Consider the following 72089-nt stretch of genomic DNA (forward strand, 5'->3'; position numbering starts at 1 on the left):
TAACAAAGGATCAAGACCCTATCCTCAGAGTAAGGACTTTCAGCACCTACCTCTGTTATCCAGTTCACCAATACACTCTGTAAATCCTAATCACCGGTGAGGCACTCATATACAGCATCAATTAGTTAAAAGGAAAACAAAGTTTCAGCAAAAGTAAAATATCATTAGAAGCAGTACTCATAAATAAGATATAAACAGAAAACACACACACGACACACAAGAGAAAGAATATGGGTGAATCTTGTGATGAAGGTGGGCCCTATCCTTCTCACAAGATTACCCAGGACACATAAACTAATATAAAATACTCAGAACAGAACTTTATTCCTCTATCAATATACCATATTACAAGAAAGATTTAGTCTCATCCCTTCACTACAGTTTCTGTGTTATATCTTATTCGTCCTCTCTCTATATGTCCCCCTCTCTAATGTAGATGTCTCCTCTTTATAGAGGAGACATCTATTACAAAATATTTTCATTATACATTCTGGTTCAACTCTTTATACCAAAAATAGGAAAATCAGTTCTCATTAACAGAATGTTGTTACAGTCATGTGGATCATGATCATTACGACCAATATAGTAATCGGTCGAACTCCTTTGCTGATGCAGATTTGTTACGCAAATCTCAACTGTCTCCTCGAAGTTCGCATGTTGTTCTTGCTGTTTCAGCTTCGAGGTTCATGATGTTCTTGCTGTTTTAGCTTCACGGTTTGCGATGTTTCCGTTGTTTCAGCAACTACAAAATGTGGTCCTACCAGTTAGACAGTTTCAACAATTGTTCAACAACTTAGTCAGCTTCAAGGATCAATTATAAAGATAGCATGATTACGTGTTGAATAATTAAACATATAGCAATGAGGAGAGTTACTATATACCTTTTGGAATGATTAACTCAAAACACTAGCAAAGGCTTTCAACTAAGGGTTGAAAAGGGTAATATAATGACAAAATATAAGGTCAAAAATAGACAATATGGGATCCTAACATGCCCCCCAACTGAAAATGTTGCATGTCTGCATGCAACGTCTAGTCTGAATCTGAGTCAGAATACTGGGATGAACAGTGTAAATTGCTTATGCAGTAACTGTAGAAGGTGCTATCAACCATGTCTCTAAACCCGTGGACACTCTGAAGTTTCTTCCATGCTGCCAACTCTTCCTTTTTAGTCAATTTAAATTGAGCCTTGTATTGTTCTCCAGGAAGCCATAAGAGAGGGAAATGAAAATGGTAACCAATCCACCGTTCAGCACACTGTCTAATGCATTTTACATAATCAGGTATGCGTGAGATTGCCGCCTGAAGATTGAGGGGATTGTAGGGATGATATTCCTGTCTTTCTTTGGGACAATGTTCCCAGAATAAATTATTTTCTTTTATAGCCAGAGCTCCTTTAGTTTTCACATAATGTTGGCAGTCTTCCAAGACTGCTGCTTGCAGATTCCTAATATGATCGGTCATCCCTGGTTCTCATAGAATTCGTTGATATTCTATAATGAAGATGGCTGCATTCTACGGTTCCGGACGAATCCAGAGAAGACAGTTCTCCTCATTGTGTGCTGCAGACATAAAAGCATTCTGCCAAGTAAGCTGATTGGCCAAGAAGGAAATAAAGGCTCTTATTTGGATATCACCACAAATAGGAAGTAAACTAATCTTTCTATCTTCAGGCATAGCCTCATTGTGAAGATAGAGTTCACACAGCAAGTTCTGGTCACTGTTTGGTGCTTCTGCAAAAGTCTCAATAAATTGTTGTGGTGTAGAGACCTGGTGGGGTCTTCCATCCTTGATTGCTTTTAATTGGAGGAACGCTAAACGTTCTCTCAAAAATACAGAATAGTTAAAAGAAGGCTTCCTTGTAGCAAGTAACCGCTGGACCAAATCAAAGATGAGGGACAGTCTGGCTTTTAATTTCTTATTCTCTTTATGTTGTGCACGAGACTGTTCAAGTACTTCCCAATTGTTGTATGCATAGTTGAGCCATAATGGCTTCTGTTGCTGAAATGCCTTTCCTTGGGAGAGCTCATATTCTATCTTCCATGTGTTACTTAGTTCTTGAAAACTGGAAGTCTATGCGTGAGCATTGCTGACACAGGGAGGTTCAGTTTGTGTATGCACAGTTGTAAAAGATTTTGGTTCTGGCTTCTGTTCATCAACAACTTGGGTAGGCCAGGGTGGTTCTGTTTCTTCCTCTAAAATTCTTGAAGACCCTGCTAGCTCTTGTGTAGCAGCAGGGTGTTCCTTTTTTATTATAACAGGACTGGCTCCAGTCAACGGGACTGCAATTATCTTATATCCTACTTGAGTATAGATATCCCCACATTCACTGCACATGTATTCACTGTATTGCTCCTTCTCTACACTCTTTTCAGCTTGAGATGCTACCTGAGCTAACATGTACAAATTGAGTTCCTTTTTATAGGCTTCCCTAGCCATTGTTAACTCTTGCTGATAAGCCTTAATTTCTGATTTTAAAAACTCATTTTCTTCCTGTAGGGAGGCTAATGTAATCGGGGCTTTTGTAGTTGCAGATTCCAATGGAGAAGAGAATTGTTGTCCAGCATTACCTTGATCATTTGCGTCCACAACAGGTGGTTCTTGTGTATCACCTGTTGGGTCATTTTGTGTATCAGCCTTACCTAGGTCATCTTCTTTTTGTTCCCCAACAGGTGGTTCTTGTGTGGCACCTGTTGGGTCAGTGGCTGGTTCTTGTATATCAACCACGTCTAGGGCATCTTCTTTTTGTTCCCCAGCAGGTGGTTCTTGTGTGGCACCTGTTGGGTTAGTGGCTAGTTCTTGTGTATCATCCACATGTGGGTCATCTTCTTTTTTTTTGCCAACAGGTGGTTCTTGTGTGGCACCTGTTGGGTCAGTGGCTAGTTCTTGTGTAACAGCCACATGCCCTATATCGTCTTGGGTGTCTACTTTAGATGTATTGGCAGCTGGTTCTTGTGGAGCAACTGCCTCTGTTGAGAAAAATGATGTCACAAAATCGTGAACGCTTTGTATTTCGGCACCTGAGGGTGAAGAAGGTGAAGGTTCAGAGCTTTGCGGGATACAGGGATTTAGAATGATAGGAGGGACGTTTGGGATAATGGCCTCAGTTGCTGCAGGCGACCTTGTTTGTTGCCGAGTTAGGGAATCAGGAGAGACAATAGTTTTTCTCTTGCGAGCACTTTTCCTCAAGGTAGGGGAACTATCAGAAATAGTGGCTTCTTTAACTGAGGCCCTGGTTCTTCTTTTTAGTGGGGTTGTAGCTTTCTGTTGCTTTTTCCTCTTAAGGAAAGTGATGAGGGTATCATCATCCGAATCATTGGTAGGGATATGGACTATGGGGGTGGATGGTTCGGCTTTATCAGGGGGTGAGGACTGCTGCAGATTTTCAGTGCTCAATTGGAGTGTTTCTGCTGCTGGTTGCTGAGTTTCAGCAGCTTGCTGGGAATTTTCTTCATTTTGCTGAGGATTTTCCTTAGCTTGCTGTGGAGGGTTATTGAGGGGAGGTGGATTGTGCAGGGTGAAGCCTCTATTTATTAGGAGTTGGACCAAATGATGGTGCGTGAGGCAGAGGAGTTGGTGCCTTGCATTCACGGTATAGTGTGCCATATTTTTTAGACAACCAAGAAGATAATAGGGCATATTTATTAGACGACCATGCCGCAAATGATTTAATAAAGCAAATTCATGTTGGTAGACTACTTGACAACGACCCTCGCAGGTGAAGTACTGCTTAACAAATTCGGCAACCTTTGGCCATGGTGGTGGTAGTGATCGAAGTGCAACACCCCTGCCTTTGGTTTCCACTTGCTCCCCAGGTAACAGGAAATCTTGTTGTGCATTGAGAATGAGATGTTTCCTCCTGAACCAGTGAATACCATTGGTTGGAAGCCCTGAAACTTGCGCTATGTCTTCTTCTGTTGCTGGAATTCACACCCCTCGAACAGTAGAGTACCCTTCCCTCAAATTGCATGCAAATTCCAGAACCTGTTGTGAATCAAAATCCGGAAGTCTTCTAAAGTATTCCACCCATCCTGCTTGTAGAAAGATTTGGTATGCCTCCTGGTAGAGTTCCAGTAATGCTGTCGAGCCCGGTTCATGTCTAACAACATCTCCTCCCATAGTTACTGTTTTAGGTAGAATACAAAGTGCAGAGCCGAGTTTCCGAGGTCAAAACAGAGCAGAACATTACAAACGAAATTATGACGTGATAAGGTATAGACGAGGTGTATTAGACACTACCGCGAGGAATAGAGATGGCGGTGATCGGCGTGTCATATAATGATTACAATATTTCAGTAATCCCCCCCAACTGCGGTTGAATGATATGGTTGGTGGTACGATGCTTTTGGCGGTCATGTCGATTATCTCCTCATTAACTACAATTTAACATTCACACTTAAACACGCATACCTTTACATTTACCTTTGGTTGTTGCGTCGAAAAGTGTTATCTCATCCTTAATAGGTCGATGATCATTATAGAAAGGGTTTGTAAGGTGTGAGGGTTTTTATACACGAGGTTTTTATTATTCACAAGAGGTAGTAGTGAAGGGACATTATTAACAGGATAAATGGCTGATTCCTTTGAATAAAGAATGATATGTTTCTATCAAAGTAATAGTTCATTCTTGGGAGAAAAAATGGGGACATTGGTGTTTTTTAGGAAAATTGAAAAGATTGGTGTTTAAGCAGTGGGATTTGGTGTTTCAGCAACGGGAAATGGTGTTTCAGCAATGGGAAATGGTGTTTTAGCAACGGGAAATGGTGTTTCGGCAACGGGAAATGGAAGAGGGAATGAATTATGATCTGGAATGACATGGCAATGCTCCCCAATCTGCAGATTATTTCTTCCTATATTGAAATTTTTCTTTTCAGCCACCCTCCAAAGCTAAGATCTGCAAAATAATTAATTGTAATATGGCAAACCCTTGACAGGAATTATTAGTTAAGAAATCTAATCTAAAAATAAATACATAAATAGAAAATTAAGTGCATTGAGGGATATCCGATTCCCCCAAAAAGGCATAGTGTATGTCTGCCATGCAAGTAGCTTTGAAATCCTCTTTAGAAATAGGTTGTTGATACAAACGAAGTCGATACCCATTTACTAATAATGGTGTTCTAGAATCATCAATTGTTAGGATTCTGACTGTTCTATTTGGAAAAGAAATGTCTACTTCATAAGGTCCTAGCCACCTTGTTCTTAATTTACCTTGAAAATTTTCAAAACGGGAGTCATACAGTAGGGCCCAATTACCTTTTTGGAACTGCTTGTGCTTAATAGTTTTGTCATGTCACATGGTTCTTTGCTGTTGTATCATGGTTGTTTGATGGATGGCATCCAACCTCTTTTCATCCAATTCCTGAAGCTGCTGCAACCTAGCTGTCTATGCATCAGTCAAGTCAAGGTTAACAGCTAAAGCAGTACTTAAGGTTTTGATTTCAAATTCCACAGGAAAAACAACACTTTTACCATAAACTAATTCATAAGGTGAAAATCCCATAGTGTTCCTCCAAGTAGTTTTGTAAGCCCATAATGCTTCAAGAAACCTTTGAAACCAGTCCCTTCTATTCTCCTTGACTGTTTTTTTTAAAATGGCTTCTATGACTATTTGTACTTTCCACTTGCCCATTTTCCTAGGGGTGATAAGGTGTAGTCATTTTATGCTTAATGTGATATTTCTGGAGTATATCTTTGAAGCCATGAGAATTAAAAGGGGGTCCTCCATCTGTAACTAGCTCTCTAGGCAAACCAAACCTAACAAAGATTTCTTCAAATAGAAAAGTTAACACTGATTCTTCATTAGCTTTAATGAGTGCCTTAGCTTCTACCCACTTAGTCATATAATCTGTGCAAACCAGTATATAAACTCTTTGATTGGATGGAGGATTGATGGGACCTATAAAATCTAGTGCCCATCTTTCAAAAGGTTCAAGTATTACCTGGGTGTTGAGTGGCATTTCATCCCTGTGATTAGGCTGGCCCATTCTCTGACAGTTATTGCAGGTACTAACATATTTCTTTGTGTCCTTGAAAAGTGAGGGCCAATAGTAACCCATTCTAAGAACTTTATGTGCTGTTCTTTTGTCCGCAAAATTCCCTCCAAAAGGGCCATCGTGTCAAGCCTTCAATATATATCATAAACTTCATCTTCTCTGATGCAACTTCAAATTTCCTGATCGAGTCTTGTGTTAAAAGGACACCCACTTATCCAGTTGTACCTAGCACTTTGCTGAACGATCTTTCTTTTCTCTCTGTGCGATAGGTGTGATGGTAGTTTCCCTGCAACTAAGTAATTGGTAATGTCTGCATACCAAGGTGAGTGAGCAGATACTGCAAATAAATATTTGTCAGGAAAAGAATCATCTACTGGAATATCTTCATCAGTTTTTAACCGAGAAAGAAAATCAGCAACTACATTTTCTTTACCTGGTCGATCTACAATTGTGATATCAAATTCTTGTAATAATAATAACCATCTGGTAACTCGAGCATTTGTAACTAATTTTCTCATCAAATATTTAATGGCCGAGTGACTAGTATGCACAAAAGTAGTATAACCAGTAATATAATGTCGAAACTTATTAATAGCATAAATGACTGCTAAGAATTCTTTCTCGGTGACTGTATAATTAAGTTCAGCAGGGGTCATATATTTACTAATAAAATAGATAGCATAGGGAAGATTGTTTTCTTCTTGACCCAAGACAGCTCCAATTGCAGTATCTGAAGCATCAGAGGATATATGAAAGGGAAGTGCCCAGTCAGGTCCCTTAAAATGGGAGCTGTAGACAGTTGATGTTTAAGTTCATTAAATGTTTTTTGACAACCATCGGTCCACTTAAATTCAACATTTTTCATAAGTAACACAAATAAAGGAGAAGCTATTTTAGAAAAATCCTTGATAAATCTTCTATAATATCCAACATGTCCTAAAAAACTTCTTACATCAGTTTGTGTTTTAGGGATAGGAAGAGTCTGAATTACTTGTACTTTAGCTGGATCAACTTGAATTCCTAGGAATGAGATGAAGTGTCCCAATACAATACCTTGATTCATCATCATATGGCATTTTTCAGTACTTAAGGCAAGATGTGCTTCTATACATCGTTTAAGTACTTTTTCAAGGTTCTGTAATGCATCTTCAAAAGTCACACCATAAGGAGTAAAGTCATCCATAAATATTTCTAAGGAATCATTAAGCATATCAGAAAAAATTCCTATCGCTGCTCTTTGAAATGTTGCTGGGGCATTACATAGTCCAAATGGAAGAACTCTATAGGAAAAAGTCCCCCATGGACTAGTAAAAGTGGTCTTGTCCTGATCTTGGGGTGCAATCTTGATCTGATTATATCCACTAAATCCATCCAAAAAGGAAAAGAATCTCTTACCTGCCAAATTGTCTAGTACCTGATCAATAAATGGTAAGGGGAAATGATCTTTCTGAGTGGCCTTATTTAGAGCTCTGTAATCTACACACACTCTCCATTTCCCATTTTTCTTAGGTACTATTACTAATGGTGAAACCCATTCACTATCAGATATAGGATATATAAATCCTGCGTTCAATAGTTTTTGAAGTTCTTCCTTCACAATTTCCCTTAAATTGGGATTCATTCGTCATTGGGGTTGACAGACTGGGTGGGATCCTTCTTTAATATAAATACGATGAGTACATAATTCAAAAGAGATTCCCTTCATATCTGTGTAATCCCATGCGAATGCTTCTTTATTCTCACGGAGTAACTTCATTAACTGTTATGTTTCAGCATCTGTTAGGTTAGGGTTTATATTTAATGTTTTGCCAGGCTCGATTTCAACTATTATACTTTTGGAGGAGCTGTTAGCTCATGTCTGAGATAAATCTCCAGTTCTAAGATTTTGCTGTGATTCAGATTCCAAGATTGTAGTCAAGTGATCATGTATTTCAGAGTTAACCGAAGAAGGTTAAAAAATAAAGCTACTAATTAATTCATCTTTGGTTGAATCTTTAAAAGTTAGAGCTTGTCCGACAGTCAAGATGGGTTGGGTCTCATCGTCCTCATAATCTAACCACACAGAGTTATCATTATTAATCATAGGTGTAGCATGAGGGTAAAGAGTAAGCTGTTTGGTTTCACATCCATTAGAAATTGTCATTGAACCTGACCTACAGCTAATGAAGGCATCTGCTATAGCCAGCCAAGGTATTCCTAAAATCAATGGATGACCCCCCAACTTTGTTTTGGTCTGTAATACCACAAAATCAGCTGGGTAGTTCCAAGATTCGACTGAAATTATTAGGTCTTCAATGACTCCTTCAGGTTTGATTGTGGAGCGGTCAGCTAGCTCTAGAATGGTTGGGGTTTCCCTAATTACATCCTTTAACTGTAGTAACTGTGAAGTTTCAAGTGTCATGATGTTTATTGCAGCACCCAGATCTACTAGAACTCTAGAAACAAAAGTTTTTCCAACCTGTACTGTAACCGTCAGATGACCAGGGTCACCATATTTCACAGGAGGGTTTTTTTCTGACATTAGAGCAGCTAGATCACCCATCACATGAACTGTGAGGGGGTCCTTAGGTTTTCTTCCAGGTTTCTTAATACAAATATCTCTAACAGTTCTAGCATAAATTGGCACATCTCTCAGTGCTTGTAAGAGTAGGATTTTAACATATAAATTTTGCAGCTCTCCTAAAAGATTAAAAGCAGGTGGCTCAAGTGTTTTGGTAAGAGCCAAACGTTCACGGAATGGTGGATCTACTGCTTCAGCAGTCTTATTAGAGGATGTTTAAACTGTTTCAACATTTTTATTAGAGGATGATCCAACTGTTTCAGCATTGTTATTAGATGAATTTTCTTTTCCGGTTTCTTCTTTATCAGAATCGGAAGATGTAATGTCATCAATAATGGGTTCAACTATTCTTCCAGAGCGTAAATGAATGTCATTACATTACATAGGGGAAACAAGTTGGTTTTGAATATCAATTACTTGTAGAGCTTTATTATTATTTGGGTTGGGGTTAGGTTGTACAGGCAGCTGTGTTCTCATTGTCTTATTATTTGGTGGCGCATTTGATGGTAAGGAGAGAGATTGTTGATACTGAGGTAATTGGTTTGGAAATGGGATCCGTTGAGCTGTCCAATTTGGGTTCCATTGATTAAAATAGGTTTTCTATAGAGCCCAGGGATTCCATATTGTAGGATCAACAAAAGGAGGATTCGGTTGCTGCATGGGTGGGAAATTCATTTGATTAAAAAGTGGGTACTGCATTTGATTGGAGGGCGGGTAATTTTCTTGAAAAGGAGGATGATTATTCCAATGATTAAACGACATGTTAGAATTTGTACCTTGTCCTCGTGGTTGCCATTGCCGCCTTTGTGTGAACAGGTACACTGCTTTAGCTTCTTCTTCAGTTGGTTGCAGTGCTGCTTTTATTCCTGGCAAAGAAGGGCATTGTTGAGTCTCATGGTCCTTTTCACAGATAGTGTAAATTGGTACCCTGTCTAGGGGGCATTCCCTTAGTGGGTGTTTTTCTCTGCATTTAGAGCAGAAAATAGCCAGAGCAGCTTCTGCTTCTGCCTGCTTCTTTTTAACCTGCAAGGTATCAATTTGTGAAGCAAAAGAGCTTAGCATTTCAGTTTTAAATTCTTCAAGTAAGTTACCTATTTTGGCCCGTGTTGCTCCTCCACTTGCTGATTTCTGGACTCTTGAGTATGTACTATCTTTGCTTTTTGGTCTGCTTGTTACTCCTCTCGAACATATTTTACAGAGATTGACAATCTCATCATATGATTCCTTAGATATGTCTCATTTTCCAAGCATATTCAACATATCTAAACAGTTATCTCGTACCCCTTTTAGCAATATTGACTTGAGAATATCCTTACTCATATCAGGATGATCAGATCGCTGCAAGTTACATTGTAGTCTTTCCACGAAGTCTTACAGACTTTAGTCCTCCTTGTGAGTCATCTTGAATAATTCCTCCTTCCTTTCTCTTGTTTGACAATAATCTTGGTATTTGGCCAAAAATTTCTCCTTCATCTGGTCCCATGTCGTAATCACATGAGCTCCCAAGCTCATGAACCATCTTAATGCGTTCCCCTTTGATGTAGCTGGAAGCAACTTCAATTTCTCATCAGCATTAACATAGTCATAGCTTCTACACAATATATCAAATTCAAAAAGAAATTCATCAGGATCTTCTGTGGATAACCCATGGAAATTGGGTAATGCTGAATGTGGGATATTCTTCATAGGATTTGCTCCTCTGGGGAGATCTCCAATACGGAATTCCAGGGTGGAGAGAGAATTCTCTCCCCTTCCTTCTACTCTGTGACCTCCACCAAAAATTCCTTCATTGTTATCCTCCATTTATTGTTTTCCTGATGCGCTTGCCCGGTCTTCGGAGTTTTCTGTTGGAATTTCAATGTCCTGCACTAGTTCCTCCACTTTAATTTCCTCTATTGGCTCTTCTACTGGTCGTTCGTCTTCTTCCACCAGTTCCTCACTATATTCTAATGGTTCTATAACCCTCTCTGGTCCCACTACTTCCTCTGTCTGATAGTCTGTCTGGGAAGAGTGTTGGGTTTGTGGCCTTCGAGAGCTTAACCTCTGGGACGTCTCAGCTTTTGAAATAATATCATCAATAAAAAAATTTCTTCCTCCTCCTTTGCCCTTGTTGCCTGAATGGTTAGCCTTCTTGCATCCTCTCATGCATCCTGCATCTCTAAAAGAAAATCGTTAATACTTTTAAAATCTTCAGTCGCCTTCCCCGGCAACGGCGCCAAAATGTTGGTCACTTTAATTGTTTATTAATAAAACAGTCGAGTGCCACATAAATTATCAACCCGGGAAAGTCTGATTATTCCAAAGGTGACCACGTACTGTATGTACTCAATCTTAATAGTATTAAAAGCTGTAGTATAAATAGTTCACTATCTATTAAACCCCTACTCTGTGTTACAACAGTTACAGCCTATTGCAGGAATGGAATAAGAACAGATAATTAAAGGAAACAAATCTGCAAAAGGGAGTGATGGCTGTCCTGTAACAAAGGATCAGGACCCTATCCTCAGAGTAAGGACTTTCAGCACCTGCCTCTGTTATCCAGTTCACCAATACACTCTGTAAATCCTAATCACCGGTGAGGCACTCATATACAACATCAATTAGTTAAAAGGAAAACAGAGTTTAAGCAAAAGTAAAATATCATTAGAAGCAGTACTCGTAAATAAGATATTAACAGAAATCACACACACGAAACACAACAGAAAGAAGATGGGTGAATCTTGTGATGAAGGTGGGCCCTTTCCTTCTCACGAGATTCCCTAGGACACAGAAACTAAGATAAAATACTCAGAACAGAACTTTATTCCTCTGTCAATATACCATATTACAAGAAAGATTCAGTCTCATCCCTTCACTACAGTTTCTGTGTTACAACTTGTTCATCCTCTCTCTATATGTCCCCCTCTCTAATGTAGATGTCTCCTCTTTATAGAGGAGACATCTATTACAAAATATTTTCATTATACATTCTGGTTCAACCCTTTATACCAAAAATAGGAAAATCGGTTCTCATTAATAAAATGTTGTTATAGTCATGTGGATCATGATCATTACGACCAATATAGTAATCGGTCGAACTTTTTTGCTGATGCAGATTTGTTACGCAAATCTCAACTGTCTCCTCGAAGTTCGCATGTTTTTCTTGTTGTTTCAGCTTCGAGGTTCATGTTGTTCTTGCTGTTTCAGCTTCACGGTTTGCGTTGTTTCCGTTGTTTCAACAACTGCAAAATGTGGTCCTGCTAGTTAGGCAGTTTCAACAATTGTTCAACAACTTAGTCAACTTCAAGGATCAATTATAAAGATAACATGATTACGTGTTGAATAATTAAACATATAGCAATGAGGAGAGTTACTATATACCTTTTGGAATGATTAAGTCAAAACACTAGCAAAGGCTCTCAACTAAGGGTTGAAGAGGGTAATATAATGACAAAATATAAGGTCAAAAATAGACAATATGGGATCCTAACACTTAGTACAATGGAAAATGATGCAAGACAAGGTCTTATTTTAGATCTGCTCATAGAAGAAGAAAATATGTAGGAAAATCAATTTCCAATTTTAGATTGTGATAAACTCAAGTTGGCTATTTCATATCTAGATACCGATCATGATGATGAAGAGTACCTTGTTCTGAATCCCATGAAGGAGAGCTCTATTGTTGAGATCATATGGAATGAAGAAGAAAAGTTATTAACCCAAGTGTTCTCATTTCATTATAACAAAGCCTTCACAAGGAGGTAATCCAGTCCTTTTATGAAAAACAAGATGAGGTCCTTGTTCAAGTAAGTGAAAAATCTTCTTTGGATAACTCAGTGGTAAACGATAGAAATCTAAGTTTTGAGTTTCAAGAAGTATCTGAATTTTTCACTGGTATGACTCATGAGTGCAATAAGAAACATGAAAATCTGGTTGCCATGTCATATGAAGATGATAAAAAATGTTTTCAAATTTTAGAAGACCAGGGAATTGAGAACTGTCATTCAGTTTTTTCATGTTTTGAATTGTTATTTCAAGAAGAAAATTATTGTTTTAGCAAAATAGAACAAAAAATTATCTTGTTTATCTGAAGATGAGATAGATCAACTCTTTAAAGGTCATGTTACAGCCCAAGCTAATGCAGGTTTGCAGTGTTCACATAGTCAAGAAGGTGTTAGTGAATCTTCTTCCACTTTTGAAAATGATGACTGTCTATAAATTAGATTTATAGATAAGCGAACAGATATTGTTTTCTTTCATGAAGATGATAGGGTTGTCATGTTTGATAATTTTGAAGAATGTTTTCTATTTAAGAATGACTTAAACTATGAAATTGAGGAATATGAGCCTCAGAGAGACAATATTCCAGAAATCGAGTCATAATTTCTCATGGTTAAGGAATTTACAACCAAGACTAAGATACCAAAAGCTTATACTTCTCTATGCCTTCCTATCAATCAGTAACCAACTGTTCTTTCAGATCATAATGAAGGGAGTACTTGTATTTTTGCTGCTGGATCTTGAGACAAGCTAGTGCTAGAGGATTTTCATGTTCCCTTCGGCATTCTTTTACAAGCAATGGAGAAGATAAATGTTGTCTACTTTGTTAGCATAAGCCTTGGTTTTAGTTGCCATTATGAGTTGCCTGCATGTACATCATTCTACCTACTCGAGGAAAGTGAGAGTAGAATTTCAGTAAGTAGCCATCTGCTACATTGGAAGGCCCACTTCACATGATTGTACATATTTCATCAGTAGGCAGGTGGTTGTCATCATGATTTGAAGCCCTCAAATCTCGATGGTTTTCTACCATTGAAAATATTTGTAAGTACTTGTCTTAAGTTAAGTAAGTCTTGAGTCATTTTTTCTGTCATTTTCAAGATAGTTTTAGAGTTAGTTTGTGTCGTCAAGTCGTCAGTTTTCAGTTATGTAATTTCAACTTGAGTTTTTGACTCCATGCCCAATGGATAAGGCTGCTTGGTCTATGGTGTTCTTGGCACCTCGAAGGAGCTACCATCCCCAATGGAGCCAATGTTAGTGTTAGTATTTGAAGCCTTCCACCAGTGATCAAACATGCTCTTACAAAGTGGTCTTAGGGTGTCAACATCAAATTTTGTCATTTCAGTGAGTCTTCAAGTAAAATTTGGTCACTAGGTATTAGGTCTAGGATTTCTTTTCACTCCTTTCAAATTTTAACAAGTTTCGTTCCATGTCACCATTCGGCTGAGTGTACCATCATTCAAAAAGTCGTCATCATCATTTCAGGTTCCAATGGGTCATTTTACACCTTGTTCGTGCTTTAGTTGTACTTGGGTAAGGCTCATTTCCCTCTCCTAGGGTTTTGAAGGTAATTTTTCTTGGATCATAAAATCATTGACAAAACTTGTATCCTGATGCTCATACACCTTCACCTATCCTTAATATACCTTCTTAAGCACTTCCCATCATTGATATCCCTCAAATTCATCATTTTCGCACAAACCCTAGCTTATTGCTACAATTTGACAATTTTCTAGGCTAGGCTTGTGTTTTTCTGTTTTGGACCAATTCCCCTCACTCAATATTTGAAATTCCACTTTCCCCTACTTCCTAACATCCCTCCCTATTTTCCAAAATTTTCTCAAGAATTTAGAAGCCCCTTATCCCCTTCATTTCCCTTGATTTTTACAAATCCCTTGTTCCACATATCAGGATAGGTTTTATTCAAATGATGTTTCTGAGAAGTAGAATATGAATTTGACAAAAGTGAGAGAGGCTTTTGTCCATCATTGACCCCGGAGGAGAAACCATTTTCAACTTTTACACAAGTTTCATGGATTGGGAGAAATGTCGAAAAATTCATTTGCCTCAGGAGGGTTGATGCACCTCTAGAGTGACCTTGCTAAAATAAATTTTTCTCCTAGATGGAATGACCAAATGACTTCCTTGATGAGTCAAATGTTAATTAGACACAAATATATTTCCAATGAGATATCATGAGCTCAATGTGGAGTTGAGGAAGACCTTCAAAAGTTGGCTGGAACAACACTATGCATTTTGGTAGCCTACTTCTACACATTTTGACCAGTCTTGGGAGGTTGGACATTTGACAGGGAAAATGAACTCCAAATTGAAAAATTCAAGCTGTTTGGGAAAGTATACTTGACAATAATTCCAACAAGCTATCCTGTACCTAATTCTAACACCGGTAAGGTAGTGAAAGGTTGTATTGAAATTGGCGTTGTGCTTTTCGCAGGGTGGCATTGTGCTTTTGGCAGGAGAGCGAGAAAGGCCTCAAAACTTCAGTAAAACTCAATATTGTCCTCTCTTCCCTTCAAGGCAAGTAATTTTACACCTCTTACTACGTTTTTGGTTTTCATTTCAAACTTTTTAGCATCATTCCTCATGGCAAGTGTGAAACCCTAAAAATCTCCCTTGGTTATGCCTAAACCCTAAAACCCCCATTGTTCCTCCTATCACCTATCACTACAACTCTAAATTTTTTCCCTATCCCTTTATCCCTTTATCCATATTCCATATCATCCCTATTCTATTATCCCTCTTCCCAAAGGGTAATTTTTCAATCAAGTCAATCCCTTCCTCTCATTTTATGATTCCTACTCCCTCATTCATTTTCTAGCCCATAAGCTCATCTCCCATCCACTCATTCCTAAAAATGATTTTACTCATGCTCTTAATACACCTCAACCTTGCAAACATGGACCAAGAAGACTGAGACAATAACGAGGAGGAAAACACGAGCAGTGACACCTCACCAGGCAGAGCTAGGCAACAAAGAAAACCACACATGGGAGGAAGATATACTCAAATTTTTGGTTGAAGCTTCTTTGGCCAACCAAAGCACTTGATGGTGGTGCTCCATGCCAAATTTGGGCAAATTTTGAGAAATTTTCACAATTTTCAAATTTTGAAATTCACAACGTAGAAAATTTTCCTAGAAGCGCAGTGCCACTGGCGTCATGCCTTTTCCTGGGGCATCATATGGAGAAAAGATTTGCATATTTGGATTCAAGAGGTTGAGGACATGCAACCTGGAAATTTTTAGAATTTCTGGAGCAAATCTAGGTCACCAAAAGGTCCAAAAACTACCAAAAAATGACCTCTCTTCCTCTTTTTGGACACACAGAAGTAGTCCTAGGAGATTCAAGTGCTGAGGGTGGAAATGACCTCCAGATTCAAAAATTCAAGTTGTTCCAGAAATGAGACTTGAAGACCTTTCTAGTGAGCTATCTTGGGCTCAATTTGGCTAAGGTGAAGGCCTCCAAAAATAGGTGGAAAGTGGCGCTGTGCTTTTGAATAGTGGCACTGTGCTTTTGACCAGTTTGCCTAGAAAATAAAAATTTCGCCTGTTTTCACTGTAAATTCACTTTCTTTCTCCTCATGGATGATTTCATTGATGTAATTGATGACAGGGCATGTAAACATAATCTTAAAATAGCCTTCGAAGGTAGATTCATTAGTTAGAGGTGGTTTTGAGGCTAACAAATCAATTTCCATGCTGACAGAGGCAAGTACTTTGATTATCTATATTCCTGGTCCATGTTTGGAAATGGTTGTAAAAGCCCCTCTTCTTATGGATTCGACCTCTGATGGTCAAGATGACTGGTTTTGAGGTCTATATTATGTATTTTCTTTGTCGTTGGCAAGGGTTGGACTCGCCTGGATGCTCTGAGCTATATTGTACATCATTATCAGCTATTTGGCAAGGAAATATACAGGATTTGTAGCTATTTTTATGGGATACTTGTGGTATGGTGTTTTTGCATCGTTTCTTCTTCTGTAATCAGTTTTTCACATGTTTGATGTATGCCAAAATCTAATTCATTGCTTCTAGCTTAATGAAATCAAGATAGATAGGTAGAATTCATTGTTTACAATGCTCTGCTTTAGGAAGCCATTCAGTTTTAGATGTTTTCCACTGTTTGAGAAGGATACATAAGCTATACATGCCCTCCTGAGCTCCTCGCCAGTATTAGACTTCTCATCTCACTCAATTTCAAGTGTAAAAGCCTATACCTACCCTACCCCGTAGAATACCCTGCATCTTAACTTGATGTCGCGGACCCAAAACTACCTAACTCCATTCGATCCAGCAAAAAACCCAACAAAATCAATCAAAAACCCTAGAGCTACTATACCTAGCCTAAAATAAATATATGATCCAATCATCTTGACTGAGATTAATAAGGAGAGAGGCCTCCCTCGACTTGGTAGGGCTAGCTACTAGGTTAAGCTTGGTTTGTGGTTATCCTAGGATTGCCTTCCTTTAGCCTGAGGTCAATCTATGCTCTAACATAGTGGCCACCATACTGGGGAAGGTAGTTTTATGTTTCTCAGAAAAATGTATCAAGTTTAGATCTAATTGTTGATGGTGGAAACTGATCAGACACCAAAAGACTGAAATCATTCACCTGGTGACTCTAGTGTCGAAAAATCCCAAGGTTCAGAATTTTTATGGCAACTCTAATATTCAAGAAACAATAGCTTGAAGAATTTCTTGGTGAATTCATGGTTATCAAAAATGGATTTGTTTCTTCGAAGGTATGCTCCCATGAGTGGAGATCACATTCCAGGTTTCCCAAATAAAAGTCCTAAGGTAGATTGGCAAAGGAATTTGCCTATGTTTAAATATGATGATAGGAATGATGCTACTTTACATCTGGTTATATTTCACATGCATATTCACAAGTTGAAGGTTGATTTTCCTGAAGATTGCTTGATGAAGATATTCATGGCCACTCTCGAAGGTCAAGCCCAATCTTGGTATGAAAGTTTGTCATCTGCCTGTATTTACTATTTGCGGGATTTTCATACCATGTTCTTTGAAAGGTATAAAGAATCTTGTCCATCCTTAATATTAGCTCAGAACTACTACAAACATGTTTATATTTTTATTGAAAATATTGAGAAAATTTATGAAGATGATGACTTCATGGACGATGAGGTCATGGAAGACCTGTATGAAAATCCATTTCAACCGCATAAAGAGAGCTTAGAAGATACTTATCAAGATGCTCAGAAAAATTTACAGCAGGTTCAAGATCTTAGTACAATGGAAAATGATGGAAGACAATGTCTTATTTCAGATCTGCTCATAGAAGAAGATAGTATGCAAGAAAATCAAGTTCCAATTTTAGATTGTGATAAAGTCAAGTTGGTTATTTCTGATCTAGATTCAGATCATGATGATAAAGAGTACCATGATCTGAATCCCATGAAGGAGATCTCTGCTATTGAGATCATTTGGAATGAAGAAGACAAATTTATTGACCCAAGTGTTCTCATTTCATTACAACAAAGCCTTCACGAGGAGGTAATCCAGTCCTTTTATGAAAAACAAGATAAGATCAGTGTTCAAGTAAGTGAAAAATCTTCTTTGTATAACTCAGTGGTAAATGATAGAAGTTTTAGTTTTGAGTTTCAAGATCTATTTGAAGTTTTCACTCATATGACTGTTGAGTGCAATAAGAAACATGAAAATCTGTTTGCCATGTCATATGAAGATGATCAACAATGTTTTCAAATTTCAGAAGACTAGGGAATTGAGGACTGTCATTCAGGTTTTTCATGTTTTGAATTGTTATTTGAAGAAGAAAATTATTGTTTTAGCAAAAGAAAAAAAAAAATATTATCTCCTCTGTCTGAAGATGAGATAGATCAACTCTTGAAAGGTCATGTTAGAACCCAAGCTAATGCAGGTTTGTAGTGTTCACATAGTCAAGAAGGTGTTACTGAAGCTTCTTCCACTTTTGAAAATGATGATAGTCTTGAAATTAGATTTATAGATCAGAAAACATATATTATATTCTTTCATGAAGATGATAGGGCTGTCATGTTTGATAACCTTGAAGAATGTTTTCTGTTTAAGAATGACTTAGACTATGAAATTGAGGAATATGAGCTTGAGAGAGACAATATGCTAGAAATCGAGTCAGAATTTCTCATGGTCAAGGAATTTACAACCAAAACTCATATAGAAGAAGCTTATACTTCTCTATGCCTTCCTATCAATCAACAACCAACTATTCTTTCAAATCATAATGAAGGGAGTACTTGTATTTTTGCTGTTGGATCTTGAGACAAGCTAGTGCTTCAGGATTTTCAAGATCCCTTTGGTATTCTTTTGCAAGCATTGGAGAAGATAAATGTTGCCTGGTTTGTTAGCATAAGCCTTGGTTTCAGTTGTTATTGGGAGTTGCTTACATGTACATCATTCTACCTTCTCAGGGAAAGTGAGAGCAGAATTTCATTAAGCAGCCATATGCTAGATTGGTTACATTGGAAGGCCCACTTCACATGATTGTACATATTTCATCAATAGGTAGGTGGTTGTCATCATGATTTCAAGCCCTTGAATCTCGATGGTCTGCTGCCATTGAAAACCTTTGTAAGTACTTCTTTTAAGTTAAGTAAGTCTTGAGTCATTTTTTCAGTCATTTTCAAGACAGTTTCAGAGTTAGTTTGTGTCATCAAGTCATCAGTTTTCAGTTATGTAATTTCATCTTGAGTTTTTGACTCCATGCCCAATGGATAAGGCTACTTGGTCTGTGGTGTTCTTGGCACCTCCAAGGAGCTACCATCCCCAATAGAGACAATCGTATTGTCAGTATTTGAAATCTTCCACCAGTGATCAAACATGCTCTTACAAAGTGGTCTTAGGGTGTCAAAGTCAAATTTTGTCATTTTAGTGAATCTTCAAGTAAAATTTGGTCACTAGGTATTAGGTCTAGGATTTGTTTTCACTCCTTTCAAAATTTTCCAAGTGTTGGTCCATGTCACCATTCGGCTGAGTGTACCATCATTCAAAAAGTTTCCATCATCATTTCAGGTTCCAATGGGTCATTTTACACCTTGTTCATGCTTTAGTTGTACTTGGGTAAGGCTCATTTTCCTCTCCTAGGGTTTTGAAGGTATTTTTCTTGGATGGTCAAATAATCAACAAAACTTGTATCCTAATGTTCATATACCTTCCCCTATCCTTAATATACCTTCTTAAGCACTTCCCATCACTGATATCCCTCAAATTCATCATTTTCCCACAAAACCTAGCATATTGCTACAATTTGACAATTTTCTAGGCTAGGCCTGTGTTTTGTTCTTTTGGACCAATTCACCCCATTCAATATTTGAAATTACACTTTCCCCTACCTCCTAACATCCCTCCCTATTTTCCAAAATTTTGTCAAAAATTTAGAAGCCCCTTATACCCTTCATTTCCCTTCATTTCTACAAATCTCGTGTTCCACATATCGGGATAGGTTTATTCAAATGATGTTTCTGAGAAATAGAAGATGAATTTGACAAAAGTGATAGATTTTTTTTTCCATAATTGACCTAGGAAGAGAAACCTTTTTCAATTTTTACACAAGTTTCATAGTTTGGGAGAAATGTCGAAAACATCATTTGCCTCAGGAGGGTTGATGCACCTCTAGAGTGACCTTGGTAAAAATCAATTTTTCTCCTAGATGGAATGACCAAATGACTTCTTTGATGAGTCAAATGATAAGTAGACATAAAGATATTTCCAATGAGCTATCATGAGCTCAATTTGGAGTTGAGGAAGACCTTCAAAAGTTGACTACAACAACACTATGAATTTTGGTAGCCTCATTCTGCACATTTTGACCAGTCTTGGGAGATTGGACCTTCGACAGGGAAAATGAACTCCAAAGTGAAAAATTCAAGATTTTATAGAAATTATACTCGACAAGCTTTCCAATTAGATATCCCGCACCTAATTTGGACACCGTGAAGGTAGTCAAAAGTTGTATTGAAAGTGGCGCTGCGCTTTTGGCAGGGTGGCGCTGCGCTTTTGGCAGTGGAACTACACTTTTGGCAGTGGAACTACACTTTTGGCAGGAGAGCTAGAAAGGCCTCAGAACTTCTAGAAACCTCAAGATCATCCTCTCTTCCCTTCAACACAGGTAAGTTAGCACCCATTACTACATTTTTGGTTTGCATTTCAAACTTTTTAGCATCATTCCCCATGGCAAGTGTGAGACCCTAAAAATCTCCCTTGGTTATGCCTAAACTGTAAAACCCCCATTTTTCCTCCTATCAAATATCACTACAGATCTACAATTTTTCGATATCCCTTTATCACTATTCCATATGATCCCTATCCCTTTATCCCTGTTTCAAAAGTGCAATTTATCAAACAAGTCAAGCCCACCCTCTCATTTTATGATTCCTACTCCCCCATTCATTTTCTATCTCATAAGCTCATCTCCTCTCTCCTCATTCCTAAAAACACTTTCACTCATTCACTTAATACACCTCAACCTTGCAAACATGGACCATGAAGACTGAGACTATAAGGAGGAGAAAAACACAGGAAGTGACACCTCAGCAGGCAAAGTTAGGCAACAAAGAAAACCACACAAGAGAGGAAGATAGACTCAAAATATTGGCAGAAGCTCCTTTTGCCAACCAAAGCACTTGATGGTGGTGCTCCATGCCAAATTTGGGAAAATTTTGAGAACCTTTTTCATTTTTGAAATTTTGAAATTCACGATGTAGAAAATTTGTGGCACTGTGCTTTTTCCTGGGGCATCAGATGGAGAAAAAGTTTACATATTTGGATTCAGGAGGATGAGGACATAGACCTAGAAATTTTCAGAAGTTTTGGAGCAAATCTAGGTCACCAAAAGCTCCAAAAACTACCTAACAATGACCTCTCTGCCTCTTTTTGGACACACGGAGGAAGTCTTGGGAGATACATGTTTTGAGGGGGCCAGTGAACTCCAAATTCAAAACTTCAAGTTGTTCTAGAAACTAACCATGTAGACCTTTACAATGAGCTAACTTGGGCTCATTTTGGTTAAGGGGAAGGCCTCAAAAAGAAGGTGGAAAGCGGCGCTGCACTTTTGACCAGTGGCGATGCGCTATTGACCAGTTTGCACAGAAAATCAAAATTTTGCCTATTTTCACTGTAAATTCACTTTCTTTCTCCTCATGGATGATTTCATTGATGTAATTGATGACATGGCATGTAGATGTAATGGTAAAATAGTCTTAAAATGTAGATTCACTGGTTAGAGGTGGTTTTGAGGCTAATGAATCAGTTTCCATGCTTATAGATGCAAGTAGTTTGACTCTCTATATTCATGGTCCATGTTTGGAAATGGTTGTAACAACCCATCTTCTCATGGATTCGACCCCTGATAGTCAGGATGAGTGGTTTTGATGTCTATATTATGTATTTTCTTTGTCATTGGCAAGGGTTGGACTCACTTGGATGCTCTGAGCTATATTGTATATCATTATCAGTAGTTTCGCAAGGAAATATACAGGATTTGCTACTATTTTTATGGGATACTTGTGGTATGGTATTTTTTCATACTTTCTTCTTCTGTAATTAGTTTTTCACATGTTTAATGTGTGCCACAATCCAATTCATTGCTTTTAGCTAAATGAAATCAAGATAGATAGGTAGAATTCATTGTTTACAATGCTCTACCTTAGGAAGCCATTCAGTTTTAAATGTTTTCGACTATTTGAGAAGGATACATAAGCTATACATGCCCTCCTTAGCTCCTCACCAATCTTAGACTTCTCATCTCGCTCAATTTCAAGTGTAAAAGCCTATACCTACCCTGCCCCATAGAACACCCTGCATCTTGACTTAATTTCCCAGACCCAAAACTACCTGACTCCATTAGATCTAGCGAAAAACCCAACAAAATCAATCAAAAACATTGGAGCTACTATACCTAGCCTAAAATCCATATCTGATCCAGTCATCTTGACTTAGATTAATAATGAGAGAGCCCTCTCCCGACCTGGTAGGGCTAGCTACTAGGTTAAGCTTGGTTTGTGGTTATCCTAGCATTGCCTTCCTTCAGCCTGAGGTCAATATGGGCTCTAACAACCTGAATCTCGACCGATACTCACATACATTAATCAAGGAATTAGAAACACAGAGAAAACTAGAAATCGAAGCTTAGGCTCGATGATATTTCGGCATAGACTAAAAAATTTGGGAAACTAAAGACTTCGAAATCCATTAGCTAAACCATATAAGTGTATTAAGTGCTATTTTGGTTTCATGATTATATGCAACAACACTAGCTGAAATAGAATTGAACCATCTAAACAATCTGGAATGATAATAGGGGACAAACCCTCGTTTAAAACAATTGTGAAAGCAAACCACTCTTCAAAGAAAAAATTGAGCATTAAATTAATAAATATATATGCAAAGAGGAATTCAACATTTAAAACTATCGAGTCAAGACAAAGCATAAGTTAAACAGAACTCATAAAGAGTTGACACCGTTGTAGGACAGCTTCTATATTGTCTTGTGAGTAGAACTTACAAAACCTAAGGGAAAACATTGGCACATAAAATTAACAGTTAACTTAACAATAAAATCTTGACAGAAACAGTCCTCGGGAGATATAGACACATTCCATAATACCCAAAAGGGTTCATCAACGTTGTAATCGCTTCAAGTAAACAAATAAACTTTCTAAAGCATTAACCCCGTGAAGTGCTATTCAAAAGGAAACCAGGACCTATTAGAACCCCTAAATATGAACGAGAACTTGAACACACCCAGAGAAATTGGTTGAATCAGGGCATAGAACCATGATAGAACACTAGAGGTGGTGCCTTGTAGTGATACCAAGAGCACTGAAAGACCTCCAGAAGTACCTGTAGTAAACCCGCAAACAACATTATTCGTTATGATAGTAATCAAGAAACAAAATTTGTTGTGTATAGTTAAACCTTTAGAGAGAGGAATTTACCTGCCAAGGCTGCACAATGAGCCAAATCCACCATAGAAACAGAGCATTAGGGTCACTCTCTAGATGCAAAGGAACTACATGGGACGGCCTACCAGGGTTTCATGACATAAGCCAGAAAGTCGTAAATCAAATACTAAACACAACAACACAACTGAACAAGGACCTTACCTGAGGCTTAATCGAAGCTGCTAGACAAGGGCTCTGCCAACAGATGAGATTGAGCTTGCATAGCCCTCGATGGAATGAGGATACTGAGAAAGGATAGGAAGCTCGTGAGCGGAAAACAGAGGTTCTGAGGTCTACTCCTACCAATTCTATGGAGTAGAGAAGAGATAAGTTAGAGTTAAATGAATTCCGTCAATGATAAATGACAACCTTACGATGTACTAAAGAAATTAAATGCTGAGTAGTGTGACGGGTCATGTAATTGTTAAATTAATGGACAAAACACTTGGAAAATAGTTGAATAGGCATACGTTTTATATTATGAAGAGGTATAAGATGCATGCTTCAACTTTTAGTTGTTTCACAAATGGAAAACCGTGGGTTGGTTGTTCCTCTTTGATCCAGGTGTCATTAGGTTAATGTGACGAAATGAGATGACCATGCATGTCTCATTATTTATTTTCTCGAATTTTATTTTTCCTAATCCTTATATATGTTCATAAATAATAACCACAATAAATTTTTAATCATGCTTTGTAAAAGATTAATTTAAGTATGATTTAAACATATGATTTAGACAAGCAAGAAAGTTACTGTTGCGAATTCTATCCATTGATTTAGTAATGACTATGAGAATATACTGGCATCTTCCAATTCACGCCATCTGATCAAAAAGATTAATTAAGAAAATGATTAAGTTTCCAATTCTGATAGGGGGGATGCCTATTGGCATAAATGTTGGGTCCCTATAATACTAGTGATTCCCCCATTACTATTGTAGTTGTATCCCTTATAAATATTGTTGTGCCCCTATTGTCCCCATATTCTTATTACTGTGCCCCATAGAATCCATCTGTTGTTATTTTTGTGCCTTTATATTATTATTGTTAGGTCGTCTTGGTTATATTGTGACACCTTAGACTCCTATATATAGAGAGGTTTTATCATTTGAATCATTCAAGAATTGTTCATTTGTGTAATGTAAAGGAGGTTGCCCCCTTGAAGAGGCTGAATTCTAAGGCGTTGATCTATCTTTTCTATCTTTTTGTGAGCTGGTTTCATAACATTTGGTATCAGAGCTTTATATTCTAGGGTTTCACTGCTCCAAATAGGTCATCGTGGAATTTTCGCTATAACTTTTTTTTGCGATGTTTTAGAGGTGAAAAATAAAATACCTGTTTGAGAAGAAATCACGCTGAACCTTGGGTCTGAATTTCAGAGCTCTTCGCGCTATATTTGTGGAGATATGATCTGAGAAAGTTAGTCTTTTTGCAGACTCCAGAATTACATTCCAAATAGGTGACCTTGGGAAAATCATCATAACTTTTGTTTTGAGCATCAGATTGCAATTTCATAAGAAGTTACAGAAAGAGGACGAACTATAGTCTCCTGTGTATAGTTTTTAGACCTGAGGGTCAAAACAACAAAACATGGCACTTCATACAAGTTCACTCTTTTGAAAAGGTATATAATTAGGTCATCTTGGGAGATTGTGCATAACTATTTCTTGGAGAATCTACATTTGATCGGACTGGTGACATTGGAAAGAGGATGCAGGAGGCTACTACAAGTCGTAATTTTAGAACTGGATGATCAGAAATTATGGAGATACATCAGATTCAATATCGAGCTCCTATAAAGTGAAAAAAGGTGTGTAATTTTTTTAAATTTTGCATAAGATTGGTTTGAAAAATTAGTTTGAAGGAATTCAAAGGGAATAGTGAAGAATTATTAGCATTAATTAATGCCCCAAAGAAAGAAAATGGAAACACCTAGTAAGCAACCTGAAAGCTCTAGCATGACTCGTGAAGAAGAGGAAGAAATGCAACATGATATATCAAAATTACAAGACCAAGTACAACAAATTTCACTCTCACTAAAGGTAAATGAAGCCAAGATGAATGATGTGGAAGCTAAGATGAATGGCATGGATGCTAAGATGGAAGCTAAGATGAATGGCATGGACGATAAGATGGAAGAACTGAAGATAAATTTGAATAAGTTGCTACAAGAAATGGTCACTAATGGTGAACGGGTAGTTAAGGAAACTCATGATGAGAACAAAAGAAATGTTAATAATGATTTCACAGACTCTAATGTTGGATTGAAGACTCACCATATTCCAAAAATTGATATGAGGAAGTTTGATGGCAAGGATGCCACAACATGGATACTACAGATGGAGCAATTTCTCGATCTCCATAATGTGCAAAACAGACAAAAGGTACGTATTGAAAATTTATATTTGGAACCAAATCAGCTTGTATGGTATCGATGGCTTTGCTCTCATAAACAATTTGTCACTTCGGCAATTTTTATGCAAGAATTGACATCACATGATGAGGATACAAAAAGCAACACTTTTTTAGCCAATTGATAAGCCTCAAACAAAAGGGTTCAATGATGTAGCACATTGAGGAATTCCAAAAATTGAACATAAGGGTAAAAGATATTCCAAAGGAGCATAGGATTGATGTGTTCATAGGGACTTGAAAGGATAATATCCAACATGAGTTTTGCCTTTGGGAACATGTTTCATTGGAGAAGGCATTCAGGTTAGCAATAAAAATTGAAAGCAAAATTATGGCAACCAGGAAGCCTACCACTCACAACTATAAAGATGGAAGTTTTTTTGCTCCTAGCCTTACACAACCTATAAGGTTGACACCACAACAATTGGAAGAAAAAAGAGCAAAAGGGCTTTGTTACAGTTGTGATAGAAAATACACTAAAGGTCATAAGTGTGCCGAGAAGAAATTATTCTACATAGATTGTGAAGAGGAGGAAGAAAAGGAACAAGAAATGTCAAAGGAAGAGGATATACTCTAGAAACGAACCCTAGATAAAGAAGAAATGAATCTGACGATATCTTGTAATGCATTGGCTAGAATTACCACTCCTCAAACTATTAAGATAGAAGGACATATCAAGAATAAAAATGTAATAGTGTTGATTGATTTAGGAAGTACCCATAATTTTATTCATTGTAAGATAGCAAAAGAATTGAATTGCTTCCTATATCCAGCACCAGAGTGTCAAGTGATGGTTACAAATTGAGGAACAATAAATTTCTTTGGAAAGTGCCATAATATCAAGCTCTCCATGGGAGAATATGTATTAAAAATCCCAATGCTTTCCATTCCAATGGGAGGTGCTGATGTTGTACTAGGAGTCCATTGGCTACAATCCTTGGGTACAATAGCTTTTAACTTTCAAGAACTTTTCATGAAATTTTCTGCAGATGGAAAGGAAGCTGAATTAAGGGGTATTGAAGGGAAACTAGGAAAGATAATTAGATCTAATGGTATGAGAAATCTTATAAAAAATGAACAATTAGGTGTAATTGCACAATTATGTTCGCTAGATGTTTCCACATCAAAATCATCTATTTCTCCAGATCTACAAAACGTCTTGGACAATCGTTCAAAGGTATTTCAGACTCCCAAAGGTCTCCCACCTATTCATGATCAAGATCATGCTATTCATTTGATTCCAGGAAGTGTTCCTCCAAACATAAGGTTGTACATATATCCTTATCCCCAAAAGAGTGAAATTGAGCATATGGTTGCAAAAATGCTAGAGGCTGGTATAATTCAACCTATTCAAAGTTCTTTTTCTACTCCAGTAGTATTGGTGCAAAAGAAGGATGGATCATGGCGCATGTGTCCGGATTATAGGGAGCTAAACAAGCTCATTATTAAAGATAAATTTCCCATTCCTATCATTGATGAATTATTGGATGAATTGCATGGATCAATTTACTTCACCAAGTTTGATCTTCGTTCAGGTTATCATCAAATCAGAATGAAGATTGAAGACATTTTGAAAACAACATTTAGAACTCATGAGCGTCATTATGAACTTTTCATCATGCCTTTTGGCCTTACCAATGCACCTTCTACATTTCAAGGTTTGATGAATTCCATTTTCAAACCCTTCCTTAGAAAATTTATGTTAGTATTTTTTGATGATATACTAATATACAGCAAGTCTTGGAAAGATCACGTTGAACATGTTGATAGGGTGCTACAACTATTGAAGGAGAAACAATTATATGCAAAAAGCTCCAAATGTTTCTTTGGAGTATAAGAGGCGGAATATCTGGGTCATATTGTATCTCATGAAGGTGTTAAGGTAGATCCTAGAAAAATTAAAGCCATTAAGGAATGGAAAATCCCCACATCCATAAAGCATCTGCGAGGATTTCTCGGGTTGATAGGGTATTATCGCAAGTTTGCTAAGAATTATGGGAGAATAGCAGCACCTCTAACAACATTATTGAAGAAAGATGCATTTTCATGGACTCGAGAAGCAACAAAGGCCTTCGAACATCTTAAAGAGGCAATGTGCCAAGCACTGGCCCTAGCTACACCTGACTTCACAAAAACCTTTATTGTGGAATGTGATGCTTTAGGAAATGGAATTGGTGTTGTTTTAATGCAAGATGAAAGACCCATTGCTTTCAAAAGCCGTCCAATCATGGGAAAGTATTTACACAAAGCTATTTATGAGAAGGAAATGTTGTCAGTACTACATGCACTTAAGAAATGGTGACCCTACCTAATGGGAAGACACTTCAGGGTAAAAATGGATCATGATAGCCTTAAATACATTTTAGAACAAAGATTATCCTCTGAAGAGCAACAAAAATGGGTCACAAAGATGTTGGGTTATGACTTTGAAATCATCTACAAAAAAGGGAAGAAAAATGTTGTGGCAGATGCACTCTCAAGAAAGGATGGGGATGTGGAAGCATTTTTGTGCACCATTTCTATTATCCAGCCAGATTGGATAAACGAAGCAAGGGAGGAATGGAAGAATGACGAAGAAGTGTGGGCACTTATTCAAAAGTTACAACAATATTCTAGTACATCTGATACATTTAGCTAGAAAAATGTTTCATTATGGTACAAAGATCGCTTATACCTTTGTAAGAATTCCCAAATCAAACAAAAGATTCTTATGGAATTGCACACTTCTCCGTTAGGAGGGCACTCGGGATCTTTAAAAGCTTACCACACGGTTAAGAAGGAATTTTTTTGGGTTGGTGTTAGGTCCCTATAATAGTAGTGATGCCCCCATTAATATTGTAGTTGTATCCCTTACTAATATTGTTGTGCCCCTATTGTCCCCATATTGTTATTACTATGCTCCATATAATCCCTCTATTGTTATTTTTGTGCCTTTATATTATTATTGTTAGGTTCGCTTGGTTATGTTGTGACCCCTTAGACTCCTATATATAGAAAGGAGGTTTTGTCATTTGAATCATCCATGAATCGTTCATTTGTGTAATGTAAAGCAGGTTGCCCCCTTGAAGATGCTTATTTCTAAGGCGTTCATCTATCTTTTCTATCTTTTTGTGAGCTGGTTTCATAACATTTAGTATCAGAGCTTTGGATTATAGGGTTTCGTTGCTCCAAATAGGTCATCGTGGCATTTTCACTATAGCATTTTTTATGTGATGTTTCAGAAGCAAAAAAAAAAAAAAAAACTATTTGAGACAAAATCGTACTGAACCTCAGGTCCGAATTTCAGAGCTTTTCGTGTTATATTTACGGATATATGATCTGAGGAATTTGGTCTTTTTGTATACTCCTGAATTACATTCCAAACAGGTGACCTGGGGAAAATCATCATAACTTTCTCTTTGAGCATCGGATTGAAATTTTGTAAGAAGGAATAGAAAGAGGACGGACTTTAGTTTCTTATATATATTTTTCAAAGCCAAAGGTCAAAACAATGACACGTGGCACTTCATACAAGTTCGCTCTTCTAGAAAGTTCTATAGTTAGTTCATCTTGGGAGATTGTGCATAGCTCTTCCTTGGAGAATCAAATTTGGATCAGACTTATGGCATTGGAAAAAGGACATAGAGGGCTACTACAGGTTGCAATTTCAGGACTAGATGATCTGAAATTACAGAGATACATCAGATTCAATATCAAGCTCCTACAAAGTGAAAAAAAGTGTGTAGTTTTTTTTAAATTTCTGCATAAGCTTTGTTTGAAAAATTAGTTTGAAGGAATTCAAAGGGCATAGTAAAGAATTATTATCGGTAATTGATGCCCTAGGGAAAGAAAATGCAAACACCTAGTAAGTAGTCTGAAAGTTCTAGCATGACTCATTAAGAAGAGGAAGAAATGCAATATGATATATCAAAATTATGAGACCAAGTGCAACAAGTGTCACTTGCACAAAAAGTAAAAGAATCTAAGATGGATGGTTTAAAGAAAGATGTAGAAGTTAAGATGGATGGTTTAAAGAAAAGTGTAGAAGGTAAGATGGATTGTTTAAAGAAATGCGTAGAAGCTAATATGGATGGCATGGAAGCTAAGATGAATGGCATGGACACTAAAATGAATGGCATGGATGATAAGATGGAAGAAGTGAAGATAAATATGAATAAGTTGCTACAAGAAATGGTGACTAATGGTGAAAAGGTAGTAAAGGAAACTCATGATGAGAACAAAAGAAATGTTAATCATGATTCGATAGACTCTAATGTTGGATCGAAGACCCACCATACTCCAAAAATCGATATGAGGAAGTTTGATGGCAAGGATCCCGCAACATGGATATTACAGATGGAGCAATTTTTCAATCTCAATAATGTGCAAAACACACAAAATGTACGTATTGCAGCTTTATATTTGGAACCAAATTAATTTGTATGTTATCAATGGCTTTTCTCTCGTACACAAATTATCACTTGGGCAATTTTTACGGAAGAATTGACAGCACATTATGAGGATACAAAAAGCAACACCTTTTTCAGCCAATTGATAAGTCTCAAACAAAAGGGTTCAATAATGGAGCACATTGAGGAGTTCCAAAAATTGAACATAAGGGTAAAAAATATTCCAGAGGAGCATATGATTGATGTGTTCATAGGGACTTTAAAGGATAATATCCAACATGATGTTCACCTTTGGGAACCTGATTCATTAGAGAAGGCATTCAGGTTAGTAAGAAAAATTGAAAGCAAAATTATGGCAACCAGGAAGCATACCACCCACAACTATAAAGATGGAAGTGTTGTTGCCCGTAGCCTTCCACAACCTATAAGTTTGACACCACAACAATTGGAAGAAAAATGAGCAAAAAGGCTTTGTTACAGTTGTGAGAGCAAATACACTAAAGGTCATAAGTGTGCTGAGAATAAATTATTCTACATAGATTGTGAAGTAGAAGAAGAAAAGGAGCAAGAAAGGTCAAAAGAAGAGGATATACTCTAGGAAGAATGCCTAGATAAAGAAGAAATGAATCCGATGATATCTTGTAATGCATTGGCTGGAATTACCACTCCTCAAACCATCAAGATAGAAGGACAAATCAAGAAGAAAAAGGTAATAGTGTTGATTGATTCAGGAAGTACCCACAATTTTATTCATTGTAAGATAGCAAAAGAATTGAATTGCTTCCTATATCGAGCACCAGAGTGTCAAGTGATGGTTACAAATTGAGGAACAATAAATTTCTTTGGAAAGTGCCATAATATCAAGCTCTCCATGGGAGAATATGTATTGAAAATCCCAATGCTTTCCATTCCAATGGGAGGTGCTGATGTTGTACTAGGAGTCCAATGGCTACAATCCTTGGGTACAATAGCTTTTAACTTTCAAGAACTTTTCATGAAATTTTATGTGGAAGGAAAGGAAGTTGAATTAAGGGGTATTGCAGGGAAACCGGGAAAGATAATAAGCTCTAACGGTATGAAAAGCTTCTAAAAAAGGAACAATGAGGTGTAATTGCACAATTATGTTCGCTAGATGTTACCACATCGAACTCATCTATTGCTCCAGATCTCCAAAAAGTCTTGGACAATCATTCCAAGGTATTTGAGACTCCCAAAGGTCTCCCACTTATTCATGATCATGATCATGCTATTCATTTGATTCCAGGAAGTGTTCCTCCAAACATCAGGCCGTACAAATATCCCTATGCCCAAAAGAGTGAAATTGAATGTATGGTTGCAGAAATGCTTGAGGCTAGTATAATTCAACCTAGCTAAAGTTCTTTCTCTACTCCAGTAGTATTGGTGCACAAGAAGGATGGATCATGGTGCATGTGTCTGGATTATAGGGAGCTCAACAAGCTCACTATTAAAGATAAATTTCCCATTCCTGTCATTGATGAATTATTGGATGAATTGCATGGATCAATTTACTTCACCAAGTTTGATTTTTGTTCAGGTTATCATCATATCAGAATGAAGACTCAAGACATTCTGAAAACAACATTTATAACTCATGAGGGTCAGTATGAGCTTTTGGTCATGCCTTTTGGCCTTACCAATGCACCTTCTACATTTCAAGGTTTGATGAATTCCATCTTCAAACCCTTCCTTAGAAAATCTGTTTTAGAATTTTTTGATGATATACTAATCTACAGCAAGTCTTGGAAGGATCATGTTGAAGACATTGACAGGGTGCTACAACTATTGGAGGAGAAACAATTATATGCAAAAATATCCAAATGTTTCTTTGGAGTACAAGAAGTGGAATATCTGGGTCATATTGAATCTCATGAAGGAGTTAAGGTAGACCCTAGCAAAATTAAAGCCATTAAGGAATGGGAAATCCCCACATCCATAAAGCATTTGCGAGGATTTCTCATGTTGACAGGGTATTATCGCAAGTTTTTTAAGAATTATGGGAAAATAGCAACACCTCTAACAACATTGTTGAAGAAAGATGCATTTTCATGGACTCTAGAAGCAATAAAGGCCTTCGAAGATCTTAAAGAGGCAATGTGCCAAGCACCGGTCTTAGCTAGACCAGACTTCACAAAAACCTTTATTGTGGAATGTGATGCTTCCAGAAAGGGAATTGGTGCTATTTTAATGCAAGATGAAATACCCATTACTTTTTAAAGTCGTCCAATCATGGGAAAGTATTTACACAAAGCTATTTATGAGAAGGAAATGTTGGCAATACTACATGCACTTAAGAAATGGCGACCCTACCTAATGGGAAGAAACTTCAAGATAAAAACTAATCATGATAGCCTTAAATACTTTTTAGAACAAAGATTATCCTATGAAGAACAACAAGTATGGGTCACAAAGATGTTGGATTATGACTTTGAAATCATATACAAAAAAGGGAAGCAAAATGTTGTGGCAGATGCACTCTCAAGAAAGGATGAGTATGTGGAAGCATTGTTGTGCGCCATTTCTATTATCCAACTAGATTGGATACACGAAGCAAGGGAGGAATGCAAGAATGATGAAGAAGTGTGGGAACTTATTCGAAAGTTACAACAAGATTCTAATACATCTGATACATTTAGCTGGAAAAATGATTCGTTATGGTACAAAGATCGCTTATACCTCTGTAAGAATTCCCTACTCAAACAAAATATTCTTCTGGAATTGCATGCTTCTCCCTTATGAGGGCACTGAGGATTTTTAAAAACTTACCACAGGGTTAAGAAGGAATTTTTTTGGGATGGCCTTAAATCGGATATTCAAAAGTTTGTGGCAGAATGTTTGGTATGCCAACAAAATAAAGTTGAAACAATTAAGACACCAGGTCTATTACAACCTTTATCCATTCCAAGCCAATGTTGGGAGGAGGTTTCAATGGATTTTATCACAGGTTTACCCAAGTATAAGGGAAAGTATGTCATCATGGTGGTAGTTGACAGACTTGCTAAGTATGCACACTTTTGTGCATTATCACATCCATTTAAAGCCAGTACAGTTTCTACGACATTTATGGAAACAATTCAAAAGCTACATGGAAACCCATAGATTATTGTAAGTGACAGAGATCCCATTTTTACAGGAAATTTTTGGACAGAATTATTTTCTTGTCTCGGTACTCAGTTAGCTCATAGCTCATGTTATCATCCTCAATCTGATAGGAAAACGAAGATAGTAAACAAATGTTTGGAAGGATATCTTCGTTGCTTTGTATCTAATAAACAGACACAATGGGTCAAATGGTTTCCTCTGGCTGAATGGTGGTATAACAATTCCTTCCATACTGCAAGAAAAAGGACACCATTTATGGCACTTTATGGATATCAGCCACCATCCATCACATCATATTTAAGAGAAAATTCTACGGTTCAAGCAGTGGAACATCACATCGAACATCAACAACAAGTTCTCCAACTCTTAAAGGATAACCTCATGTTTGCGCATAATAGAATGAAACAACATGCAGGTCAACATCAAGCAAGCTAAGAAGGATAACAACCATATAAACAAATGTCCCTCAAGCAAGCTAAGAAGGATAACAAATTGTCATCAAAGTATTATGGCCTTTATAAGGTGTTGCAAATGATTGGTACTATGGCATATGAATTAGAGCTTCATGTAGCTTCTTGACTGCACCGATTTTTCCATGTTTCATGTTTAAAGAAGGTTATAGGCGACAAGCTCCTAGATCAAAAAATATTGCCAAAACTTGACGAGGAAGGAAAAATTATATTGGAACCAGAAGCAGTCATAGAAACAAGAACTCAACAACTATGAAATCGATCCATTTCAGAGTATCTCATTAAGTGGAAGAACTTATCTACTGAATATTCCACATGGGAGGATGAGAATTTTATACAGAAGCATCCAGAACTACTCAAGCATTGAGGACAACACTTTTTTGAAGGAGAGGGGCATGTTAGGTCCCTATAATACTAGTGATGCCCCCATTAATATTGTAGTTGTATCCATTATTAATATTGTTGTGCCCCTATTGTCCCCATATTGTTATTATTGTGCCCCATAGAATCCCTCTATTGTTATTTTTGTGCCTTTATATTGTTACTGTTAGGTCGGCTTGGTTATATTTTGACCCACTTAGATTGCCATATATAGAAAGGAGGTTTTGTCATTTGAATCATCCAAGAATTATTCATTTGTGTAATGTAAAGGAGGTTGCCCCCTCGAAGAGGCTTATTTCTAAAGCATTCATCTACTTTTCTATATTTTTATGAGCTGGTTTCATAATAGTTGGCCTTAAATCAAATATTCAAAAGTTTGTGGTAGAATGTTTGGTTTGCCAAAAAAATAAAGTTGAAACAATTAAGACCTTAGGTCTATTACAACTTTTATCCATTCCAAGCCAATGTTGGGAGGAGGTTTGAATGGATTTTATCACAGGTTTACCCAAGTCTAAAGGAAAGAGTGTCATCATGGTGGTAGTTGACAAACTTACCAAGTATGCACATTTTTGAGCATTATCACATCCATTTAAATCCAGTACATTTGCTACTGCATTTATGGAAGCAATTCAAAAGCTACATGGAAACCCAAAGATTATTGTAAGTGACGGAGATCCCATTTTCACTAGAACTTTTTGGACAGAATTATTTTCTTGTCTTGGTACTTAGCTCATAGATCATATTATCATCCTCAATCTGATGGGCAAACTGAGAGAGTAAAGAAATGTTTGGAAGGATATCTTTCTTGCTTTATATCTGATAAATAGAGAAAATGGGTCAAATGGTTACCTCTTGCTGAATGGTGGTATAACACTTCCTTCCATACTGCAGTAAAAATGACCCCATTTGTGGCATTTTATGGATATCGGCCACCATCCATCACATCATATTTAAGAGGAAATTCTATAGTTCAAGCAGTAGAACATCACATCAAGCATCAACAACAAGCTCTCCATCTCTTAAAGGATAACCTCATGTTGGTGCAGAATAGAATGAAACAACAGGAAGATCAACATCGCAGTGAAACAAGTTTTGATGTAGGTGACTAGGTATTCCTATGGCTACAACCATATAATCAAATGTCCCTCAAGTAAGCTAAGAAGGATAATAAATTATCACCAAAGTATTATGGTCCATACAAGGTGTCACAAAATATTGGTACTATGGCATACAAATTGGATCTTCCTGCAGCTTCTTGAGTACACCCAGTTTTCCATGCTTCATGTTTAAAGAAGGTTATAGGCGACAAGCTCCTCGTTCAAACAATATTGCCAGAACTTGACAAGGAAGGAAAAATTATATTGGAACCGGAAGTATTTATAGAAATAATAACTCGACAGCTATGAAATCGATCAATTACGGAGTATCTCATCAAGTGGAAGAACTTATTTGCTGAAGATTCCACATGGGAGGATGAGAATTTTATACAAAAGCATCCAAAACTACTCAAGCATTGAGAACAACTTTTTTTTGAAGGAGAGGGGCATGTTGGGTCCCTATAATACTATTGATTCCCCCATTACTATTGTAGTTATATCCCTTATTAATATTGTTGTGCCCCTATTGTCCCCATATTGTTATTACTATGCCCCATAGAATCCCTATATTGTTATTTTTGTGCCTTTATATTATTATTCTTAGGTCGGCTTGGTTATATTGTGACCCCTTGGACTCCTATATATAGAAAGGAGGTTTTGTCATTTGAATAATCCAAGAATTGTTCATTTGTGTAAAAGAAGGTTGCCCCTTCAAAGAGGCTGAATTCTAAGGCATTGATCTATATTTTCTATTTTTTTGTGAGCTGGTTACATAACAATAAATATACTGCTCGCATATTATTAAGTTGCTCTTTTAAATTAATGGAATATTTTTATTTTTTTATCTAAAATTTATAAAACATGAAATTTATTGTGTCCAAAGCGACATATTCATTCACAAAGTAAATACATATACTTCACTTTATGCTGAAGCACCCAATACAACTACAATATCAGAGAATAGAAACGGGTGTAGCCTCATAGTCCAGTCAAACATATTGTCATTTATTTAGTGCCCATTTATATACATTGTCTATTGTATATACAATATTAAAAAGATCAGATACTTCAAGCATTGTGTGAAATAGGAAAGATGTAATGTGAAAGACAACAATAGTGAAGATAGTAGTAGAAGAGCAAAAAACTGTGTAAGTCCATCACATAAACAAAAAATTAAAATCAGGGAGAAGAGTGGCAACACCATGACAGACTCTTCCATCTTGACATCAATATGTAAACCATCCAACTTGTCATGTAGTCTTTTCTTAGATAGTCCATCCACAACTTGGTTGAACTCTTTGCCAATATGTTGTATTGTAGAGAGATTGTGTGAATTCCATGTGAATTGTTGTAACCAACATTGTAGTGCGGGTTGGGATATTGTTGTATGACCACAAACAAAATCAATGATGATCTTGGAATCTCTGTATATGTGAATTGGATATTGTTGCATTGCCACACACAAAATCAATGATGATCTTGGAATCTCTGTATATGTGAATTATAGGAATGTTGATGAAATTAGTGAACCATAGTAGCCCCCATAATGCCATGGCTTCTGCCTTTGTATTTGTGCCAATTCCTACACCCAATGAATCCAAAAGGCCATTCTCATAAATGTAAGATGAGGAAACCACATCCCATCTGCTTCTTTGAGATGCACTATCAAAGAACCCATTAGTGCATGTTTGTTTTTTTAGTTTTTTTACTGCCTATACCAATTGTAGTCTAGTAGAGAGTGTGATTCTAATGAGCACCATCCATGTGCCGTGCTTTCTTTAAAAAAATTTAAAATGATGTTATTTTTCTACCTCCAAATCTCCAGAAAACATAGGAAGGATGTAATTCCCAGTGACATTCTGCAATACAATTAAACAATAGATAATAAGATTAATAAAAACTAAATTCACCTGTATTCAAACGTGCATCAAATATTAACTAGATTCAAGTCTATTGAATTATATAACCTCTTCGACATTACTCTATGTAGCTGCATATGGTTAAAGAGACATTTTAATCTCACGTGGATCAAACTCAAACGGATCAGTGCATTTAGTTTCATTTACACCAATAACAACTCATCACCCTGTAATCTCCATTTGATAATATACGGCGGTAGGTTTTAGGGTACTACGATTATAATAATATTAAAATTTATTATTTAAGTTTTAAATTTTATTACTCAAGTTTTATAGGTTTATAATAACATTGGTTTTCTACGTTTCTCTGCATGAGCTAATTTTGATTTTATATCATTTTTAATTTTTATATTAAAATAATGTTTCATAATATTATTTTTTCTTTGAAAACCTTAATTTTATTTATAGATAAAATTAATTTTTATATTAGTCCAAACTTGTTAAAAAAGTGTTTTATGGCTGAACAAAAAAATCGAGAAGCTAACAAAAAAAGAGCATAATTATTAAACAAAACCTGGGCGAAAGTACTCTGAATAGCCTAGAAACCCCAAAACGATTATGGCAGAATCACAACAGTAATGAGATGAACCAGAAGGGAAAAGACAAGAGGCATGAAACCAGGGCCAATATAATTAGGAAGACACATCAACCCTGCCAGGTCAACTCCCATCTCCAGACCAAAGACGACAAGGGGACCATTCCAAGAACAACCCCACAATACCCAACGTCCTACAACGGAGACCACCGACTGTAACAAAATGAAATGAGGCTCCACAAGCCCTGAGATAGGGCAACAAAGACTAAACATGGAAAAACCCCCAAATATCACCTACTCCACCCACAAAAGGAGCCAAACGAACGCAACATCCAACCACGTTATGAAGCGATGAGGAAGGGCGAAAGCAACAATAGTAGGCCTCACAGGAGATCAGAGGTAAAAAACTTCCAGTAAAAAAGACCACGACCACGGCAGCAACACCCTCGGGCATAAGAGAAAAACTGCCCAACACGCCACAAATCCAAAACCATCGCCACCCAACACCGCTGAAACACTGAGCAAGGAAGACACGAACCTGTAGAAGTAAAAAACTATGTAACCGCCTAAGCTGTAGCCCCCTTAACTCGCTAAATGAGAAGAGAGGCATGAAGATAGAATACCCTTGCCTCGTCGACTCCCTTTGAAAAGGCTGAGCTAGAGGTGAGAGGCACAACAACATGGCAGGATGAACAGAGCATCTTGTTATACAACGACATTGACAAAAGAATGAGCAACTGTGGCTAATGAACTAGAGCAAGAGAAAAAAATTACAGAGGGTTGTGACGGCAAGGGTTCATAGCCTTGGGTTTCCTCTTCTCCTTTCATAATACTATTATTTATATTCTTAATAATATAATAATATTTAATATAGACCTTGAGTAGGTTTAATGGTCAAGAGTCTTTTGTCCCACAAACAAAACGCTGCATACACCATTTTGGTGTCTAGCTTCATGTTAATTAGATGATAATAATAATAATTTATTATTAATATTATCAATAATGATGAGTCCCATAATAATTTTTTTTTGTTGATTTATAACTCCTTTATTATATGTAAATTTTATAATAATAAAAATAATAATAATAATATTTTAACATTAAATCTTACGCTTTCATAATATTAATATTAATAATAACATTATTAGTAATTATAATAATATTCTGTTACTTCATTACATTAACTATATTACATTAACTATATTACATTAATTGTAACATATATTATTAATGTAATAATAATTTTCCATGTAGAAATTCATTTTTGTATTCATAGTAACACTATCAATAACAATGTTAATAACGTTTAATAATATTAATATTAATACATATCATTAATATTAATTAATATTAATAACTACATTAGCAACATTCACATTAATATTAACAACATCTCAATAATAATTTGTTTCTAATATAGTTTTTAAGTTGTTGAATTGAGGCTTCTGTGATCCATATCAAGTTTATGAGAAAAAAAAATTTCGGGGTAAATTACATGATAATACATTTTTCAAGCATTTCAAACTAATCATTGGGACAAGTTGAAGAATCAGATCATGGGGCTGCATGTTAAATAGGGATAGCAGATACTAGACTGGACAAACAACTATAAATTATTTAATTATAATAATATTATTACATAAATAGTTATTCAATGTATTTAACTATTTATCTAATAATATTATTATAATTAAATAATTTGACTAGTCAAATCTAGGTGTTTCATGGTCAATTATACTCATTTGTCTAGTCTAGTCCAATATAGCCATTTTCCAATTAAACCTAGCCATTGGAAGATCTGCTTTCCCTATTTAACTTGCAGTCATGATTTGATTCTTCAACTTGTCCTCACGATGAACCACACTCGTTGGTTCAAAATGCGTGGAAAAATGTATTATCATGTGACTTACGCCGAAATTTTTTTTTCATAGTTTTTAAGTGTTTCCAATATAGTTTTTAATAGTCTCTAAGGTTTCTCAATCGACACCATTTTTTGATTTCAAAATCTATTGCCAGGTGTTAACCATGGAGGCATATGATAGATGGCTAATGTTAACCATAGTCAAACCATGGTTAAGAATGAATAGCCACCATTGCAATGGTAACCATAGTCAAATCATGGTCGATAATAGAAAAACCATACTCAAAATATGGTCAAGCATAGTCAAAAACCATACTCAAAATATGGTCGAGCATAGTCAAACCTTATTCAAACAATGGTCAACTATAGTCAATCATATTCAACTCTGGTTGCACATAGTCAAGTGATGGTAAAATGATTGATGATGGTCAATCATAGTCAAACCATGCTCAACTGTAGTTGTTAACGAAATTCATATAATCGTTAACCATAATCATTCATAGTGAAGACATTGTTAACTGAGGTGAACATTAACAACTATAGTCAATTGTGCTCAACCACAGTCAAACGATTGAGTTATTAAAACTCTTTAAGAGGTCATTCCATATTCTTTCAATACACTCAGCCTGTATGGACTCATTATTCAAAAACATATGTATAAAGTTACTATATATGTGTCGCTTAATATATATTGTATATGCTGAAGATATGTGTAACGTTACGTTAAAATAAAAAAATTAATTAAAATAAAATTATTAAAATAGAAAAAATTATCAGCTAATATTCACAAACTCGATTTTGAAAATGATAAATACACAATTTAAAAAGAGATTGATTAGCTTATGCATGGAATAACAAAGAAAATTAGGTAAAGGAAGGAAGCTTCAATTGGGCATATCTTGTAATAATAACGAGGTAAATTTCATGGCGTTGGCATATCGTGTAATAATAACTCGTGGCATTCAGGGTTTAGTGATTTCTATAATAATAATAATGAAGCTATGTCAATTATGCAATTATAAATATTATTTAAAAATCGTTTTTTTGTGCTTTCTTTTGTTAGAAGAGAACACATTATAAATTATTCCATCCCATTAATGAAAAGAATTTAAGAGCAAAAAAATTATAAACTCCAATTACTTTAATTTAAGAAGTTGAAAATAGATCTAAGAGTTAAGTATATTTCATAAAGAGTTTATTATATTATATACAAGTTTTTTAATCATGAATATTTACCATGTATATTATTAACTTGTAATTAGGTTTTCTACAATACCATGAGCCAATACCCACAAGAGAAATATAGAGAGGGAAAGGAGGGAAAAAAATTATAATACCATGGGCTACTGCCATGGGCCATCTAGTTTTTGGATTATTATGCTATGGATCTAGACTTTTAATTGTTACAATACCATGAGCCAATACCATGATTTATCAAGACCATGTGCCAAAAAATAATAACTTATAACTTTCGAGGTATATCTAAACCCTCCATCCTCACGACTACTAACAATATTTTCATAGAGATTAAATGGAGGTTTTAATAAATTAAAAAATGAAAATACTTTTAGATATACATATGTGAAATTTATATAATATAAATAATATTATAATGAACTAGGATAGATGCATCTTAACCAAGGATCCAAGTGAAGTGAGAAAGCAAAGTGATTAACAATGATAGAAGAAATATAATGAGTGATTCTTTTAATTTTTTTATTATTGTATTTTCTTTAACATGATTGATCGAAAATATACACGTTTAATATTTTACAACAAATTATGTTTATTATTAATTTAGATATTTTCTTAAATACAATACAATGGGATGATATTTAAGAAACAGAGTGAGATGGAACGAAGAATAGAGTGTGGGAGATAGTGATAGAGGTGAGAGACACAGTGAGAGAGAGAAAGGAAGAGAGAGAGGAGGGGAGAGGGAGGGAGAGAGATAGATTTGGAGGGGAAAGAGAGGGAGTGACAAGGGAGAGATGATGATGAAATGAGGGAGAGGGAAGACGATGGACGAGAGAGAAAAGGAAAGGATAAAGACATGGAAAGAAGGGGAAGAGAGAGACAGGGAGACATAGATATGGAGTGGGGAGAGAGGGGTAGAGAGAGAAGGAGACACGGAGGGAGATTGTGATAGAGTTGGAGGGTGGAGAGAGAGTGCGTGTATGATGGGGGGCGGGATGGAGGGAGGTTAGAGAGAAGGGGAGAGAGGGGGAGAAAGTGATGGAGTTGGAAGGGGAAGAAATACATATAGAGAGAAAGTTAGAGAGGGAGTAGCAAGGTAGAGAGAGACTATGTGTATGTTTTTAAGGTGAGAAGGAGATACAATGGGATATAGAGATATAGATGGGGCAGGGGAGTGGGTAGAAGAGAGAGGTAAAGAGAGGGAGGGATGTAGATGGATAGATGGGAGATAGAGATATAGATGGAGGGGGTAGAGAGAGAGAAGGGGAAGAGGTAGAGGTGGACAGTACGAGGGAGAGATAGATGGATAGATAGATAGATATGGGGTGAGAGAGAGATCATGACATATGTTTAGGGGGTTGAGATAGAGATACAAATAAGGAGATATGGAGGGAGGTATAAATATAGATTGCAGGGGGAGAGAGGAAAGATGAGAAAGATAGAGAAAGTTAGGGAGAGGCAGATAGAGTGAGACATGGGAGAGAGGAAGGGGAAGAGAGAGAAGGAGGGGTGGTCGATAGACATATAAGGGAAGGTAGAGAGAGAGGGAAGAATAAAGAGTGTCATAAAGACAAATACAAACATAGAAGTTGGATCTATAAAGTCATGAATATTTTATATTTTCACTAAAATAGATGTATTGATTTCAATGTAGTTGTCGATTCCTAATCCTATTTTATCACATGCACTATATGCATTGATTTCAATGTCAATGCCGATTTATAATTCTATTTAGTACCTTACACTAGATGCATTGATATCAATGTCAATGTTGATTTATAATCCTATTTGATTTCTTCCACATGATGCATTGGTTTCAATGTAGATATTGATTTCTAATCCTATTTGATTACTTGCACTAGATGCATTGATTTCAACATATATATATTGATTTCTACTCGTGTTTGATTACTTGCATTAGATGCATTGATTTGAGTGTAGATATTGATTTCTACTCCTATTTGATTGCTTGCACAGGATGCATTGGTTTTAGCGTAGATATTGATTCCTAATCTTATTTAATCACTTGCACTACATGCATTGATTTTAGACATAGAAGGGAGGGTAGAGAGAGAGTGAAGAATAAAGAGTCTCATAGAGACAAATACAGACATAGAAGCTCGATCTAGATATTGATTTCTACTCCTATTTGATTGCTTGCACAGGATGCATTGGTTTTAGCGTAGATATTGATTTCTAATCTTATTTAAACACTTGCACTAGATGCATTGATTTTAGACACGGAAGGGAAGGTGGGAGAGAGGGAAGAATAAAGAGTCTCACAGAGACAAATACATACATAGAAGCATAGATATTAATTTATAATCTTATTTAATTGCTTGCACTAGATGCATTGATTTTAGACACAGAAGGGAACGTAGAGAGAGAGGGAAGAATAAAGACTCTCACAGAGACAAATACAGACATAGAAGTTGAATCTAGAAAGTCAAGAATATTTTATATTTTCACTAAAATAGATGTATTGATTTCAATGTAGTTGTCGATTTCTAATCCACTTTTATCACATGCAGTTGAATCTAGAAAGTCAAGAATATTTGATATTTTCACTAAAATAGATGTATTGATTTCATTGTAGTTGTCGATTTCTAATCCACTTTTATTACATGCACTATGTGCACTGATTTCAATGGCAATGTTGATTTGTACTCCTATTTGATCTCTTGCACATGATGCATTGGTTTCAATGTAGATATTGATTTCTAATCCTATTTCATTACTTGCAATAGATGCATTGATTTGAGTGTAGATGTCGATTTCTAATAATATTTAATACCTTACACTAGATGCATTGATTTCAGCATATATATTGATTTCTACTCGTATTTGATTACTTGCATTAGATGCATTGGTTTGAGTGTAGATATTGAATTCTACTCCTATTTGATTGCTTGCACAGGATGTATTGGTTTCAGCTTAGATATTGATTTCTAACCTTATTTAATCGCTTGCACTAGATGCATTGATTTTAGTGTAGATGTTGATTTCTAATCATATTTAATACCTTACACTAGATGCATTGATTTCAAAGTAGATGTTGATTTCTACTCATAGTTGATTTCTTGCATTACATGCATTGGTTTCAATGTAGATATTGATTTCTAATCCTATTTCATTTCTTGCACTAGATGCATTGATTTCAATATAGATGTTGATTTCTAATCCTATTTCATTGTTTGCACGAGATGCATTTATTTTAATGTAGATGCTGATTTATGATTTGATGCAACAAGATGTATGATGTACATTAATTTCAAAGTAATTAGATTAATAATGTGCATTGATTTCAATGTAAGCACATCTCTACCTCCTCCATCTATATCTCTATCTCCCATTGTCTCTTCTTCTCTATCTCTTTATCTCAGCCCCTAAACAAACACACTCTCTCTATATCTATCTATCTCTCTCCCTATCTCCCTTTCCCCTCCCCCTCTCTCTCTCTTTAACATTTATCTCTCCAGATATATCTATATATATATATATATTCCTCCCTGTCCCTGATCTATCTATATCTCTCTCTCCCCTTCTCTCTCCTTCTCACCACCAAAACACACACACAATCTCTCAATATAAGCACATAAAAATTATTCAACCATAAATACAATACTTGAATTTTCATCCTAAATAAAACATTTTCTTACCCCAAATGTTTTCTTCTTGAAACTATAAACTATTTATAATTGGGTACATTCTTATTATTCCCATTTTCCATCATTCAACATTCTTAATTACTTTGCATTCAAATGCAGTAATAGAAAATAACTACCAATAAAAATTATTTGGAGTTTAACAGTCGAGAAGTCACAATGATTGACTATGGAGAAAACTACTATTAATATTGGAAAGCAACACTTAGTATAGTAGCTCGAGTTAAATATTTGAATGGTCTATGATTCCAACTACTCTTTAAAAATAATAAGTGTGACAATAGGAACAGTTAAAGAAAATAGTTTCAGATTGAGGTGTGCAAATAGGAACAGTAAGCTATGTTGTTTAGTACAATAGCTCGAGTTAAATATTTGAATGGTCTATGATTCCAACTACTCCTTAAAAATAATGGGTGTGACAATAGGAATAGTTAAAGAAAATAGTTTCAGATTTAGGTGTGAAAATAGGAACAGTAAGCTATGTTGTTTAGTACAGTTAAATAGTTGAATGGTCTATGATTCCAGCTACTCTTTAAAAATAATAGGTGTGAAAATATGAAGAGTTAAATAAAATAGTTTCAGATTAAGGTGTGAAAATAGGAACACTAGAAGAAGAAAATAGTTTTAGATTGATTGCAATGAAGATTGTTTGTAATTAGTTGTATTCTTAGTATTGACATTTTCTATCTATCAAAATTGTTATATTGACACTTTGCACTCAAAATTTGTATTTATCATTTTCCATCATTCAAGTTACTAACAATCTCTCCGATCTCAACAAAATAAGGTAACTAAGCAAATTTTAAATTAAATTGACCAAATTAATCTTAGACATATTTAGCATATTTAAAATTATCAAAATAATTAGATGTTTAGCAAATTTTGTATGACCTAACTAGCCTAGTTCCATCTTAACACCGATTTATAAAGCCCGGAGAGGCGCAAACCTTTCCTCAAGTTTTGCACCCAAAAATCCTCAAGTTTTGCACTCAAAAAATAGGTTTGCACCTCGAGTGATCCCTCTCGATGCTTGATAAATCCGGTGTTAAGATAGGTCTAGACTCATTTATATAGTAAGAGTTAATTAATTTTTCTTATGTTTTTAATTATAAAAATTAATAATATAAGATAAAATATTTTGAAATTAATATTTAATATGTATATAAAATATATTTTAAAATAAATTAGTTTTCATATTGTTATAGGTTTAATGTATATTTTCCAATCGAAAAAGAGAAGAATTATTCCTCTAAACTACTGCAAGCTCAATATAGTATACTTAGACCTGAAAAAGTATAACATTTATGACAAATAATAATTATAATGATATAGGCCAGCCAACGAAAATACAAAAATATATAAGAAAAAGAGAAATTTGATTGGTATATAAATTAGCATAGAAAAACGTAAAAAATAATTATTTTATTTATATAAAAGTTTTGGAATATTTCACTAAGGGTTTTAAGTGAAATTAAATCACTATAAAATAAAAAATTTAAGATGTGATATTGTAATTGCATATAAACTTGAACCTACAACTTTAAAAATAAACATTTAAATTTAAATTATATTAAAATTAAAAAATAAAATATTTTTTATTTGTATATTAGATTTAAATTACAATTTCAAAATACAAATAATTTGAAAGTAATTTTATATTTAAATAATAATAAATAATATATCTATATATATATATATATATATAAATTTAACACCTTGACAATACGTAACAAAAAAATAGAAAATTATCAACTTAAAATGCATTTATATGATCTCTAACTAGGTCATTTACATGTTGGAAGGCGACATCCAAGGTGAGATCATCTTATATTTGGCTCTGATGGACATATTCTACAAGTTGTATGACATATTGTAACCCCACACACACACACATAGATAGATAGTTATTACAATATGACATATTGTAACCTCATATATATATATATATATAACACACATATATATTACATATTAGCATTCTGCACATATCTCATTTAAATAATTTTTTATTATTTCAAAATTTAATATATCAAACTGACTATTAATAAATTAATCATAAATTGATCTGAACTATAATTCAGATAATCATGAAAATAATTTTATCTTTAAAAAAATATAATATTAAAAAATAATAATATTATATATATATAAAAGTTTGACACCTTGACAATACTTAATAGGAAAATAGAAAATTATACTTCAGATAATCATGAAAATAATTTTACCTTTAAAAAATTATAATATTAAAAAATAATAATATTATATATATATAAGTTTGACACCTTGACAATACTTAATAGGAAAATAGAAAATTATCTACTTAAATATTTAAGTGATCTCGAACTAAGTCATTTACATGTTGGAAGGCTACCTCCAACGTGAGAGCATCTTCCTAATCAAATCCAACTTATCTATCTATTCATTTTAGGTAGGTTACTGAATGATGTACTATATTTGGCTCTCACATGTTTGAACACATGGGCATCGTCTACAAATTGTATGACATGTTGTAACCACATATATATTACATACTAGCATTTTGCACATATCTGATTATTTAAAAAGGGAATGACTAAGAATCATAAGTTTACCAAATCCTAATTTATTCAATTTCCGTACATAACACCATGACTAACAGATAGGCTATTTCATTTCATTAGCTGACAGTCGTATAAACACATCTCGCTTCCATCTCAGACAACGATGAAAACGGTAATATGGAATCCGCTTTGAGAGGGGTAAACCAAACAAACTATACAACGCTAAAAGAAAACATTGATCCTATTTTTCTTTGAAAACCTGTATATTGGAAGACATGGTGAGGACGAGCATGGGAACTCCAAGTCTCTTCGGACGTCCATTTCGATGCTCACATTTTGGCATTATTGTTTTCAGTGATAGAAATTATGGCCCTATCTCCACCATTGAATTGATGAGCTTCAGGTCCTTCACAAATTGGCGTGTTGGAAGCAACTTCTACATCATGCACCTTATTTTGATTTTTGGAGAATATTCCTTGAGAATTGGAAAGCTCTTCGGAGTCATTTTTATCGGTTGAGATCTTGCTATCCTTCACCTTTCCCCAGAGAACAGCGTATAGTCCTATTGCGATCATAACTCCTCCCACCACACTGTATTCAATTAATAAGTGCACTTAGAGCCTTGAACCTTCCTATTTGCTTACACTATTAATCTCGAATTCAATTTAGTGGGTTGAAAAGGAATTCCGAAACGAACCTGCCCAATAAAATCTTCTCAGAGAGAATGATAGATCCCATAATTGCAACGATTATCACACTCAACGGACTAAATGCTGTGGCAAATAGAGATCCCTTTAAGCGCATGCATAAACCTTGTAAGTAATATGCAATTGCTGATGTCATCACTCCGTGTGCTGATTTTTTTTTTTTTTTTCAGAGAGAAAATCATGATGGATTATATTAAGAAAATATAATGATCTAGATACATTCTACATGTGTATCGATGGAGACTCTGTCCATCAAAACCGGACCATCAAAATATTGGTCCATGAGAAAATGAAAAGCATAAGAGTCCACATATAAAATATATAAGTCCAGATAATCCACATGAAGAGCCTGGACAAAAGAAGAGAGGCCGCAGCCGATGAATCGTCCAAAATGGAAAGCACAGAAGATAAATAGCAAATGATGTTCTCTGTAATTTACCTTCATATCCCGATCTCCAATTTTTTAATTCAAACTTAAAAGGAAACACTTAAAGTTTCCCTCTCGTTGAAGGAAAGAGGAAAACTTAGTGTAGACTGCAGTGAGAAGGTTGATGTCCCATCCTAAAACCCACTTGGAAGAATCACTTACAACAGCTAAGCTGAGAACTGTTGCCTGTAATGTTCCCAGTAAACATATTAGGGTGGTAAGGGATAGTTGAGCAGAATATTTCTTCAGTACTGCGGCCTACATATTCAAAATAGTTAATTAAAGTCGTAGTTTCATATGATTGAACAGGATTATATATGTGTGTGTGGGGGGGGAAGCGGGCGGGGGCGTGGGCGCAAACATTAAAAACAAAAAATCATCACCTGCAGGATGAACAAGGATGACCAAGAAAGAGTGGCCGCAATTATCAGAAGGGAACCCATTATCCAATTTTTATTATCAATGTTAGAAGCTGCTGACATTCCACTTGAAGCTGTCTGGTGGGATTGATGATGTGCAGACTGTTGAAATATTAATTTCAACCGCATTTACTGCAGCGTGGTTTGGCAAAACCACCCAGACTTCCCCGCACCACCATTCGCAAAAGGTCGTTTCCGTGAGGAGGGCTCCGACACAATCAGCATGAAACACGTGTCTAGTGTACAACCATGAAACCACCATCTCCCCGGACGTTAAATATCGTTTGAGTTGTGTGAGGTTGGTGTGCGAATTGCGTCCGATCGGGTCAACGCATGTGGACTCACTCCAATCTGCCAGAACGTTAATCTTACTCTTACCGTCGGCTTCTAATTAATGCATTTAATGCTTGGTCATAGTTTTAGGTGAAATTTTTAAAGTTTTGCATACGGCATGTAATATTAAATTTGTTTTGCTAACACATAAAAATATATGTTTTGTGTATGCGTTGACTTGGTATGGTATGGTATTGTATTGCACACGGGAGGAGGTGAAACAAGTGGTGCGCTGCAGCGAAAAGAAACCAGAGGGTGTATGCACAGCAGTGCAAAGATATGCATCTTTGTATTTTGTAATGTTTTGTTTTTGTGGTGTTGATCGTTTGTAATGCAATGGTGAAATCGCACAGCAGTGCGAAGGTGAAACAAGAGCAGAGCATGTAATGCTTTATGTGCTGGAAGTTTTGTAATATGCATGTGTGTATAATGAAATTGTTTTCCAGCAGTAAACTTATGTAAATTTTTATTCTTCACCAGTAAATGTAAAAGCTTCTTTTACAGCAGTAAAAGTGTATGAAGATTTTACACAGCAGTGTAAAAATCATTTTTGTAAAAGAGAGACAGAGTATTTTGTTTTGGTGAAAGTTCTTGTGTAAATCCCTCTCAGCTAAGAGGATGAAATTGTATCAGTCTTTTGTTCTAGATCAATGAAATGTTTTATGGCTGTGTAATGGACTGTTCTCAGTAAATTTGTTTTAAAAGCTTCCCTGTGCAAAGATCCTGGACAGAGGAAACAGAGAATTGCCTCTGTGTGTAGTTTTTGTTTGTTTTTGGTATTTTCCCATCAAAAATACCCAACAGTGGTATCAGAGCAGGTTCAGGCTCTTTAAAGAAGTTAAAGAAGCTGAAGGGAGAAGGTTGTTGCTGCAGCAAAACTTCTCAGGCAGACAGAAGACTCATACAACGAAGGATTCAGGTATTCTTCATAGCTTTCTTGTTTGTTAATGTTGGAACAGTCAGTGTTTATACACACAGTTAAGGTTTTAAAGCCTTAGTTCAAAATGTAAGGAATGACAAGCACAAGTATGGGTATGTTTAACACCCAGCTCCGACAGTTTAATGGGAAGAACTATGACTACTGGTCAATAACCATGAGAGCATTATTTATCTCTCAAAATCTATGGGAACTAGTTGAATATGGGTTTGAGGAACCAGCAGATGAAAATGCATTTAATAACTTAACTCAGGGAGAGAAGGACCTATTGAAGAGCAATAGGAAGAGGGATGCAAAAGCCATTGTATTGTTGTATCAAGCAGTGGACCAGAGTATATTTCCAAGGATAGCAGCAGCTACATCATCACATAAAGCATGGCAAACCCTCAAGACAGCTTATCAAGGCATGGAGAGAGTGAACACAACAAAACTACAATTGCTGAGAAAGGATTTTGAGAACTTGAACATGAAGGAGTCAGATAACATTGACTCATTCTTCACTCATGTGATTGGTGTAATCACACAAATGAGAACTCATGGAGAAACCATTGAAGATAGAAGGATTGTGGAGAAAATATTGAGGGTCTTACCCTCAAGGTTTGATGCCATAGTCACCACCATTGAAGAGACTAAGGATCTCTCAAACTATTCAGTTGATGAGCTACATGCATCACTGATAACACATGAGCAGAGGTTGAGTAGGAATGAAAACTCATCTCTTAAGCAAGCCTTCAAGACCCAGATGTCCTTTGGAAGAGGAAGAGGTCAAGGAAGAGGAAACCAAAGAGGAAGAGGCAGAAGCCAGAACATAGGTGGAAGGAACAACCCATCAAATGCACAAGAAAGAGGCAGCAATACAAATCAGAACCAAGGCCAAGCCAGCAGCCAACAAAGAGAACAATATCATGCTCAAGGACGAAGGTATGATAAATCTAATGTTCAATGCTATTATTGCAAAAAGTATGGACATTATGCAAGTGATTGTAGAAAGAAACAGCATGATATGAACAATAGACAAAATGCAAATGTTACAAGAGAAAACAACAGTCAAAATAATGTGTTGTTAGGATGTAACATGGCTGAAACACATAGTGAAGACATGGTTTTTAGACTCAGGTTGCAGCAACCATATGACAGGAAACATTGCCCTCTTCTCAGCCTTAAATCAAAACTTGAAGTCAGAGGTCACACTAGGAACTGATAGTAAAGTGTCTGTTATGGGAAAAGTAGAAGTAAAAATATTTTCAAAACAAGGAAAAAGGAAAACCATAGCAGATGTCTACTATGTCCCCGGAATGAGATGTAACCTCTTGAGTATTGGACAGCTTGTTCAAAAGGGTTACAATGTTTTCTTTGAAAATGATGTATGCACCATCATGGATATAGCACCCAGCAAAAGATGCATTGTTGAAGTGAAGATGACAAGGAACAGGATGTTCCCTCTCCGGATCAGGGCAGACTTGAAAAACAAAGGAGAAATTGCAGCAGTCACCCAAGAGGCTTTCCAAAGCGTGCCAAAGGATGAAAATTGGTTGTGGCACTTGAGATTTGGACATCTCAATTTTGGAGGTCTAAACTTATTAAGCAGGAAAGGAATGGTAAGAGGATTACCATTGATAGAGAAACCGGACAGTGTTTGTGAAGGTTGCATTTTGGGAAAACAGCACAGAGAAAGTTTTCCATCAGGGAAGAGCATAAGGGCAAAGGCACCCTTAGAAATCATTCACTCAGATTTATGTGGACCGATGCAAGCTCCATCATTAGCATGCAGCCAATATTTCCTAACATTCATTGATGACTTTACAAGAAAAACTTGGGCATATTTCCTTAAAAACAAAAGTGAAGTGTTTGATAAATTCCAAAATTTCAAAGCACTTGTGGAGAACCAAAGCGGGCTGCATATAAAAGTTTTGAGAACTGATAGAGGAGGTGAGTATATCTCCAATGAATTCCTAAAGTTTTGTAGAGAAAATGGAATTCATAAACAGTTTACAACTCGGTACACCCCACAGCAAAATAGAGTTGCTGAAAGGAAGAACAGAACCATCATGGAGATGGCAAGGAGCATGTTGAAGGCAAAGCATTTGCCAAATGAGTATTGGGCTGAAGCTGTAAATTGTGCAGTTTATATTTTGAACAGGTGTCCTACAAAAGCAGTCATGAACAAAGTGCCAGAAGAGGCATGGAGTGGGAGAAAGCAAGGAGTCACCCACATGAGAGTTTTTGGGTGTGTGGCCTATGCACACATTCCAGATAAGCTAAGGAAGAAGTTGGACAGCAAAGGGGAGAAATGTATCCTTGTTGGATATAGTGATGAATCCAAAGCCTACAGGCTGTATATCCCATCTACCAAGAAATTTTTTGTAAGCAGGGATGTTCAATTCATTGAGGAAGAAGCTTGGGATGGAAGCATAGAGAAAACAGTGAATGTTAAAAACTGTTTGTCTCATGATGAAGATGATGAGGAGGTCGCTGAAATGAATCCCCAAACAACAGCACCAACACAAAAACAGCAAGGTACACCATTGAGGATCAATGAGAGTGCTTCTCCAAGCACACCAAAAGCAGGAAATTCAAGTACATCTTCAAGCACTTGCACACCAAATGAAAGAGGTACAAAGTTTAGAAATTTAAGTGAAATTTATGATGAAGGAATGAATTCCTTATTTGCCTTGTATTGTCATGTTGATGATCCTATTCATTTCGAAGATGCAATTAAAGATAAGAAATGGATAGAAGCTATGGATGAGGAGATGAATGCCATAGAGAGAAACAAAACATGGGATTTGGTTGAGCTACCAAAAGGCAAAGAAGTCATTGGAGTTAAATGGGTCTACAAGACCAAGTGCAATGCTGAAGGCAAGATAGAAAGGCACAAGGCAAGGCTGGTTGTCAAGGGATACAAGCAGTAATATGGGAGAGACTTTGAGGAGACTTTCACACCGGTTGTAAGAATGGAAACCGTGAGAGCAGTGCTGTCCATAGCAGCAAAAAACAAATGGAAAGTCTACCAAATGGACGTGAAGTCAGCATTCCTAAATGGAGTGTTAATGGAAGAGGTTTATGTGGAACAGCCTCTCGGATATGAGAAGAAAGGTGAAGAGCACAAAGTGTGCAAATTGAAGAAATCTCTTTATGGGATGAAGCAAGCGCCAAGAGCATGGTACAGCAGGATAGATTCATATCTATCGGATAATGAATTTGACAAATGTGAAGGAGAACCCACAGTCTACATCAAGTAAAATGATGGTAAAATTTTGATTGTTGTCTTATATGTTGATGATGTTATTTTCACAGGTAATGATGATCAGCTCATTGAGAATTTTAAATCAGTCATGAAGGAGGAATTTGAAATGACTGACATGGGTTTGTTGAGATACTTCTTAGGCATAGAAGTAGATCAAAATGAAAAAGGAATTTTTATCTCTCAAGCTAGATATGTAAATCAAATGTTGGGCAGATTTAACATGCAAGAGTGCAAGGCAACAATCACTCCCACAGTAATGGGATTAAAACTCAGCAGAGAGGACAGCAGCAAGGATTTTAATCCTAGTTTGTACAAAAGTATTGTGGGGAGCCTTATGTATTTAACAGCAACTAGGCCTGACATTATGTTTGCTGTTAGTTTAATTTCCAGATTCATGGAGAGGCCAAAGGAGGCACATTGGCAGGCAGCAAAGAGAATTTTGAGGTATGTCAAAGGTACCAAAATGTTTGGAATTTTATATCATGCCTCAGAACATTCAGATTTGGTTGGATACACTGATAGCGATTGGGCTGGAAGTGTAGATGATCGAAAAAGAACTTTCGGTTATATTTTTCACATGGGTTCAGGAGCCATTTCATGGGCCTCTAAGAAGCAGTCCATTGTAGCATTATCTATAGCAGAGGCTGAATATGTGGCAGCGACAGCATCAACATGTCAGGTAGTTTGGATGAGAAGAATGTTGAGGAGTTTAGGCCAAGAGCATGCAAAAGCAACAGTGATTTTTTGTGACAATAGCTCGGCTATTGCTTTGTCAAAGAATTCAGTGTTTCATAAAAGAACGAAACACATTGATACAAGGTTTCACTACATCAGAGAATTGGTGAACAATGGAGAAATTGTCCTAGAACATTGCAGGACTCAAGAACAGGTAGCAGACATCTTAACAAAGCCATTGGATCAGAAAAGCTTTGAATTTTTGAGGAAGTGTCTGGGTATGACCGAATGCCCAGCAGTTGAAATTAAAGGGGAGTGTTGAAATATTAATTTCAACCGCATTTACTGCAGCCTGGTTTGGCAAAACCACCCAGACTTCCCTGCACCACCATTCGCAAAAGGTCGTTTCCGTGAGGAGGGCTCCGACACAATCATCATGAGACACACATCCTGTGTACAACCATGAAACCACCATCTCCCCGGACGTTAAATGTCGTTTGAGTTTTGTGAGGTTGGTGTGCGAATTGCGTCCGATCGGGTCAACGCATGTGGACTCACTCCAGCCTGCCAGAACGTTAATCTTACTCTTACCGTTGGCTTCTAATTAATGCATTTAATGCTTGGTCATAGTTTTAGGTGAAATTTTTAAAGTTTTGCATACGGCACGTAATATTAAATTTGTTTTTCTAACACATAAAAATATATGTTTTGTGTATGCGTTGAATTGGTATGGTATGGTATTGTATTGCACACGGGAGGAGGTGAAACAAGTGGTGCGCTGTAGCGAAAAGAAACCAGAGGGTGTATGCATAGTAGTGCAAAGATATGCATCTTTGTATTTTGTAATGTTTTGCTTTTGTGGTGTTGATCGTTTGTAATGCAATGGTGAAATCGCACAGCAGTGCGAAGGTGAAACAAGAGCAGAGCATGTAATGCTTTATGTGCTGGAAGTTTTGTAATATGCATGTGTGTATAATGAAATTGTTTTACAGCAGTAAACTTATGTAAATTTTTATTCTTCACCAGTAAATGTAAAAGCTTCTTTTACAGCAGTAAAAGTGTATGAAGATTTTACGCAGCAGTGTAAAAATCATTTTTGTAAAAGAGAGACAGAGTATTTTGTTTTGGTGAAAGTTCTTGTGTAAATCCCTCTCAGCTAAGAGGATGAAATTGTATCAGTCTTTTGTTCTAAATCAATAGAAATGTTTTATGGCTGTGTAATGGACTGTTCTCAGTAAATGCTTCCCTGTGCAAAGATCCTGGACAGAGGAAACAGAGCATTGCCTCTATGTGTAGTTTTTGTTTGTTTTTGGTATTTTCCCATCAAAAATACCCACAACACACGAAAGCATGGGAACAGTAGGACCTTTGTATAATGTCATCAGCATTGCCCCACCGACGGAAACGATCGTTCCCACTATCTTTGCTTGACTGCGTAGCTTTTTGATGTTAACTCTCTCCATCCTACCACAATATAGATTTTCCATCAAGGTCATAGAATAAGGCAATTGATGACAAGGAGTACCCCTAGAAAATATGACTTGAAGTGAACATTGCGTTTTGATTACCTGAATAGAAGAGCCATCACGAAAGTCATAGCTGGAAGAACATTACTTAGTGCAGACACATATGTTGAGGATGTTAATTTCAAACCCATGAAGTAGAAGTTCTGGTCGATTACAGGTGTGCAGAGATGCATTAAGAATGCTCCATATTTAAATTAAAATACTCACCAACTATTTTCATTCATTAGGGATCGGAAATAGAATGGAAGATGATACTTTAAACAGAAGCGAGAGGCCTGAAATTATGAAATGGTACATACCCCAACAAACCCAATACGAAAATCTGGCAGAATATGGGAAAAGTGAGTTTCGGTCGCACTTTCCTGCAATTAATTGTAACATGTTAACTGATGAGCTGATTACGTGGTAGAATATTGAGTGCAGATGTTGTTAATAGAATACCCTTACCTTTCAACGAAGAAGGCGAAAGGAGCAAGCACAACCGTAGCCACGGCATTTCAGTATACTACAAGCACAAAGTGATTCATCCCTCTATTAAAAGAGACTTTCGAGATAATATTCATGCCCGCATATCCAAACTGCAAATATATCATCGCTACATAAGGTATTGACTTCTTAATTAGTTTCCCCATTGATAATCAAATAAAAACCCTCACAAACACCCAACCCTTCCCTTCTCTTTCTATAAATTGCCAATGCAGCGTGAGGGCTGGAGCTTCTCCTCTTTGCACTAACTTTCACAGTTTCATAATCCACATTGTCTGCACTCTTATTTATAAATAAACAAAAACCGAGTAGAAATGATCTGCCTATCTAGAGTGTTGACCTAAATTGATCGCAATATGTTGCGAATACGTGGAAAATTATAAATCGAATTATGAATCAAAACTCCACCGAAAAATTTCTGAGCTCTACATTTGACCAACTAATTGGATATGGGCAATAGCCGGTATCATATTCGTTATTATATTTTATCATGGAATGACCGAAATATTTTACTCAGTAATAAAGCAGTGGATGGTGGGTCAATTAAAGCAGATATGTGAAGAAAGCAAATCACTGCATCAGAAAATTCTGGGCATGTGGAGATTGATTAAGAAAGAATATGGCATATATAAAGTAGAATTGGTGGATTCAGGCCATGTGAGGTGAACCATAGCTGTTCTCATGTCTTTTTTGTAATGTGCCCAGAAAAGCTGTAAATTTTTGTATTTATCACTGTAAGAAAAACTGTATAATATTGTTAATGTTATTTTTCTATTTGGTTAATAATATTGTTAATTTTTGAAGTTAGAGAATGACTGAGTAATAACAGATTGTAACTTCTCATAAAGAAGTTGGAAAAAGCCAGTTGCCAGTAAAAAAAAGGAAAAACCCTAAAACACTCCAAGAAAAGGGGTTGCTGGGAGGAAAAGAAAAGAAAAGGAAAAGAGGATGCTAAGTTTGGTGAGAACAAGATAGCATTAGCACAAGTGTGTGAAAGTCTTACTCAAGACTGTGGTCTTGCAAGCACGCTTGGGGGAGATTTCATCTTGAAGACCAATCTCATGGACGGGAGGATGACATGCAGAGGTTGTACAGGTGCCTGAGATCGTTGGGATCTACTGCACAGCAATAGAAATACAGGTAAGCATTGTCCTTCAACAACCATACCTTTATGGAAGCTGTTGTATTTAATTAAATTGTGAGTATTGTAGCGAGAGCCATTTCTTAATTTATAGATTATCTGTATTCTCATTGTGAATAGGATTACAAGATTTTATGAATTATAATTTATTAGAGAATTCATAATCAGTAGAATTAAAATTTATCAGAGAAATTCATAATCAGTAGAATTATAATTATTAGAGAAATTCATAATCAGTAGAATTATAATTATCAGAGAATGCATAGTCAGAAGAATCATAAGGGTTAATAAATTATAATTTATCCAGAGAATTCTTAATTTATAGATTATCTGTATTCTCATTGTGAATAGGATTACAAGAGTTTATGAAATATAATTTATCATAGAATTCATAATGAGTAGAATTAAAATTTATCAAAGAAATTCATAATCAGTAGAATTATAATTATCAGAGAAATTCATAATCAGTAGAATTATAATTATCAGAGAATGCATAGTTAGAAGAATCATAAGGGTTAGTAAATTATAATCTATCACAGATTTCAAAGCAGTAGGATTATAAGGGGCTATGAGAGGAAACGGGATGAAAGCCTTATTTCCAACAAATCAATAATGTAGGAGTGCTATAGAATTAATTGAATAGCACATCTGACTTAGTTCTGCAAGACAATCCGTTGATAAGGACTTATTGCCCCAGAACCGATTGGCCCTATCTAACTGGCACTATAACAAAGGGTCTGCGCAAGCAGACAAGCATCCTTAACAGTAGTGACAGTTATTGACAAGGCTTGTTAAAACTGTAGGTGACCCCAACGGAGGGGGGTTCTGTATAAAAACATATACAAAACCGAACTTATGAACCTAGAGTAAGTAAGAGTAAGTATAAAATTTAACTAAAGGGTAATCTGCGGAAGTAAGACCCTATAGGATTTAAATACCTCCGAATAATTCAAACCTGTGTGTATTAAGAAACATAAAGATGGAGAACCGTGGTGATACAGAATACTACCTAAGGGTCGCGGTTAGCAAGCTCAGAACTCAGAAATGTGGAGCAAGCTACAGGAAAAGGAGTCAGGTAATAACCCTAAAGACGAATGAGAGGCATTGCTTTAGGCAGTGAACAAGAAAGATAAGATTATACATCTTGAACCCCTCCTCTGAATACGAGAGCCTAAATGATAACTATAAGCAGAGATGTTGCTCACTCCGGATTCTTGTAACTACCAGAATCATGACCCTAGTGGAGGATCTTATTTTTCTGCAATAAGTTATTAAAAAAAACAAACCAAAGTTTACGACACCAAATCAATACAACGGTATATAATTAGCGTAAAGATGCACTCCAAATGAAATAATCCCACGTAGAGATAGTATAGGCAATGGCAACTAGAAAGAACAAAAATTAAACTTGAAATAGTTAATAAGCACCCATAATAGACATTTTTGAAGAAAAATATTTTGCAAAACAAAAGTAATAATAACACTGGAAACATAAACCAAACGGAGCCATGTATTTAATGTCAAATGGAGCTCTTATAACATTTAGACATGGAAAGAGCTAAAGCAGAATGATAACTCAGACATACAACTGAGATAAACACATTCGCCCAAAAGCGTTAGCAACCTTTAAACCACAACCTTAAAATCCTCTATTTTAAATACATAGCATAATGGACTAAGTCCTGAGTAGAACCAAATAAATTCATAACACAACTTATTACAAGGTTGTAGCCTTCAAATAACTCTGAACAGACTCGAAAGATTGAATTGCAATTCCCAAATGTACTAAGACAAAGAACCCCACTGGGCAATTAAAAAACCGAGAGTACCTGTTCATGGCAAGAGCCTTATTAAATAGAACAGTAGCTAGAGCTAGCCCTTCCAGGAAGGCTAAAGCTAGAACCCCAACTCAAGCCGAGGAACTTTCCTTGCTCAACAAAGAAAAGAAAAACCAGGCAAGAAGCCAAATAACTTGCTTGGATTTCATTGAACTTCTAAGACAGGTGAGCGCGCTGCCCCTCCTTCGACATCGTGTTGAACCGCATCTCCATTACCTTTGTGCCTACAAGGGGAAGTGTATTAGAAACAATTTTTGTAAACAAGCTTGGAAAAAAAAAAACAAATGCAACACAACAGTGAAGCCAAGGAGAAATTTTTACCTATAACCGGATGGTGCACTCGTAGCCCATGAACATGAAACCCTTGGCTACTTGTGAGATAATCCAAGTGTGTAATGGACAAACCTACAGGCCATGAAACTTGCAAGAGGAGAGGCAGAGCCTAGCACCAAGGTAGTACGATGCAAATGAGACATGTAGCCCAACAAAGGGAATGGAAAAACCTTCTCGACAACTCCCAACCGTCAGATTGAAAGCTCACATCCTCTGTCGTTGATGCGATGAAGGATCCCAAGGTGTCCTAACAAGACAGGCAAGCCAATCCATTGGCAAAGTGGAGAATTGAATTCCAGAATGACTGGTGGTAGATGGGTGCGAGTTGAGTCATCCAAGTGGGTGTGACCATCTATTAAATAAATCATATAGTGGATTAATCGTAGCAGATGCCTTAGTGGTACAACAGGAATTTAATAAACTGCACTATGTTTCAATTTCTGTAGTTATGAAACCCTGCTACAATTAAGTTTGTATTAAGGCTAATGTCGGTAACAATGATGTAATACTTTCAAATTTTCTTTTATACTAGCATTTGCACCAAATGTTGCAAAGGAAATTCCGTAAGGCATAAATCAAGAAACAATCTAAATAAGATGGAGAGGTGTGGCATAAATTGAGAAACCATCTAAATAAGATGGAGAGATGTGGCATAAATTGAGAAAGAATCTAAATAAGATGGAGACATGTGGCATAAATTGAGAAACCATCTAAATAAGATGGAGAGATGTAGCAGAAATGAAATTCTATTGTATAAACTGAAGTTGATTTAGGGTGTGTAAGACTATATTTTTTTATTAATTATTGAATTAATATTGCATATAAATCTCATAAACTTCAACCTATTGTATAAACTGAAGTTGATTTAGGGTGTGTAAGACTATAATTTTTTGTTAATTATTGAATTAATATTTCATATAAATCTCATAAACTTCAACCAAGCAATAGTTGTGATCAACTTCTTTATAAGAGGGCATTAGATGAAGCCAATGTGAGATTGAGTGAATGTCATGTGGTTCGGAAGAGAGCACAAAAGAAATGTAAGAGTGAGAAGTTGTTGATCGATGAGCTTGAGTAGGACACATTTGAGGCTTCTCAGAAGAGGGATCAAGGCCGGCAGTCTAAAATTGAAGCTATGTAGAGACAACTTGCTTTTGATGCAGTTTCCTTGCAATCTGCACATCAAGAGCTTCAACGGGTCGAGAAAAACCTCTCCATTGTGATGGATTGTAAGGACATCATAGCTAAACAGGGCATGGACGCAGTCAATGCTTCAAAGGCCAATGCCAAAAAAAGAGAGGATTTGTATGCAGAGATATGTTTTCTGAAAGAGGCTCTCGATTCGGCATATGCATCACGTTCAATGGTTGAGGATGAAAAGGAAGATATTGTTGCAAAATGGGAATCTGAAGCCAAATAAGAATTTGCAATGGCAAGTAAGGCTAATGAAGAGGTTTAATTGTTGAAGAAAGAATTGACCAATGTCAAGGATATTGAGTTGAAGTTGTTTAATGCGCCGAAGTTGAGGTTAACATAGCCAAAGGAAATGCAACTAAATTATTAGATTCCCTTGAAGAAGTTAAAGCTGAGATCGTTGCAGCAAAAGAAGATGCACAAAGTGCTAATATGGAAATTTCTATTGTCAAAGATCCTCTTCCGGATAAAGAAAATTAGCCTCATCTAAGAAATCAGATGACAATTTTGCGTCAATTACAAAAGAAGGGTATGATTTGCTATACAAGAAAGAATAAGAGGCCGAAGAACATGCAAGTAAAAGAATAGAAAAGGTCCTTACCTAGGTAGAGGAGCATTGCAGAAGTTAAATGCGGTGAATTTAGATCTCGAGAAGAGTAGGAAAATTACAGATCAAGTTGTCTGAATAGCCAAACAAGCCCTAGAAGAAGATTTTAAGTAGTGGAAGGAAGAAGCTGAAGAAAATTCAAGTAAAAGAATAGAAGAGGTCCTTGCCTAGGTGGAGGAGCATTGCAGAAGTTAAATGCAGTGAATTCAGATCTCTAGAAGAGTAGGAAAATTACAGATCAATCTTTTGAGTAGCTAAAGGCAAGTAAAAGAATAGAAGAGGTCCTTGCCTAGGTGGAGGAGCATTGCAGAAGTTAAATGCAGTGAATTCAGATCTCTAGAAGAGTAGGAAAATTACAGATCAATCTTTTGAGTAGCTAAAGGCTGACTGTCTGAATAGCCAAACTAGCCCTAGAAGAAGATTTGAAGTAGTGGAAGGAAGAGTGGAGAAATGAGTGGAAATATCACTAAATTAACTAAGTAAGGGGCATAGTACTCGAATGGAGAAATGAGTGGAAATATAACTAAATTAAATAAGTATAGCTCACATCCCACAGTGGAGAAATGAGTGGAAATATAACTAAATTAACTAATTATAGCTCAATTTCAAGGTAGAGTCTCATTCAACATGAAGTAGGTGTAGAAGACTTGCAAGAATTATTAGATCAATTACTATTCCAATCTCATTCAATTTAATTTTATTTTAGACAAATAAGAATAAAATATTTGAAATCTCTAAAGTGAAGTTTTATCTAGATTTATGAGAAAATAATATTATAACCATTAGAGGAATTTTGAACTCTAAAATTAACCTCAAAACAAAAAATGCACTATAAAAATCAACTTTACTAGAACTAGTCATACGTTAGAAGTTAATTGTATCCAAAATCTATTCAAATGCTAGAAGATAACATCATCCCTTCAAGATATATTGACATTAGTTGAGTTAAAAATATTTATCTATCACATTATAAGTAGTGGATAAAAACTCATTGCTATATATATATATATATATATATATATATATAATAAAATACTTAACTATGATATATTAAATTTATATTTATAATTTAAAATTTAAATAATAAAGTCTAATATATATATATATATATATTTATTATTAAATTCATATTTATGAGTTTTTTTAATAGAGAAACATGGTTTAGTAAAATATTTAAGTATTATGTGATGTACGATATGATACCACTTCCACCTCATATATTATATATTATTTTTTTGATGTTGTAATATACAGTATATTGTATTTCTAGAATTCATTACATTAGTATTTATCATGTTATTTGTAAAAAATGAATTTAGGTGAAGAATATTCCATTCATTAATCCAAATTCCTCAAAATAAATCTAGATAACACTATAATATATAACATATCATGAATCTAGATAAAGAGTATTCCAATCATTAATCCAAACTACTCAAAATAACACTATAATATAGCATATTATTATAGTGAAATACACATAATTATGGTAAATAATGTTTATATATTAGATTTTTTTTTAGTATTTTGATTATATATTATTATATGATTCTAAGTTTGTTTAACTGAGTAAATAATAAATTATGAAATTACTTCTAATTATTTAGGTACAAATTACAAAGGCATTAATGGTTATATAACCATAATTATTTTTTTGAAAACATTATTATTATTTATATTAAAATTATTTATTTTTAGTCACATCAATAATATTTATTTTATTAATTATATTTTTACGTCATTTTTCAATTTAACTTAATCATAGTTCCCTGGATTGTAGTGCAAAAGTGAGTTGTAAATATACCTTCTCCACAAAATGACTAAGTCATCATATTTTATTATATCATTTAGAGGTTCATTTTAAATTTCAAAATTTTCTTAATATTGCTAGTAAATCTACATTAGAAACAAGAAAATTTAGCTATTAATTACAAGACCTATTTTGTGAAAAAACTACATTAGAGAAAGAGAGGAATTTAATTATTAATGAAAAGTAATCATATATAATCGAAAATTAAGTTATTTTTTAAAAATAAGTTTAAAGATATTTTTAAGGTGTGGAAATTCGTTAAGCAAAAACATGATGCACGGATTGTCTAAATATTTTATTAAAAAATAATTAAAATTATGATGTAATTAAACTTTAAATTTTGAAAACTTAACTATATTTCAATTTAAAATTTATTTTTTTAAACCAGTAAAGAGTCACAATTTAATATTATAATTTAAAAACCCACAATTTAATATCATAATTTAAATAATAGATCAATTGACTTTTTTTATTCATCTCACAAAATTTATGAATATGTAATATTATGAAAAATCACATATTTTTCTTTCATATTATAATACATTTCTGAGTTTGCAAACACCAAATTCCTAGTGTTTTCATTGGTAAGAAGCGTTGCATTAGAGGTCAAGAGACCCTTATTCTTTATGATACCGTCTTTATGATACTGTCGTAGTACATATTGTCAAGGGTGTTCGGCGTTACATACTCCATGGCCATGGTCCTCTTGTTGTTGCGTTCACTCCCTATGGGGCACTGGGCCTTCCGTATCTGAGCATACACAAGATATCTTGGTTTGAAGGTCCAATACATAACATTGCATGCGTTTATTTACCAGAAAGTCTAACCATATCTTTTTGGGATAAACCTTTGAATGCGAAACTCTGTGTAAGCTATTCTACGTTGAAAAACGAGGGAGGTAAATTCATCAGAGTTTCTGGAGCACGTGAAATTCTTCCATCTCTTCTAACAGCAGGAACCTTCCAACTTAGATGAGATCCCGCTAGAAATGCCTGTATTTACAAAATTCATTAAGTATTTATGAGAATTGAATCCTTGATTTCTTAATAAAAAATGTATTTTAACACAAATATTTTAATTAGGAAACTCAACTAATTTTTGAAACTGGACTTATCTCAAATAAATAAAAAGATAGAAAATTTATCTAATGATATACAAATAGGAAGAAAAAAAGATAAGTACTAGTTTTTCAAATATAATCAAATAGGGAAAGACATTTTTCAAATATGAATTGAGTAAAAAAGAATTGAATCATAAGACAAATACAACTATCCAAAACAGGAGCCCGAAACCTTTTCAACACGACGTGTTATTCAGATCTCCATTGTTGTAGCAGGTATAGTTGCACCAAAAAAAATTCAGGTACCTCGAATTCAATCAACTCATTGGTGGAAGGATTCAATAGATAACAAAATTGACTACCAGAACGGGTATAGGGTTTACTCACAAAAATATGGCTGCGTAACTCTGCAGTACATAGTGTTGTGAATTTTTGTTGGAAGAAGGCTTTGAATAACCCAATAGTTTTTTGCAGCATTATATTTCATCAACTTTGTTTCAGTGGACGTATACAAGTACGCAGAAAAACTATGCATGACAACTTGAACGATTGCTCGAATCTCCACATATTATCCACTTTCTCCACCCTAGTCACCCACGGCATCTTTGGATAAAAAACGCCAAACGGCATGCACCTTGCAAAAATGAAAGATGGAGAGAAATACAAAACATTGGATAGTCTACCATATTTATTTCATGACCATTCCCAAATCCTAGGCCCGTTGTTCTTAATCTGCCCCGGTGAGGATAGTCTGTAAATAAACACATTCAATTCAGAGAAAAAATAAAAGCATTAGAGAAGGGAATCAAATATGGAAATCAAGAAAGTGTGAGTCTAATGTTGCAGAAAAACCAAGAAAGTGCCAGTCTTACTTGTTGCAGAAAATCAAGAAAGTGTGATTCTCCCCATTGCAGAAAATCGAGAAAGCATGATTCTTCCCTGTTACATAAAATCACGCGAGTCTTACTTATTGAAGTTCACGTTCTTGAAATCTTATGTTTGATTTCCATTTTACGAGACTCGTTATTGGAAAACTTAAATAATATCTTTGACAAGGACATGATTCCACTTTGAAAGCAAGATAACTACAATCTGATATGAGAGCTCTGAGTTGGTGAGAATACAACCTGCGACACGAGATTCGACGTGGGAGATATGATTTGAGAGATCTGATTTGGTGAGAATGGAACATGCTACGTGACCCGGGTGAACTATAATGTGACCTTAGAAATGCTTGGAATGGAACTGGAATGGAAGATTTCAGCTTCGATCAGGCGAGAATCGAACTAGCGAAAATAGGTAGTTCAAAACCAGCGACTCAGGTAGCTGAGAAACCCAGTGATCTGTCCACCACAGTTTACCGTCTTTGATAAATATTCATTCATACAATGCTAAACTAATAACACACCCCAGGGTCGCCCCTCGGATTGCAGCACTACATAAACGATGACATCATGACATCACCAAGAAATAATCCATTGTAGGAGAAGAAGGAAAAGTCGTTACTGAGAAAAGGGAATCAAGATACACGTCGTTGTGGGTAGTTAGGGTAACAAACTTACAACTGTCTCTCATCATCAGATGGTGGGAATTTTCTCAGTCATCTAACATATGAAATAAATGGCGCAAAATAGTACACCGTAGCACATAGGAGAGTTCATTTCATAGAGTAACGCCTTATGGCATAATTATAGTATTCCATTGTTTTGTGGGATCATGACATTTTTTCTTTATTCCATTGGAAAATCCAGTTGTTTTTAGTGGGATTTTTTTGGAAAGTGGGTTTTTTTGGTCTAATTTCTTTAAAATCTGGCAGGAATTTATTGAAATCACAAGTCTAATGGGTAACTTTTGCACAATCCAACCGTCTTAAGGGTTTTTCAGGTATGGAATTTATGTCGAAAAACTGGTTTAAAGGACACAAATCAAGATTTCACGCCAATTTTTTCTGCCGGATTCCATCATGGGAAAGTCAATGATGAGAGATTTCGACCAGTGGGTGGCATAATTAATGTTTTAATTGGTTAACCAGAATCACATCTTCTTTTGTGAGAGATTTGTATCAATTGGTGGCATAGTTAATGTTTTAATCGGGCAACCAAAATGACATCTTTTTTATTTACTTTATATGGGAATATTTTAAAATATTTTAGAAAATTTAAGTGAACTAGAGTAGTTGATTTACATGTTTACAATAACAGTAATAAAGTAAGATTATGATATTATATATATATATATATATATATATATATATATATTATTTTTTGTTTTACTATTCTAACCCAAAAAGTGTAAGGGAAATTGACTTAGTGACTTCTTATTAGCTAGATGCTTATAGGATATATTGAGCTAACCCTTAGGCTTATATAATTTTTATTTTTATTTATTAATTGAATGCAAGATAAACATTGATTTAGAAATCCAAAATGATTCATATTTAAAATTTAATTTTATGATAATAAAATAATTTTATGAATTTAAATATTAAAAATAATAATAATAATTTACCAAATAACATTTCTATTTACATATTGAGAAATTTACAATTAATATAAGGTCTCGACTCCCTATTTATCTTAGGGTTAGATCTGATTTTTCACGTTGTCCTGATGATGAACACACCAGTACCCGAGTTGGTTCGAAACACGTTACCCTAGATATACTAATGTGTTTTCTTCCAAAATTGTTTTCAAATTAGATATGGATCAGAAAAACTTGAATTTGATTATAACATAAATATACTTTCTTCAACCTTTAACTTTATATTATTTTTATTTAATAATTTACATATTCATTTATTAAATAAATGTCCAATAAATATTGATTTAAAAATAAAAGATAATAATTATTTAAAATTTTAGAAAAAAAATTAGTAATATTTTTAATTTTATAATAATAAAATAGTTTTTTGAATTTAAATAATAATAATGTACCTAATAATATCTTGATTTACATGTTAGGAAATTTACAATTAACATAAAAATAATTTTAATTTTATACTAATAAAATAGGTTTTTGAATTTTAGTAATAATAATCTACCAAATAATATCTTTATTTACATATTAGGAAATTTGCGATTAACGTAATCAATCTACCAAATAATATCTTTATTTACCTATTAGGAAATTTACAATTAACATAAACATGGTTTATCCAAATTTAAATACATAAATGACTTTCTAATTCAAAAATCAACCTAAGATTTACTTTCAGATAAATGATATTTATACCAAGGAGAAAAGGAATGATATGACACATCGCAGAATAAATTTATTTGGCTTTATTATAAAATTATATTTTGTTAAGAATGGTTATCACTATATGCGCAACATAGTCCAGTCATTATCATTAGCTAAATATTGCTAGCTAATAAAATGAAAATAAATTAAAGCATAACAATAAGATATTAATAACCATAAAATCACTTAAAGTAGAATCGTATATTATTAATAACTATGCAATTGGAACGTAGAAATGACATGCCGGGGTAGTGGAGGAATTACAATTTCTTCTCAATTAAGAGAATCTCATGACGTGAATTACAATGAGTTCTCAATCAAGAGAATCTCATGACGTTTAAGGGACAACAATTGTAAGGCCCACGCTGCAGGGTGTTCGGGCACGCAGGAGAGTCGATGATTTGCGGTGCGGTGGGAGACACTTGAAGTGAACGGTCAAAATTGCGATGTGTTTTGGTGGAGGTATGTTTATACCATGTGGGTGGTCCTAGGGGACCCGACGAGCGGGCGAGCCGACAGGCGAACCAACACACGGGTGGGCGGTTCCGTGAGAGCCAATGGATGGGCCAAAGGGCGGACAAGTGAATGGGCTTACCGTTGTGAGATGTGGAGGCAGGTCGGTCGAACAGCCAAACGACGAGTGGGAGAGCATACATATAGGCAACAGCGAGTTGGTTGGGAGGACATTCGAACTTGGACGAGCAATTGGAGTTAAAGTGTGAGCTAAGGCATAATTTTGCGGTGGAGTAGGACGTGTGGATCTGCCCGCACGATGGGCGAACCAAACATGGCGTGTAAGGGCGTTGTTCGGGAGGTTCGTGTAGGTTTGTTTGAGGGCGTTCGGGTAGGATCATTCGAGGTCATCCGAAGGCACAGTAGGGCGTCCGTTTGAACAGTTGGTCAAGGAGTCGTTCGAGGGCGCGGCAGGGCTTCCGCCCGAATGACCCGAGTTGGTCGAGCAGTGAACTGGGTGAAACCTTGAATGGGTGGCACGACCCATCGGTGGACTGGTTGGGCGTTCAGTGGAAGTATCCGATGAGTTGGATGAGTTGAACGAAACATGTTCGGGTGAACGTGTAGAGGAAAACGAGGAGTTGCGCAAGAGTCATGCGGTGACCGTTCGACCGTGCCGACGCGCTGGGCAACCGAGTTTGCTAATGAATGTAAAATTCGTCTAACTGTTAATTTGGGCGCACGAACGCACGGGGGTGGATGATCTGCGGTACTGTGGGAGACACACGAAGTGAATAGTGAAAAATGCGATGTGTTTTGGTGGAGGTATGTTTATACCGTGTGGGTGGTCCCGTGTGACCCGACGAGCAGGCGAGCCAATGGGCGAACCAACACATGGGTGGGTGATCTCATGCGAGCCAATGGATGGGCCGATGCGTGGACAAGTGAATGGGTCGACCACTGTGCAACGTGGAGGCAGGTTCGCTGAATGACCAAATGATGAGCGGGCGACCATACATATAGGCAGCGACGAGTTGGTTGGGAGGACATTCGAACTTGGACGAGCAAGTGGAGTCAAAGTGCGAGCTAAGGCACAGTTCTGCGGTGGAGCAGGACGTACAAATGTGCCTGCATGACAGTCGAACCGAATAGGGCGTGTGAGGGCGTCGTTCGGGAGGTTCGTGTAGGGTCGTTCGAGGACATTCGAGCGGGATCGTTTGAGGTCGTTCGAGGGCACGGCAGGGCGTCCGCTCGAATGGTCGTTCAGAGAGTCGTTCGAGGGCGCAGCAGGGCGTCCGCTCGAATGACCCGAGTTAGTCAAGCAGTGAACCGAGTGAAACCTTGAACAGGTGACACGACCCACGAGTGGACTAGATGGGCGTTTGGTGGAAGCGCCGGACGAGTTGGATGAGTTGAGTGAAACGTGTTCAGGTGAACGTGCGGAGGCAAACGCTGAATTGGGCAAGAGTCATTTGGCGAGCATTCAAGCGTGTTGAAGAGTTGCGCAATGGAGTTTGTTGATGAATGTAAAATTTGGCTAAGTGTAAATTTGGGGTTTCCTCAAGATTTAACTTATATATATATATATATATATATATATATATATATATATTGATTATTCAGGCAGACTCATTATAGGGAGTTGCCCCTCCCTTTATACTATTGTGCATTTATGTGTTAATGCTATTTATGGTGAATGTTAATGGTTTCACTGTGTATAAAGGAAAATGTAATACTTGGTAAAGAAGAAATAAACTAAGTATCGAATGTTAGGTATAGTCTATGACCATGATTATTGGTGAAAATAAAAGGGTTGGTGATGCTGTAGCTCTCTATAGTGTGGTTGGAAGAGTATCACCAGTGTAGGGGCGTGACAAAAATGGTGGAAATGTCACGAATCTAGAACAATTTCCTTTTAAAAGATTTGATGGGCCAACCCATGTTATATCATATTTTGAATGATTTAATTGAGATGTATTTAAAAATTTATACATGATTGGATGTGAGAATTTAAAAGATTATTTCCTCGTTAAAAGGATGCGAACTGGTACCTTCACTTATTAAAAAGTATGGCCCGGCAATATGGTCACCTTATATTTTCATCAACTTATATAGTCTCGTATCTTCACTTATTAAAAAATGTGATATTCGTTCACGGCAATTTCGTCATATTATATTTTGATCAGCACATATCATCATTGTATGGACCTCAATCTTGTGGATATAGGTTATATAGAACTTTATATATATAAATGTCAAGGAATATATTTTTGATGCTTTGGAAGGTTTAATGATAATTTCCTCAAATTGTAAAATGTCTGATGTATGTACATACGACTTAGTGAATTAAGTTAGAGGCAGCCTTTTCCTAGGGCTTTACACCCCTTTAATATATATGGATATGGAAAAAGTATTATAATTTTAATATTAATGAGCATAGTTATATAATTGTTATTAATAATAGAAATAGCTATATAAATATTAATAATCTTATTTTCTCACATGCCCCCCACACATATATATATACAATTTTTCCAAAGGGTTTACATATTAGGATCTCTATAAGGTAACTAATTTTCTACTTTGATTTCCAAAATAATTGAATAGAAAATTGGCCATTTTAAATATAGAAACATCAGCCTACATAAAAACTAAGAAAACTTATAGAAATCTTAAATAGGTATCAAGTATATCCCCCTTCATTTTAGAACTTGCCACGATCTAATAACAATTAACTCAAGAATTATAACACAAAGGACTATCCTTGAACCATTTGACATTCAAGAAACACATCGAAAAAAAACATATCATCTAGAAGAGTCAAAGCTTCCTTAAAGTGTTCATCTGCCTTTAGTTCAACTCGTAAATAAGAGAATAAAAGGTCCATTCAAAACTTCAAAGAGAGTCCTCAATTTTGCCTATGGAGTTTTTAAATGAACATTGTAAACTTTGAGCTTGTGTTTGAATCATTCAATCACAACTTTGGAATCCACAAGAATTTGCAATTTTGCTAAATCAAGATGTTTAGCATAGTGCATAAGAGTTGTAATGCTACAAAATTTCCTTCGTACTAGAGGTAACACTAGGAGAAAATTAGAGATAATAGAAATGTGAGGAGTGTATATGGAGGATAACCCAAAACTCCAAAATTAGGATGATGACCTTACTGGCCCTATTTTAGTATCCCTAAGGGATCTCAAAATCTAGAGATGTCATAATTGGATTTCATGATTTTTTCTACTTAGGTTGGCATTTGTGTTCTCAGGTCAACTTCCTAGTCATGCAAATACAACTACCAATCAGATTGATTTGTCTTGGAAATTACAAAGATTACATCCCTAACAAATAAAGTTGATGAATAGAATTAGAAGAGAGCCATAAAAACTCATGGTGTGATAAAGAAATGAACTCTTAATGAATTCCACCAAACTAGGTTCATTCCATAGCAATTTAGGATTAGATTTAATGACTAGAGAGTTGTAGACTTTCACAAGGAATAGGCATGTAACAAACAAATCCAATCTCTATTCCACCTCTTCTCTACATATTCCACACCTACTTGGGCATTCCCACCCTCTCTTCAAACCATTGTCCTAGGTGAGCCAATTGCTTGTCAGAGTTAATACCAAACAAGAAATTTTCGATTAATCAGGCATGAACCTTCCACACTTGATTCTCCCTATATTCCTCTAGTCTAACAAAATTTGGTACAAATCTATTGACATAGAAAGACCACTCATCAACAAGATGGCCCTCATATTCTAATTCTGTTGTAAAAAGCCAACTTCCTCTACCAATATAATCATGATGAGGGTATTTGGTGTCCTAAATTTTGTAGAAACCCTTATCGTGTAGTCTAGTAAGGAGATACATAAACAACTTATAATTTTCATCTCCATCCATATACCCATCCGCCACATTCCTAAATTTTCTAGCATTCCCTATACACTAAAGAATACAATAACCAATCAAAGAGAAAACATCCACAAATGATTTCTAGATTATCAAATTATTTTGAGAAATTTCCATGGAAGGGCGAACCATTCCTTAACTAAGATACCACTATGGTATTTTGATTCCATCACATACCCTCACAATAATTGAATATATGTGAGTCAGCATAGAGTTTCAGATATGGTCACCTAGTTAAACATATACATGTTTTTATGCCCTTACCTCCAAATCCCTTTGGTTACCTGATATGGAATCACCTTTGCTAAAGGAATGCCCTTATATGTTGTGCACATGAAATATTTCTTTCCAAATTTTTGTAAGGTTTTCTTTTGGGACCTTTGACATTAAATTCTAATATACTAAGTTAATTCCCATAAATTCTTTTAAATGTACCAAATTCTCTCCTCTTGAAAGCCATTGATTTATCTCAATATAAATCCTAGCTTCTAAGTTCTTAACTAGAGATATCCATTCCTAAAAAGAGCAAGAATTAGGCTTCAAAAAGAACCCAATATATTTCATTCCGTCATCCAAATTCTTCTCAGGGAATGAGAGTTTAATCTAACTGAGCTAGAATATATTTCTAATGAAAATGATTAAGTAGTAAGTATTTTACAATATTAATTTCCATACTAGATGCTGAGAAATAAAGACCAAATATTTTCTTAAAACTAAAAATTTTGACATAGAGCCTATACCAAACAAAAGCATTTCATTAAAAAATAAATAGCACAAAATCATTTCATAAGAGGAAATTTTCACCTCCCTAAATTCCCCCTATATTTGGCAACACTTCTTAGTTTACTCAGCCCTACTGGGATTGGGA

General features: G+C 35.7%; 1 protein-coding gene and 1 pseudogene across 1 annotated transcript; both read right to left on the reverse strand.

Moving 5' to 3' along the window:
* Window positions 1–47115: 47115 nt before the first annotated feature.
* On the reverse strand, window positions 47116–47695 carry LOC149239373 (WAT1-related protein At5g07050-like). The gene is made up of 2 exons (XM_089367124.1): window positions 47574–47695; window positions 47116–47467 (listed from the first exon to the last, which is right to left on the reverse strand). Exons 1-2 carry the CDS (start codon window positions 47678–47680, stop codon window positions 47206–47208), a joined length of 369 nt encoding a protein of 122 aa, XP_089223250.1. The 5' UTR covers window positions 47681–47695; the 3' UTR covers window positions 47116–47205.
* A 780-nt stretch (window positions 47696–48475) lies between these two features.
* Window positions 48476–55740, reverse strand: LOC149239374 (WAT1-related protein At5g07050-like; annotated as a pseudogene).
* Between the last annotated feature and the right edge of the window lie 16349 nt (window positions 55741–72089).

Source organism: Pinus tabuliformis, chromosome 8, assembly GCF_031772625.1.
Source record: "Pinus tabuliformis cultivar Carrire ecotype Pingquan chromosome 8, CPIR1, whole genome shotgun sequence".
Lineage (NCBI taxonomy): Eukaryota > Viridiplantae > Streptophyta > Pinopsida > Pinales > Pinaceae > Pinus > Pinus tabuliformis.

Bases quoted from the DNA above. Each gene is read 5' to 3' on its own strand.
- LOC149239373 (XM_089367124.1), bottom strand. From the start codon at position 47,680: ATGCGCTTAAAGGGATCTCTATTTGCCACAGCATTTAGTCCGTTGAGT. The intron at 47,468-47,573 runs GTTCGTTTCGGA...AATTGAATACAG, and splicing joins GAGAAGATTTTATTGGGCAG to TGTGGTGGGAGGAGTTATGA.